Genomic DNA, 72,089 nt, shown 5'->3' with positions numbered 1-72,089 from the left:
GGCTCTGGAGAGGAGACTAACCCAAGTGACTGAGGTCTTTGCTGGACTACTGGGAGGAGGGAAGTTCAGGCTGTTTGGAGTTTGTCTAAAGGGTGCAGAGAGGGAACCTGGAGTGACTGGGTCTCCTTCTGCCTTAGGGAGTGGTGAGATAGAGGAGCAGAGGGGGAGATAAACCAAAGCAGACAGAGTACCAGGTCACAGCCAGTGTTTTTAAAATCTGCCTGTAGCCCGCATTCAGCAGAGACAGAGAAAACAAAAGTGCAGTTCCCAGCCTCCCAGATCCCATCTCCCTCACCTCACAGTACAGAGAGTGGCAGAGACAAACCCCATAACTCTCCAAAGCCACTCTCCCCCTGAAGAACAGAGGTGCTCCATGTCTGGTGCCAGGTCTGTTGATATGTAGGAAGTGCCCAGAAGCCTGATATCACCATTGCTAGAGCTGTAAAACCAGAAAGTCAAAGCCATACAGCTGAAGCCATAAAGCCCACACAACACACCCCATCCAACGCAACTGCAGGCCTATCTATATTATTGTGACAGCAATGTCTCAACAGAGGACAGCCCAGGAATTTCACAGAGCTAAAACTTATAATACAGTTATACCTACTGGAAGAAACCTCTCAAAACTGAAATTTATTTTTTCTTTTTTTTATTTTATCCTTTTTTCTTATTTTTTTCTTTTTCTGTTTTGAATTTCATTTCTTTAATTTTTATATTTTCATTCCTTTTTGTGGGTGTTTTATTTTTTACTTTTTCTTTGTTTTGTTTTTATGATCTTTGTTTTTATGGTTTTTCTTTTAGACTTGTCATAATATTGTAAATTTTTATTTTTTTTGTATTTTTATCCTAATTTTTAATTTTTAGTTGCTTTTTTGTTAGGGTTCTTAATAATACCTCTTTCAAATGCCATCAAGGAAGAAGAAATCAAATACCATGGCTAAACAAGACAGAGACATAGTTCAGAAAGAAATTTTAAAATCTCCAGAAAAAAATCTCAATCCCATGGAAATTTTGGAGTTAAATGATAGAGAATTCAAAATTGAAGTTCTAAAAATACTCAAAGAGATGCAAGAAAACACCAATTGGCAACTTAATGAGCTCAGAAAACAAATAAATGAACAAAATGAATACCTCATCAAGGAGATTGAACCTTTAAAAACAGAGATGAAGAACTCAATACATGAATTGAAAACTGAGGTAGCAAGTTTAGTGAATAGAACAAGCCAGATAGAGGAAAGAATCAGTGACATTGAAGACAGGCAACTAGAGATGCTACAGGGAAAAAAGGAGAGAGACTCATGAATTTAAAAATAAAATGAAAGAGCTCTACAAGAATTGTCTGACTCCTTCAGACAATTATACCCAATATAAGAGACAGTTATACCCAACATAAGAATAATGGATATATCAGAATAAGAAGAGATGAAAGAAATAAATAGCCTGTAACAAATAATGGATGAGAATTCCCCAAGCCTATGGAAATAGTTGGAGCCTCAAATCCAAGAAGCAAACAAAATGTTGAGTTACCTTAACCCAAACAGACCTACTCCAAGGCACATCATAATAAATTGTCAAGAATCAATAACAAAAAAAGAATCCTTAAGGTAGCCAGGATAAATAAGAACCTAATATATAAAGGAAAACCCATTAGGTTATTATTAGACTTCTCAGCATAAACTCAAAAAGCCAGAAGAAAGTGAATTCAAACATTAAAAGTACTGAAAGAGAAGAATTACCAGCCAAGAATACTATATTCATCAGTTATCCTCAAATATGAAGGAGAAATAAAAACTTTTGCAGACATACAGAAGTTGAGGGGATTTATCACCAGAAAACTGCCACTGCAGGAAATACTCAAGGGAGTTATTCAATCATACACAAATAACAAAACAAATCAAAACTACAAGTAAAAGCCCCAAAAAGTTCACAGTAAAAACAAGGATAATCTGTAACAACAATAACATAAAAGGGGAAAGGATAAAGATCTGAAGTAGCAAAGGAGAATGGAGTGTAGAAGCATTCATAAGATGAAGGACTCTTGTACATATGAACATTTTTCTCTTAATAACCTAATGATAACCACCCATGAAAAAGCCACTACTGAAATACACTTTAAAAAAAGAAGAAACAGGGGAAACAAGTAAGAAATATCACTAAACAAAAACAACTGATAGAAACACAAAAGAGAAGAACCAAAAAAGACACAGAGCTACCAGGAAATCTTCAAGTGTCAATAATTACCCTAAATGTAAATGAACTGAATTCACTAATAAAAAGGCAGAGTAGCAGATTGGATCAAAAAGCAAAACCCAACTATATGCTGCCTTCAAGAGACACATCCAAGCTGCAAGGACAAAAGTAGATTCAAAGTGAAAGGTTGGAAAATCATTCTCCAAGCAAATAATATCCAAAGTAAAGTAGCTATAGTCATACTCATATCTGACAAGGCTAACTTCAAGACTATAAATAAAGGTACCAAAGACAAAGATGGACATTTCATAGTGATAAAGGGGACATTGTATCAAGAAGACATAACATTTCTTAATATATATGCATCAAACTAGGGAGCAATAAAATATATAAGACATCTACTAACTGATCTACAAATAGAAGCAGATAAAACACAATTATACTTGAAGATTTCAACAAACCATTGACAGCTTTAGATAAATCATCCAAAAAGAAAATCAATAAAGAAATATCAGCCTTTAAATGATACACTGGACCAAATGGACATAATAGACATTTACAGGACAATTCATCCCCAAACATCAGATTATACATTCTTCTTCAGTGTGCATAACACATTCTCAAGAATAGACTTTGGATGTGAGGGCAATCTGGCTGCGACATCTGTCACCCCATTGATCGCCAGAGTTGATTCGGTTGATCTGGCTGGCTAGGCGGGTGTCCCCTTCCTCCCTCACTGCTCCATGTGCGTCCCTCCTGAAGCTGCACACTCAGTCGAAGAGGACAACCCTCCCCGCTAGAGGAGAGGACCGTTCTTTGGTCAAGGGTATACGAGTAGCTGCGCTCCCCTGCTAGAACCTCCAAACAAGTCTCAAGCTCAAGGATAGACCATATATTGGGTCACAAAACTAACATCAACAAATTCAGGAAGACTGAAATCATACCAAGCATGTTTTCTAACCATAAGGCTTTGAAATTAGAATTCAACTTCATAAAAGAAGTAAACAATATGCTTCTAAAACATGACTGAGTCAAAGGAGAAATAAAAGCAGAGATCAAAAGTTATATACAAATAAAAATGACAACACAACATATCAAAATTTCTGGGATGCAGCAGAAACAGTAATAAGAAGGAAGTTTATATCATTACAGGCTTATATCAAGAAACGAGAAATCCCAAATAAACAACCTAACATCACATCTTTAAAAATTAGAAAAAGAAGGGAAGAAAGATGGCGACAGAGTAGGCGGACGTTCCAACTGCCACCTCCCAGGACCAACTTGGATTACAACGTAATTTAAGAACAATCATCTTGAAAAACCAACTTCATACTAAACTAAGAGGAATCTATAACCAAGGATCACTAAAGAAGCCACACTGAGACTGGTAGGAAGGGTGAAGATGCGGAAAGGGCTGCCCCGCTCCCAAAAGCGAGCAGCGGCCCGGAGGGACTCTCACGGCAGGGTGGGTTGCCCTGAGAGGTGTGGGTCCTCAGCCCCAGAACTGGAGCCTCAGCCTAGAGCCCCAGAGCCTAGAAAAGGCGTCCAGACAGTATTTAGCTGTGAAAAAAGCTGGGTTTTATCCATGAGAAAAAGACACACCTCTCAGACGCAGATTCCATTTTAAAGGGCCTGCACAGAAAACCTCATTCACAGCCACTTACCCAGGGCCTGGCAGGGGAGAGCTGAGAAAACTGGAGATGCAGGAGGAGAGTATAAAGTTGGAGGCCTAGGGAGAGACACTGTGGGGGGTGGTCACAGGAACCCCTGTGCTGAATCATTCTCCAGTACTGCAATTACCATCTTTTATGGGTAGAGCAATCCCCTCTGAGTGGCATCAGCCTGGGGAAAAGCAGCTGCTCCACCCTCAGGAGTCTCTCCTATCCCAGGGATGGTGACGGATTGTACTGAGAGGAGAGGCCAGGAAGCAGGGGGTGTGTCAGTGACTCAGTTTGCTGGTGTTGAGACCAGAGCTGCCCCCCCCCCACTCTCCTGAGTCTATGACTGGTGCTTCCACCTCACAAGAGACTCAGCTGAAACTGTCCAGAGAGGGGGAGACCACACCTCTGGGTCTCAGAGGCCACTCCCACAGGACCCCTGCGGCCACACCCTACTGAAGTCTGTGAAAAAAGGCTGGACAGACTGACACCTGGGGCCAAGGGGTGGAGCCACACCCACCACCCTTCCTAATTGCTGAATTGCTGCAGGCTTTAGACTCTATCAGAGGTTTTTTTCAGCAGCTGAGCCCAACAAGCAGCCAGCAGACAGGCTGCAGGAGGCAAGGTCAGGAAACCTGGCCATTTGAGTGGACTTTCCTCCAGGCGCAGAGTGGGTAAAAACCAGCCTAAGTATGCAGCTGGTATTTCCATGTACACCTGGGCCCAGCAAAGGCAGCCACAAACTCTGAATTGCTTGTGGCTCCAAGAAAGTTGCTGAGGGCCAGTCACGGGAAGTGTCTCCCACTCCTTAGTGCTGAGTTTCTGCTTGGAAGGCCCGGGGCTGGCACATCCAGGGGCCAGATGCAAAAAGCATTGGTTCAGGACTTAAAAACCCTTGCTAGAGTTGTATCCTAAGGAAAGCTCCTCACACTGGACCCAGTTGAGGTGAGCTCCACTCTCTGTGATCAGCACCAGCACAGCAGCTCATGTGCATTGGATAGAGTGGAACTTCACAGTCAGCTGGCCTGGGCATTGGATATCCTGTCCTGCTAGGCTAGATTCCATAGGGGGAAGGTAGAGAGGTTTGGAGCATGGATATTTAAAGTGTGGGTCCCTGGGAGTCTATTGTTGAATCTTGTCGAGGGGCTTAGCCACCTTTGGGAGGGGAACAGTCAGCCCCAGGAGAGGACTCTCTCAGTCTTCCTCCCTGAGACTGGGGTCTCAACAGCTGAAAGAATTTCTGCAGAGGAGACTGTCAGCCACACTCAGTCTGAACCTACTGCTCATGTTGTTGGGGAGAAATAAAATTTGAGTATCCAGCAGTGGCTGAGGGATCAAGCTCTGGAGTAGGGGCCACATTCCCTGTACTGAGCTCCTGACCAAGAGACTCCTGAAGTAGGGGGGTCCCACAAACATTGTATTCACAACCTAAGCTGCCCTAAACCACCAAGTGTGTAACCTGTAGAGAGGTTGGTTGGGTGAGGCCAGTCTGGGCCCACACTACAGTCTTACTACAGAAGACTCTGTAGGAAGACCAGGCTGCTGCAGGAGGAGAAGGAGAAACTGAAAAGGGGAGACAAATCATACAGAACTTGGGGTTTTTACAGAGCTGTTGTCATCTCTAAGCAAGAGGGAGCTGATTCTTATACAAAGGTTGGCCCCTCTCACAGTACCCAGACCCAGAAAATGAGGCACAAACAGTGAAAAGTGCAGTAGCTGCAGACTTGTAGCCCACAGCAGGTTACAAACAACAGCTGACACCAACCCAAGAAGAACTAGAGCCAACACTGCTGTCTGCCAAAAGAACTAGTGGGTGGCAGACAGCACCAACCCTAGATTCAACAACCTGCACAAGCAGCACACCCAAAGGTTGAGTCTAGCAGACACCAGACACTGTGGAGAATAGATACATCCAACAAGACAGACATTGCACAGTGTGTAATACACATAGTTAAGGCTGACCTTTAGAGCCAGCTAGCCTGAAGGGATAAATGTACCCACAAAAAGACCAACTGCATCTAATACTCATATACAACAAGAGGGAAAATATTACCCTCAAGAAGCATTCCTAGAACAAGGAAAGACAGTACCACTGAGCCCATCTTCTTCATAAAGACCACACAAAAATTTCAATGTTAGACAGTGCTACCTAATACACAGACAAAATGGGAACACAGAGAAATGCGACCAAAATGAATCAACAAGAGAAATCCCCAGATAAAGAACTGAATGAGATGGAAATAACCAAAATACCAGATGCAGAGTTTAAAACAATGATTTTTAGAATGCTCAGGATCTTAGAGCAACAATGGATAGACATAGTGAGCACCTAAATAGATAGCAAGCATCAAAAAGGATATTAAAATCATAAAAAAGAACCAGTCAGAAATGACAAATACAATATCAGAAATGAAGACTGCACTAGAAGGAATTAATAGGCTAGAAGAAGCAGAGGATCCAATCAGCGATTTAGAGGACAAGATAAATGAAAGTACTGAAGCAGAGCAGCAAAAAGAAAAGAGGCTTGAAAAGTCTGATGAAACTCTAAGAGAGCTCTGTGACAACATGAAGAGAAAAAATATCCGCATCATAAGGGTTCTTGAAGGAGAAGAGAATGAACAAGGAATAGAGAACCTGTTTGAAGATATCATAGCTGAAAATTTCCCTAAATTGATGAAAGAAAAAGTCACACAAGTTTAAGAAGCACAGAGAGTTCCATTAAAGAGAACCCAAGGATGCCAACATCAAGACACATCATAATTAAAGTGTCAAAGTTAAGAGACAAAGAAAGACTACTAAAAGCTGCAAGAGAAAAGCAGTCAATTCCCTACAAAGGAGCCCCCATAAGGATGACATCTGACTTCTCAACAGAAACACTTGAGGCCCATAAGGGATTGGCAAGAAATATTCAGAGTGATGCAAAGCAAGAATCTACAACCAAGACTTCTTTATCCAGCAAGGCTATAGTATTTGTTTCTTTTTTCTTTTTTTTTTTTTTTGCATTTTTCTGAAGCTGGAAACAGGGAGAGACAGTCAGACAGACTCCCGCATGCGCCCGACCGGGATCCACCCGGCATGCCCACCAGGGGCGACGCTCTGCCCACCAGGGGGCGATGCTCTGCCCATCCTGGGCGTCGCCATGTTGCAACCAGAGCCACTCTAGCGCCTGGGGCAGAGGCCAAGGAGCCATCCCCAGCGCCCGGGCCATCTTTGCTCCAATGGAGCCTTGGGTGCGGGAGGGGAAGAGAGAGACAGAGAGGAAGGCGCGGCGGAGGGGTGGAGAAGCAAATGTGTGCTTCTCCTATGTGCCCTGGCCGGGAATCAAGGCTATTATTTAAAATTGAAGGAGAAATAAAAAGCTTTCCAAGGGAGGACAAGATGGTGATGGAGTAGGTGGACATACCAACTTCCACTTCCCAGAACCAAAGTGGATTACCACTTAATTTTAAGTGGATTACCATCATCTGGAAAAACCAACTTTGGACTAAACTAAGAGGACTCTTCAACCAAGGAACACTGAAGAAGCCACACTGAGACTGGTAGGAAAAGCAGAAATGTGGAGAGGGCTGCCCGGCTCCCCAGAGCGAATGGCAGCCAGGAGAGACTTGCATGGCAGGAAGTGAGTTTAGCAGAGAGGGGAGGGTCCTGGGCTCCAGGAACAAAGCCCCAGCCTGCAGCCCCAGAGCCTAGAAGAGGCATATGGACAGTATTTAGCTGGAAACAAGTTAGGATACTGTTTGTGAGAAAGAGACTGATTTCTCAGACCCAGGATTCTTCTTAAAGAGACCGCGCAGAAAGCCTCTCTCACAACCACTCACCTGGGGTTCCAGGGGACGGGGAGAGAGGAGAGGACTGGAGCAGCAGGAAGAGAGTGTAATCTAGGAGGCACAGGGAGAAACACTTTGAGAGACAATCACCCTAACCCCTGGGCTGAATCACTCCCCAAATCTGAAGTGAATATTTACCCTGGAAACAGCAATACCAGCAAAGGGAAGCAGGACACCAGCCAAACAAGCTCTCCCGCGGTACTTAGAGCAGAGTCATTTAGAAGGGGGCAGCTTTCGGGTCTACCGTATTGAATGTTAGGGTCTGAACTGCAGTGCCCCCACCCACACAGCTGAGGGCTCGCCCGAGGGCAGGTGGTGGCAGGAACGGAAGCGCAGTTCCATTGGAACCAGCTGGCCACAACTGAGGCCCAGGTGTGAGCTCAGTTTTGCCAGGCTGGGGAGGAGGGGACACGCAAAAGTGGTCAAGCCCAGCTGCGGGCTGCCTGCAATCCAGCCTGCGAGGGAAGAGTGGGAGCAATGGAAGGGGCAGAAACCTGCCCTTGAGCAAGGACACAGGAGTACAGCCTTGCCCTGCCCATGGAGCCAAGGCTTGCAGCCATCCCACAAGAAGGCTCCTCCCACAGAAGCAGGGCAAAAGCCCGGAATCAGGCAGAGACCCACAGGTGAGCAAAGGTGCTCACCCCTGCCCACAGGGCCAAGGCTTGCGGCCAAGCATGGTGTATAACCCCACCCATGGGGGTGGGGCAAAGGCCGAGGCCACCAAGGCTTGTACACCTGAGCATGTGATCACAGCCCCTCCTGTAAAGGAGAGGCGGAAACCACAGCAACAGCCCAAGTGGGCTGGCACCAGCAACCCCAATACCCGAATGCCCTAGGCAGCAACAGCAGAGGGAGTGGCAGACCTGCAGACAGACCATACCTAGGGAACACAGAGGCCACACCCAGTGGACTCCAGTGGCCAAAACCTTCTTTTACACAGACAAAATGAGAAGGCAGAGAAATACAACACAAATGAATCAAGAAAAATCCCCAGAAAAGGACCTGAATGAATCAGAAATAACCAAATTACCAGATGCAGAGTTTAAAATAATGATTGTTAGGATGCTAAAAGATCTTAGAACAACAATAGATGGTCATTACGAACACCTAAATAAAGATAGCAAATATAAAAAAGAACATTGAAATAATAAAAAAGAATCAGTCAGAAATGAAAAATACAATATCAGAAATGAAGGACACAATTGAAGGAATTAAAAGCAGGATGAATGAAGCTGAGAATCGAATCAGAGAGTTAGAGGACAAGATAAATAAAGGCATGAAGCAGAGCAAAAAAAGAAAAGAGACTCAAAAAATCTGAGGAATCTCTAAGAGAGCTCTGTGGCAACATGAAGAGAAATAATATCTGCATCATAGGGGTTCCTGAAGATGAAGAGAAAGAACAAGGAATAGAGACTTTGTTCAAACATATCATAGCTGAAAACTTTTCAAAATTAAGGCAGGAAAATGTCTCACAAGTTCAAGAAGCATAGACTACTCCATTAAAGAGAATCCAAGAAAATCTACACCAAGACACATCATAATTAAAATACCAAAGCTAAGTGATAAAGAAAAAATAGTAAAAGCTGCTAGAAAAAAAAAGGCTATCACCTACAAAGGAGCCCCCATAAGGATGACTTCCAACTTCTCAACAGAAACACTTGAGGCCAGAAGGGAATGGCAAGAAATATTCAAAGTAATGCAGAACAAGAGCCTACAACCAAGACTACTTTATCCAGCAAGTCTATCATTTAAAATAGAAGGAGAAATAAAAAGCTTTCCAGACAAAAAAAAACCCCAAAAACTCAAGGAATTCATTATAACCAAACCAAGGCTGCAAGAAATGCTAAGGGGCCTGTTGTAAACAGATCAAAGGAGAAAAAGAATATAGTAAAAGAGGAATACAGTTTTAAAGAATAAAATGGCAATAACTACATATCAATAATAACGTTAAATGTAAATGGATTAAATGATCTGATCAAAAGACATAGGGTAGCTGCATGGATAAGAAAACAGGACCCATACATATGCTGTCTACAAGAGACACACCTTAAAATAAAAGATGCACATAGACTGAAGATAAAAGGATGAAAAAAAATATTTCATAGAAATGAAAAAAAAAGCTGGGGTAGCAATACTTATAGCACAAAAAATGGACTTTAAAACAAAGGCTATAGTAAGAGATAAAGAAGGTCACTACATAATGATAAAGGGAGCAAGCCGACAGGAAGATATAACCGTTATAAATACCTACGCACCTAATATAGGAGCACCTAAATATATAAAACAGACTTTGATGGATTTAAAGGGCAAGATCAACAGCAATACTATAATAGTAGGGGATTTCAATGTTCCACTAACATCACTAGATAGATCCTCAAGAAAGAAAATTAACAAAGAAACACAGACTTAAAGGACACACTAAATCAACTCAATTTAATAGATATCTTCAGAACCTTTACCCCAAAGCAGCAGAATATACATTCTTTTCAAGTGCTTATGGTACATACTCTTGGATAGACCACATGTTAGGGCACAAAAGTGGTCTCAACAAATTTAAGAAGATTGAAATCATATCGAGCACTTTCTCTGATCACAATGGCATGAAACTAGAAATCAACCACAACAGAAAAACTAAAAAATACTCAAACACTTGGAAACTAAATAGCATGTTATTAAATAACGAATGGGATAACAATGAGATCAAGAAAGAAATCAAAATTTTTCTTGAAACAAATTAAATAAACATACATAAACTCAAAATTTATGGGACACAGCAAAAGCAGTTCTGAGAGGGAGTTCATAGCATTGCAGGCATACCTTAAGAATCAAGAAAAAGCTCAAATAAACAACTTGACCTTGCATCTAAAAGAACCAAAAAAAGAACAACAAATAAAGCCCAGAAGAATTAGAAGGAAGGAAATAATAATGATCAGAGCAGAAACAAATGACATAGGGGCTAAAAAAACTTACAGGTCAATGAAATTAAGAGCTGGTTTTTTGAAAAGGTAAACAAGATTGATGAACCTTTAACCAGACTCATCAGGAAAAAAAGAGAGAGGACTCAAATAAATAAAATTAGAAATGAGAGTGGAGAAGTAACAACTGACAGCACAGAAATACAAAGGCTTGTAAGAAAATACTATGAAGATCTGTATGCCAAAAAATTGGACAACCTAGGTGAAGTGGATAAATTCCTAGAAACATATAATCTTCCAAAACTCAATCTGGAAGAATTGATACCTAAGCAGACTGATTACAACAAATGAAATAGAAAATCATCAAAAAAAACCTCCCAGCAAACAAAAGTCCTGGACCAGGTGGCTTCACAGGCAAATTTTACCAAATTTTCAAAAAGAAATAACACCTATCCTTCTGAAGCTATTGTAAAAAATTCAAGGGAAGGGAAGACTTCCAAGTTCCTTTTATGAGGCAAGCATAATCCTCATTCCAAAACCAGGTAAAGACACTACAAAGAAAGAAAACTATAGGCCAATATCCCTGATGAACTCAGATGCTAAAATTCTCAACAAAATATTAGCAAACCAGATCCAGCAATACATGAAAAAAATCATACATTATGATGAAGTGATATTTATGCTAGGGAGGCAAGGCTGGTACAATATTTGCAAATCAATCAATGTGACTATCACATAAACAAAAGTTAGGAGAAAAGTCACATGATAATATCAATAGATGCGGAAAAAGCATTTGATAAAATCCAGCACCCATTTATGATCAAAACTCTCAGCAAAGTGGGAATTCAGCGAATATACATCAATATGACAAAGACCATTTATGACAAATCCACAATCAACATCATATTCAATGGGCAAAAATTAAAAGCAATCCCTCCCCTTAAGATCAGCAACAAGGCAGGGGTGCCCCTATTCATCAATCTTATTCAACATAGTTCTGGAAGTCCTAGCCATAGCAACCAGACAAGAAGAAAAAAATAAAAGGCATCCAAATTGGAAAAGAAGAAATAAAACTATCATTATTTGCTGATGACATGATACTGTACATAGAAAACTCTAAAGTCTCAGTCAAAAAACTACTAGACCTGCTAAATGAATTTGACAAGGTGGCAGGATATAAAATTAATGTTCAAAAATCAGTGGCATTTTTATACAGCAACAATAAACTGAAAGAGAAATTAAGGAAACAATCCCCTTCACTATTGCAGCAAAAAACAAAAAAACCACTAAAGTACCTAGGAGTAAATTTAACCAAGGAGGTAAAGAACTTATACTCTGAGAATTATAAAACATTGATAAAAGAAATCAAGGAAGTTGCAAACAAGTGGAAGCATATACCATGTTCATGGATAGGAAGAATAAACATTAAAATGTGTACATTACCCAAAGCAATTTATATACAAATTCAATGCAATTCCTATTGAAATACCAATGGCATACTTCAAAGATACAGAACAAATATTCTAAGAAATTATATGGAACCAAAAAAAAATACGAATAGCCTCAGCAATCTTGAAAATGAAGAATAAAGTAGGAGGTATCACACTTCCTGATATCCAAGGCCATTGTACTCAAAACAGCTTGGTACTGGCATAAGAACAGGCATACAGTTCAATGGAACAGAACAGAGAACCCAGAAATAAACCCACATCTTTATGGTCAATTGATATTTGACAAAGGAGGTAAGAGCATACAATGGAGTAAAGACAGTTTCTTTAATTAATGGTGCTGGGAAAATGGACAGGTACATGCAAAAAAATGAAATTAGACTACCACCTTACACCATTCACAAAAATAAATGCAAAATGAATAAAAGACTTAAATGTAAGTCGTGAAACCATAAACATCTTAGAAGAAAACATAGGCAGTTAACTCTCCAATATCTCTTGTAGCAATATTTTTGCTGATTTTTCTCCACGGGCAACTAAAATAAAGGAAAGTATGAACAAATGAGTCTGTATCGAACTAAAAAACTTTTGTATAGCAAAAGACAGCAAGAACAAAATAAAAAGACAACTCACACAATGGGAGAACATATTCGTTAATACATCTGATAAGGGGTTAATAACCAAAATTTATAAAGAACACCCAAAACTCAACACAAGGAAGGTAAACAATCCAATTAAAAATGGGCAAAAGAACTGAATAGACACTTTTTCAAAGAGTACATACAAATGGCCAATAGGCATATGAAACAATGTTCAATGTCACTAATCATCAGAGAAATGCAAATTAAAACCACAATAAGATACCACCTCACACCTGTCAGAATGTTGCTCATTATCAAAACAATATACAATAAGTGCTGGTGAGGATGTGGAGAAAAGAGAACCCTTCTGCACTGCTGGTGGGAATGCAGACTTGTGCAGCCACTGTGGAGAACTGTATGGAGTTTCTTCAAGAAATTAAAAATGGAACTGCCTTTTGACTCAGCTATCCCACTTTTAGGAATATATTCTAAGAATACCAAATCACTGATTCAAAAGAAGATATGCACCCTCATGTTTCTGGCAGCATTTTTTCCAAGATCTGGAAACAGCCCAAGTGTTCGTCAGTGGACGAGTGGATTAAAAAAGTAGTGGTACATATACACAATGGAATACTACATGGCTGTAAAAAAGGAAGGAAATTTTACCTTTTGTGACAGCATGGATGGACCTGGAAATTATTACACTAAGTGAAATAAGCCAGGCAGAGAAAGAAAAATATCATATGATCTCACATATATGTCAAATCTAATGAACAAAGTGAACTGAGGAATAGAATAGAGGCAGAGGCGGGGTCACAGGGACCAGAAGACAGCAGTCAGAGGGAAGGGGGATGAGGGGATGGGATCAGAGAAGGTGAAGAGATTAGTGAAACTATATATACATAACACAGAGATATAGATAACAGGACAGCAAATCCTAGAGGGAATTGGGAAGGGAATTATGAGAAGGAGGGCATAGGGGGTATAACAAGGGACACAGCTGCAGGGGTGAAGGAGTTATATTCAGTGGGACACTTGAATCTATGTAAACACAATAAATTAAAAATTATAAAAAATTTAAAATATTAGAAAAAGAAGTACAAAAGCAACTCAAAGTCAGCAGAAGAAAGAAAATAGTAAAAATTAGAGCAGAACTAAATAAAATAGAGAACAAAAATAGCATAGAAAAAATAATACTACAACCAAGACCTGGTTCTTCGAAAATACCAATAAAATCGACAAACCCCTGGCTAGATTCACTAAGGAAAAAAGAAAAAAGAGTCATATAAACAAAATCTGAAATGAGAGAGGAGATGTTACCACAGACATCATAGATATACAAAGGATCATAGTAGAATACTATGAAAGATTATATGCCACCAAATTCAATAACCCAGATAAAATGGATAAATTCCTAGAACCATATACTCTTTCTAGACTGAGTCATGAAGAAGTGGAAAACTTAAATAGACCTATAAGTAGGGAGGAAATAGAAACAACTATCAAAAACCTCCCAAAGAACAAAAGTTCAGGACCAGATGGCTACACTACTGAATTCTACTAAATATTCAAAGAAGATTTGGTACCTATCCTTCTCACAGTCTTCCAAAAAAATAGAAGAAGCAATACTCCCTAATACATTTTATGAGGTCAGTGTAGCCTTCATACCAAAACCTGGCAAGAACAACACAAAAAAAGAAAACTGCAGACCAATATCTCTAATGAATACAGAGGCAAAAATCCTAAACAAAATACTAGCAAATTGAATACAACATATTAGAAAAATAATATATCATAATCAAGTGGGATTTATTGCAGAAACACAAAGATGGCTCAACATACGGAAATCGATCAATGTAATACACCACATCAGCAAAACAAAAAACAAAAATCATATGATCCTATTAATAGATGCAGAAAGGGCATCCAATAAGATACAACATCCATTTATGTTTAAAACACTCAATAAAATCAGAATAGAAGGAAAGTTCCTCAACATAAAAAAGGCCATATATGCTTGACCTGTGGTGGCGCAGCGGATAAAGCGTCAACCTGGAACACTAGGGTCGCCGGTTCAAATCCCTAGGCTTACCTGGTCAAGGCACATATGGGAGTTGATGTTTCCTGCTCCTCCCCCCTTCTCTCTCTCTCTCTCTCTCTCTCTCTCTCTCTGTCTCTCTTCTCTAAAAAGAATAAATAAATTAAAAAAATTTTTTAAAAGGCCATATATGACAACCATCACCTAATATCATATGAAATGGGGAAAAAAATGAAGACTTTTTCTCTAAAATCAGGAACAAGACAAGGTTGCCCACTCTCTAAACTCTTATTCAACATATTTCTAGAAGTTTTAGCAAGAGCAATCAGGCAAGAGAAAGAAATAAAAGGCATCCATATCAGGAAAGAAGAAGTAAAGGTATGACATGATCCTGTATATAGAAAATCCCAAAGACTCCACCAAAAAACTATTAGAAACAATAAACCAATACAGTAAAGTTGCAGAATACAAAATCAATATACAAAAGCCTATCGCTTTCCTATACACCAATTATGAAACTTTGGGACATGAATTCAAAAAAACAATTCCTTTTGCAATTGCAACAACAACCAAAAAATGAAATACTTAGAGATAAACTTAACAGAGGATGTGAAGGACCTATATACTGAAAACTACAAAACATTAAAAGAAATTGAAAAATACACAATGAAATGGAAAAATATTCTATGTTCATGGATTGGAAGAATCAACATAGTTAAAAATGGCCATATTACCCAAAGCAATATACAAGTTTAATGCAATACCCATTAAAATCCCAATGTCATTTTCTAAAGAAATAGAACAAAAAAATCACCAGGTTTGTATGGAACTATAAAAAACCCCAAATAGCCAAAGCAATCCTGAGGAAAAAGAATGAAGCCTGAGATATCACACTACCTGTCTTCAAATGATAATCAAAACAGCATGGTATTGCAGAAAAACAGACATCAAACCAATAGAACAGAATCGAGAGCCCAGAAATAATAAAACCACATATATATAGACAAATCATCTTCGACAAAGGAACCAAAAACACAAAATGAAGAAAAGAAAGCCTCTTCAATAAATGGTGCTGGAAAAATTGGAAAGCTACATGCAAAAGAATGAAACTTGACTATGGTTTGTCCCCCTGCACAAAAATTAATTCAAAATGAATCAAAAACCTAAATATAAGATCTGAAATAATAAATTATATAGAAGAAAACATAGGTACTAAACTCATGGACCTTGGCTGTAGAGAACAATTTATGAATTTGACCCCAAAGGCAAGGGAAGTAAAGGCAAAAATAAATGAATGGGACTATATCAAACTAAAAAGTTTCCCCACAGCAAAAGAAACTGACAACAAAACAAATAGGCAGCCAACTAAATGTGAGATGATACTTGCAAGTAACAGCTCCAATAAGGGGTTAATATCCAAAATATGTAAAGAACTCACAAATCTCAGCAACAAACAAGCAAACAATCCAACTAAAAAATGAGGAGAGGACCTGAACAGACACTTCTCTCAAGAGGACAAATGGCCAACAGATATTTGAAAAGATGCTCATCTTCCCTAGCTACTCAAGAAATGCAAGTCAAACTACCATGAGATACCACCTCATAGCTGTTAGATCGGCTATTATCAACAAGACAGGTCATAACAAATATTGGAGAGGCTGTGGAGAAAAAGGAACCCTCATTCATTGCTGCTGGGAATGCAAATTAGTACACCCATTATGGAAGAAAGTATGGTAGTTCCTCAAAAAATTAAAGATAGAACACCGTATTACCCAGCAATCCCTCTACCCAAAACTTGAAAACATTGGTATGTAAAGAAACATTCTCTCCCATGTTCATCACAGCAGTATTCACAGTGGTCAAGATATGGAAACAATGAAAGTGTCTCTCGTTAGAGAATTGGATAAAGAAGATGTGGTACATATATACAATGGAATACTACTCAGTTGATAAGAAATGATGGTATCGTACCATTTATAATAACATGGATGGAACTTGAGATCATTACACTGAGTGAAATAAGCAAATCAGAAAATGTTAAGAACTGTATGATTTCACACATAGGTGGAATATAAAAATGACATTCATAGACATAGATAAAAGTGAAGTGGTTACCAAGGGAAGGGAGATGTGGGAAAGGGGTGAGGAGAAAGCGTGTAAAAATATAAGGTGATGGAATATAACTTGACTTTGGATGATGGGTACACAACATAATCAACAGTTCAAATGCTATAGAAATGTTTACCTGAAGCTTACATACTCTTATGGATCAAGGCCACCCTGTTAAGTTTAATTTCCTAAATAAAAAATTTTAAAATAATGTGGTACAAAAGAGGGTTTATTCTAGGATAAGTGCCCCTCCTTTGTGATCCCACAACAGCCTAAAACTCATCTATCATACAAATTATATCATCTGAAATTGCATGTTTGACAGACTTTATGAGGTCAGAAGCTGAGTTTATCTTGTTGAATGCCATTTCCCCAGTACTGAATTCCTCAGTACTAAATTCAACAAACATTTTAGAATAGCTACTCTATGCCAGGCATTCCAGTTACCATTGGGATTGGTCATTGGATAAGCCCTTTAACAACAGAACAGCATTTCTAAGGGGGCTAAGAATGAAACAAGAGTTTCTCTGCACTGGATCTCCCTTGTTATAAATATTTCTCTCCATCTCCTGCCATTACATTCATAGTATGGCTAATCTTATGCCCTGAACACAAACAAAAGTGAGATGGAACAAATTGAGAATAGTATGAGAAGTATATTCATTCCATTAATTGATTGGTTCATTAATCAGTTTAATATTTATTGAGCACTTACTATGTATCAGACACCATGCTGAATACTAGTAGTATGAAGACTAACAGATACAGTCCTGTCTTTAAAGAATTCAGTCCTATGGTGAAGGCAGACAAGTGAACAATTATGATAATGTGAGTTATGAAGGATGCTAAGGTAGAAGAATACATAAAGCCAATATCTAATTTGTTGAGAGGACATAAATACTTTGAGAGAAATGGTATTTATTCTTCACAGTTCCTAACAACATAATTTGTAGAAGCACTCTGTAAAGAGTCAAAAAACCTGGATTCTGGCTCCAGCTTTTTCTTCGACTAGCTAGCTGTGTATCCTTTAATAGTCATTTCAGCTTTCTGGGCCTTAGTTTCCCATTTGTAAAATGTAACTGGTGATACCAGTCCTGTTTGCCTCATGGGATTATTGTAAAGGCAACTGGTCAAGAGTGACTTTTTAAAAATTGATTTTAGAGACAGAGGAGAGGTAGGAGAAGAAAGAGAGAAACTGATTTGTTGCTACAGTTATTTATGCATTCATTGGTTGATTCTTCTATATGCCCTAACTGGGGATTGAACTCCGCAAACTTGGTGCATGGGGACAACAATCTAATCAGCTGAACTACCCACCAGAACAGGGTAACTCTTTAGTTAATTGTAAAGAACTCTACAAAAGAAAATATGCAATCATAAGTTATATTCTTAAATATTTTTTGACTTCACGAGCCATACTATTCTTAAATATTTTTTAAATTTAAAATAGAAGTTATTCAGTACTTCACGTAAGTGCTAAATGATCTTTCTGTAAAAATAAAAAAGGAAGGAAGAGATAAAAGGAAAGGGGGAAAGGAAAGGGAAGGGGTGGGAAGGGAAGGGAAGAAAAAAAGAAAAGAGAAGAAAAGAAGGAAGTTATAAAGGCAAGCAAGCCAGCAGGTATATGTCCTTTAAGGTAGCCACAGTTCAAAGCAGGTCTGGCTTGACGTTTATAGCAGCACTCCAAAAAGATATTTACTACTATCTTCATTTTACAAATGAGAGAGGTCAGGAGCCAAAGAATTCGTCCAAGAGCATAATCTCTTCAAAACCCAAACATAGGCCACTTCCCAAGGTCTTTAAACGTCAACAAAAGGACATCGTCCCAAACCGTTGAGCATACATCACTGCTTCGGAAGCACGGGAACGGGAGAGGCTGAACAAGGCTTCAGCTCCGCCCCGTGACGCAAGGGCCCCGCCCCCAGGCTTCTACCTCTCGCGGGATCTCTCGGGAGGACGGATGGGGTCAGGTCCCATCATGGCGGCTGAAGAAGCGGATGTGGATATTGAAGGGGACGTGGTGGCAGCGGCGGCACAGGCAGGGTGAGGCGTGGAGGCCGGGTCTCGCAGGGACGCGGAGGGGCTTGGATGACCCTTAGAAAGTCTGCGGGTGGGTCAAGGCACAGGGGAACAGAAGAACATTCGTTGGGCCAGGGTGTCCTGGCAGCCGGAGAAGGGCCGCGCCCATCCCGCTGGCCGGCTACTGTTGAGCCCAGCCGCGGGGTTCCCGGGGCTCTTGTCGGTCGGCTCTTCTACCTTATATCGGGATGCTGTGAGGGCGCTCACTTCGCCTAGCACGTTGCACTCTGGCCAACAATTAAATTCTTTCTTCCATTACCTCCCCAGCAGAACGCGCCCCTTGCCTCCGCCTGATAGTAACTAGAACCAGAACAGTCCCTGGACCGGGCGGGACCTGGGCTCGGGGATCCTTTAATGTGTAAACCGTATGACCTTCAGCGTGTCGTTTCATTCCCGCTGGCCACAGGTTTCCTCTTCCACAGAGGGGGTGCTGTAAAACACTTCCCGAGAGGCAGCTTGACTTGAAGGGACGGGGTGGACTGAGTTGGACAGCGCTGGGTGCGCCTGCATTGGCTGGCCCCGCCGGTTTAGCAGCGTGACCTTGTCCAGACATTTAACCTGTGTGCGCCTGTGTAAACTGACAGGCAGGATATGTACCTCGTACGGTCATTGTGAGGAGCTAATGAAATAATTACCAGACGCATTTGTGCCTCTGGTAGGAGTTCTCTAAGGTTGTGTTCTTTACTATCCCGTTATCCTCAGGGATGGTATTGTGAGGACCCAGCAAGGAGTTACACTTATTTAATACCGATTCCTGTGTGATAGGCCAGTGTGGTTTTTCAACAGTGACTTCCAGCTTGAGAGATCTAGCCCTTTAACACCTTGCTTTCCAAGTAAGAAATCGATACATGCCATTTTAAAAATGTGCTTCCAGACTTTGAGCCTCTAGGAAGAGGCCTAGACTGATGAGGAATTGAAAGACTTCGGTTCTAAACTCAGCTAAGTTGCTTGTAACTGGGAACAACTTCATTAGAACTCTGTTAGGTTGGACCGTGTGAAGTTTACAATCATGGACCATTTTGGTCCATAAAGTGGCAATTTCATATGCTTCAATCTAATACCAGGGCCTCTGTAAATAGTGAAGAAGAATACTAACCTTGTCCATGAGGGACTAAGATGGAAGGTTTAAAGTGCTGGTAAACTTTAAAGTACTGTGAAAATGTACAGGCCCTGGGTGGTTGGCTCAGTGGTAGAGCATCGGCCCAGCGTGTGGAAGTCCTGGGTTCAATTCCTAGCCAGGGCACACAGGAGAAGAATGGCCATCTGCTTCTCCACCCCTCTCTATCCCGTCCACCCCCCCCCCCCTACTGCAGCCATGGCTCAAATGGTTAGAGCAAGTTGGCCCTGGATGCTGAGGATGGCACCATGGCCTCGCCTCAGGCACTAAAATAGCTCAGTTGCCAAGCAACAGAGCAGCTGCCCCAGATGGGCTGAGCCCCTCCTGGTAGGGCGCTTGCCAGGTGGATCCCAGCTGGGTGAATGCAGAAGTCTGTTTCCCTGCCTCTTACTTAATAATAAAAATTTTAAAAAAGAGAAAATATACAGAGTAATTAAATTTTTTTTTTTTAATTTTTATTCTTTACAGAGACAGAGAGTGAGTCAGAGAGAGGGATAGACAGGGACAGACAGGAATGGAGAGAGATGAGAAGCATCAATCATTAGTTTTTCATTGTGCGTTGCAACACCTTAGTTGTTCATTGATTGCTTTCTCATATGTGCCTTGACCACGGGCCCTCAGCAGACTGAGCAACCCCCTGCTGGAGCCATCGACCTTGGGTTCAAGCTGGTGGGCTTTTTGCTCAAACCAGATGAGCCTGCGCTCTAGCTTGCAACCTCGGGGTCTCGAACCTGAGTCCTCCGCATCCCAGTCTGACGCTCTATCCACTGCGCCACCACCTGGTCAGGCAAGTAATTAAATTTATACGTAGTTATTTTCCCAAAAATCTTTAGGCAGAGCAGTCCAAAGCTATACAAAATAAGTAGAAAGCTGTTAATAACAATCATTGTTCAAATTTGTGTAGTTCAAGTTAATCTTGACCAAGCCCTTTTGCATGCATGATTTTTTACTTTTCACAAGATGTTCATTAGAGATGTGAGCAAGGATACTTATCTGCAGTCCAGAGAGAAATAAGTTGACCTTGGAAACACTAAAGATCGACTGAGAGCATTGGCTCTACCCCTTTTGCATAGGTTCTTTGTTTTTCTAAGAATAGGTATATTTAATTTTTCTTCCTTTTCTCTTTCTTTCCTTTCTCTTCTTACTCTGTTTGAGCCTTAGGTCTTCTGGTGGGACCTGTGATCATCTTAGTCTTATGCAGGAGGGTTACAAAGGTTATGGTTCCTGATGGTTAGAGCCATTACCTTACCAACTCCAAGGAGTATCAGTAACATATTCTGGGGAATAGTGCCGCCTGACATGACTTTTCAATTTAATGATGGTGCAAAAGCAGTACGTGTTCAATAGAAATTGTAGTTTGAATTTTGGATTTTGATCTTTTCCGGATCTAGTGCTATGCATTTATGATACTCTTATGATACTGGGCATAGGCAGCAAGCCACAACTCCTAGTCAGACACTGGATCACAACGGTAAAAAACAAGTACTCTACAGTGAACTGTGTTGCCAGTTGGGCTTTTGTGTGCTGAGCGTGTTTAAGGTAGGCTAGGCTAACCTATGATGTTTATTAGGTTAGGTGTATTAAATGTATTTTTGACTTAGGAGATTTTCAACTTAACGATGCATTTATTAGGAACAAAAGCCATTGTAAGTCAAGGAGCATTTGTACTTGCTAAGGCTAGGTCAGGGGTTGGGAACCTTTTTTGGCTGAGAGAGCCATGAATGCCACATATTTTAAAATGTAATTCTGTGAGAGCCATACAGCGACCCATGTAGGTTAAGCATTATCCAATAAAAATTTGGTGTTGTCCTGGAGGACAGCTGTGATTGGCTCCAGCCACCCACAACCATGAACATGAGCGGTAGGAAATGAATGGATTGTAATACATGAGAATGTTTTATATTTTTAACATTATTTTTTTTGTTAAAGATTTGTCTGCGAGCCAGATGCAGCCATCAAAAGAGCCACATCTGGCTTATGAACCATAGGTTCCCGACCCCTGAGCTAGGTGCTTCTCCTACCATTCCTTCTCATCCTCATTTTCTTTTGCTTGTCCTTAAATGAGTGTTCCAAGGGGTTTTGTCATAAGACTTCTACCGAAAACCACAGAGTCCCTGGTGATACCATCTCTCAAGACTTAAATTTCTGTCTGTTGGGTTGGACAATATGAACGTTTACCAGTGTTTGACCATTTTTGACCTAAAAAACAATGGCAGTTTCATAAATTCATCTAATATATGCTGATGTTTCCCAAATCTGCTGCCAGTCCACATCTCTCCTGAGTTTCAGTTCCATTTATCCAGCTTTCTGAATCTATTTGCACTTGAATGTTCCGCAGGCACCTCAATCTCAGCTTATAAACTTTCCCCACCAAAGCTTCCTCTCTGGGTTCCCTAGTTCAATAAAAGGCATCATCCACCCAGTCACCCAAGGAACAGACATATATGTACCATTTCCTTACCTCTCTCCTTCCACTCTTATCAGTTGTGAAGGGTCTGTTGATTCTAAGTATCCTCTCAAATGCATTCATTTTTTCCTATTCACACTGCTTGTTCCCCAGGTCTAAGTCACCCCTATATATATAGTAGTTATATAATCACTCCCTCTTAACTGCTCCTTGTCTCTCGCTCCTTCTGCTCTTCTCTGAAGTTAGAGTATTCATTTTACATCAGATCTGATCATGTTATTTTCTTCAATCCCCAGTAGGCTTTATGATAAAGTCTTCTTCATTCCTTAACTCCTAGAGACCTGGGTGATTCCGTGGTCACCTACCTCATTCATTCAATCATTCAAGAAATGATTGAGCACCTTTAGTATGCCAAGACCTGGGCCCTTGTTCTCATAGAATTAACATTCTTATTATTAGATGCAGTAAACCTGTATGTGTCAGATAGAGATAAATGAAAAAGATAAAGGAGGAAAGGTGGACAACTTGTCGATCTTATCCCTTGCAGTTAACCAGGGAAAATTATTAAGTCTGAAAGTACAGGGCCTTAAAGGCCAGTGTAAATATAGTGTAAGAACTGAATTTGGAAAAGTCAGAAGCAGCAGAATTGGCAACAAATTGTATGTGCATTGTGAGGAAATAAGGGCAGGTTCAGATTTCTGGCTTGGGCCTTTAGATGATGGAACTGCCATAGACTCGGATAGGTAATGATGGAAGATTAACATATTTGAGAGGAAAGCTGACCTCAGGTTTAAACATGTTAATTTGTGGTGCCTATGAATGTAAGTGTACAGATAGATACATACACCAGAGGTGTGGATGTTGTTGATCCGTATTGAGGAATACCATATAAAAAGATTTCTTAAGTAAACATGAAGCAATACTAGACCTACCTCCTGCACTTGGCAGACCTAGTTAGTTAAATAAAGGTTTCCATCTGCTGATACAAGACTCAGAATCTTATTTCTCATTCCTAGTAGCCCCTTTCAAATCAGAGTTGACTTTTGAATTAACACCTTTTTGACATCAACAGTTGAGAGACATAATTGCTTTTAGTTTATAGTTTATTAGTCCCACAATTTATTATAACAACTGTAGGACTAATTGAAGATTCAAAAAATATAAACCTGTCAATAGGTTTTTGCTGTTTAAGAGATACAGATTCTTAACATTGCAGTAGATCTGAGAAAAGTCAGTAACTTAACTAGGAAACTATAACTTCAAGGCATAGAAAAGCACCTATTAAATTTAATTATATCAAGTGGTCCATCAAACTGTGACTTTAGAGAGTTCTCATTAGTTTAATGAAAGGATTGAATTAATAAAGTTTAATCCTCCATGGATTTAGAAAAGAGCCCAAATATAGTAACCCATTAATTTGTTGAATTATATAAATTGTTATTAAACCATCACACTTTCTTATCACTGTATTGTACTGTCCTCAAGTATTTTCTATTTTGGTTCTTCCATCTTATTTTTTGTTTTTTCATTTTGAGGGTGGTGGTATTGATGGTAGCTTTTATGCTTTTAAGTATAGCTAAAAGAATTAATTGTAAAGTTGTATTCTTACATTTATATAGATGCTCCTCAAAGGAAATTTAAAGTGTTGGTTCACGGGCACAGAGTATGTGTGGTTGCTGCCTTGTGGTATTTTTGTTCCCTATGAAGTTGTTTATTCTTGGGAAACAAAAGAAGTGAACAGACTTGATGTTTAGCGATTGAGATAGGGTAACTTAAAGCCACTATATATTTCACAGGCCAAAGAGGTAGAGCAGGCATTTGCAATGTTAAATCTGCTTGTTAAGGGGAGAAGGGAACTAAATATTTGCTTAACATTTCAACCTGCCAGTTACTGATGTGTAAACTGTATGCATTAATGGGTGTTATATCATGTTTATACCCATTTTCTTAACTATTACAGAAGTGATGAAAGTACAACATTTGTTTTACAAGATCACTATCTTGATTCATCATGGAGAACTGAAAATGGTCTTATTGTAAGTATTTATGAAACTATCGGTACATTAAGCTGTTTCTCATTCTAGGATACCTGTTTTTTGTTTTGTTTTGTTTTGTTTTGGTGCTAGTTCTCAGCAATCACAGAGGTAATATATTGAAACATTTTTCTTACTGTAAAAATAGCAGAAACCTATTCTTATTACTTCTGACTTTGAAAAATGGCTGGTGGGAAACAATTTTGGATCCATCTGGATTTGGATACAAGTCCTTAATATACCACAAAACCAGATTTCTGAACTTCAGTTTCATCAACTGAAAAATGGGGATTAGTGCAGGGCTCATTTCCTCATTTAAGAGTTATTTATTGAGTACTTACTGTGTGACAGACACTAGGCCAGATTTGGGAGTTACAGCTATAATCAGGTTCTGCTCTCAAGGAGCTTCTAGTCTAAAGGAGAGTCAGGTGATAAACAAGTAGACAAACTAATTATAAATCATGAAGGACATTAGCTGCTGGCTGAGAGTAACAGGATGGGGACCTACTTTAGATAAAGTCAGTGAAGGAAACTGAGGAGATGATATTTAAGTTGAAAAGTAATAGAGAGGACTAGCCATGTGAAGAGTTGAAGAAAAACATTTTAGGCAGAAAGAATAGCAGCACAAAGGCTCTGGCTGGAAGCCCGTGTCCAGAATATGGTAGCAGGAGTGACAGCTATGACAAGGCTGGAGAGGCGAAAGAAAGCTCTTTCCTATTTGTAGGAAGCAGGAGTGGAATCAAGAGACCAGTTAGGAGACATGAGTAATCTAAGCAAGATTTGGTAGTAGCTTGGCCTGAGTTTGGGGCAGAAGAGATAGAAGTGGACAGATTTAATCAAATTATGTTTTGGAGGGAGAGCTGTTTGATAGATTAGGTGTGGGATTGAGGGAAAAGGAAGGACTCTAGGATGATTCTTGGGTTTCTAGCTGGAATAACTTGGTGACAAGTACTATCATTTATAAAGTTGGGAAGCCCAGGGAAGAAGCAGGTTTAGGAAGGTATGTGATGGTGAGTTATGTTTTAAATGTTAAATTTAAGAAGTCTATTAGATAACCAAGTGGAAATTTTTAAGGGGACAATTGGAAATAACAGTCTAGATCAGTGTTTCCCAACCTTTTTTGTGCCATGCCCCACCTTAACCTTTCTAAAATTTTTATGTCCCCCCCTATGTAACATACATAATTTTTAACATTAAAAAATTGATTTGTTCACTTAATAAACATAAATGATAGGTTCTAGGAAGAAATCACTATGAAATTGTTAACAAAACACAGTAAGTAAAATTTCAAAACATATACTGAAAAACAGAAATTTAAATTCCAAATAATTTTAATACAGATTTTTCTATATTAATTTATTATTTTAATTTAGTGTGATCCTTGCGCTTGATGCTTGCTGCACAGAGATTTTATATTAGGTTCCAATTTGGTTAGCTTTAGTCTCAAGTCTCCACATTGTGTTATATCCAGCCGATTTCTTTTTTTTACCAGTAAATCATTTACAGCACTAAATCCACATTCAGCTAAAAATGAAGATGGAAACGGTAGCAATAGTTTTTTTGCACATTTGGTTGAATTTGGGTATTTGATTTCTGTTTCCTCACAAAGCCATGCCATCGCTCCTTTGATATTAAATAAAGCTTTAATTGACTCATCATTTTCCAATTCTGCAAGTTCTTCTTGATACTGCATATCTGATATATCAGACAAATCCACTAACATTGGCTGCATCATCCATGTTGGGAAATCAATTTGTTTTAAATCAGAAAATCTTTCTTTTAAATCAGCCGATAGAATATTCAAATGATTGACAATAACAAGTAAAGCGGTATCAGTTACTTCACATTTTTGGAGCCAATGAAACTGTTTAAAGTTTTTGTTGTTAATATGTTTCTGACATAACTCAATATTGGTAATGAAACCAAATATCTTTGCTTTTGCATCGACAAGAGTTTTACTTGTTCCTTGAAGTTGCTTATTTAATATATTTAGTTTTTCAAAGATATCGGCTAAATAACTCACAAATGCTTTACCATCTATTGTTAACAGATACTTCATTTCAGGTTTGTCACTTAAAAATTCACTAAGAGTATCAAACAGTTCCATAAATCTTTTCAAACAGTTTCCTTTAGATAGCCATCTGACTTCAGTATGAAATAAAAGTCTCACATGGTCTTCATTTTGTTCTTCACAAAATATTTGAAAAGACGCTCACATTTGGCACTAGCTTTAATAGCATTAACACACTTTATTACTACTGTATGTAATACTTCATTCAGAACAGGCGAGATGTTTTTAGCTACCAAGTTTTCCCTATGAATAACACAATGCACAAGAATCATTTCTGGATTCGCATCTTTCATCAATTTTAAGCAGCCATTTTTCTTGCCCATCATATTGGGAGCACCATCTGCAGCACAAGATGTTATATTTTTCATTGGTATATCATTGACATCTAAGTAGTTTTTTAGCTTATTATATATATCTTTGGAGGTAGTGGTGCTTTCTAATCTTTTACAGAACAACATTTCTTCAGCAAAATGTCCTTTATCAATATATCTTACGTAAGTTATCAATACTGCCTCACTGTCTCTCAAAGTTGATTCATCCATTTGGGAGGAGAATTTTCTTGTTTTCAGCTTTTCAATAAGTTGTTTTTCAATATCCTCACTCATTTCGTCTATTCTTCTGCTAACAGAATTGTCACTGAGTGGCATAGCTTTTACATCTTTGTCATCTTTTTCAAGAACCGTTTTAAGAAATGCTGATATTGACGGTTTTATTAAATTCTCTCCTAGCCTGACCTGTGGTGGCACAGTGGATAAAGCGTTGACCTGGAAATGCTGAGGTCATGGGTTCAAAACCCTGGGCTTGCCTGGTCAAGGCACATATGGGAGTTGCTGCTTCCAGCTCCTCCTCCCTTCTCTCTCTCTCCTCTCTAAAATGAATAAAAAAATTAAAAAAAAAAAATTTTAGCCCTGGCCGGTTGGCTCAGCGGTAGAGCGTCGGCCTGGCGTGTAGAAGTCCCGGGTTCGATTCCTGGCCAGGGCACACAGGAGAAGCTCCCATTTGCTTCTCCACCCCTCCCCCTCTCCTTCCTCTCTGTCTCTCTCTTCCCCTCCCGCAGCCGAGGCTCCATTGGAGCAAAGATGGCCCGGGTGCTGGGGATGGCTCCTTGGCCTCTGCCCCAGGCGCTACAGTGGCCCGGAGGGGCAGAGCATCGCCCCCTGGTGGGCAGAGCGTCGCCCCCTGGTGGGCGTGCCAGGTGGATCCCGGTCGGGCGCATGCGGGAGTCTGTCTGACTGTCTCTCCCGGTTTCTAGTTTCAGAGAAAAAAAAAAAAAATTCTCTCCTATAGTGTGATTTTCTCCAGTTTTAGCGATGAATAAAGAAATTTGATAACTAGCCTCATGAACACGATTATTAGTTGAAGTATGAGCAGTAAATAGAGACTTTAATGTTGTCTCCTTTTTCCAAAATTTTTCTTTAAAGTTTTAAAGTAACTCAAATCTGAATTAATATGAGCACTATGTTTCGCCTTCAAATGCGCCTCAAGATGACCTCGTTTCATTGATTCGTTGGTCAAGCATTGCTGGCATAAAAGACAAAAAGGAATCCGCTCATCGTGAACAGCGGGTATGAACCCAAATTTTAAATATTCCTCCAAATATTGACGAGTTTTTTTCTTGCTTGCACCACTCATTTTACTATGGGCTATAATAAAAATAAGATCAATTAAAAACTAATATTAAAATATGTGTTAAAATATATTCAATGTGACATAGAGTAAATGTATACTAAAAATTCATATTTATTTAAATGTATATAACACATTTACTACACTACCACCACAAATCAAAAGGTATCTATATTTTTTCCACTTGACAAAATTTTCTGGAAAGTTATGCTTCTAAAATTAAAATTGTCGTGCATGCACTATTATAGCCCCAATAATATTTATAAAATATTAGTGCTTTCTAGCCCTGATGCAAGAAGTACTTAATAAAGAGTTTAATATTGATAAAAATAAAATCAAATACTTACCAATTATATCTATACAATATATATATGTATATTTATTAAATCAACGAGCTTTTACAACAGTTTTGACTGACACTTATTTCAAATTAACACCAACTGAATGATGTGAAACACTACAGAAGTTGCGATGGGCCAATTAGGTGAGAATAACTGCGTTGTTTAGCGAGTTTTTAAAACATCCGGGGTTCCCCGCGGCAGACGGCACGCTCCGCAGTGAACCCAAGACGAAGTTTACTTGATGATGCCAATCACCCAGTTGATATTTTGGTCTCGTCAAACGAAATTATACTTAATAATTATTTACCGCAATTATTTAAGAATTGCATTTTTTGTTAAATTTGGCACCGATAGCTAGCATTGCATTTAAATGGCCTGGGGCGAAAGAGTTAAAGTCCTGTCGAGTCCATTTTCAAATTGCCCTCCTTAACTATCGAATTGCCCCCCTGTGGGGCGTGGGCCCCATGTTGGGAAACACCGGTCTAGATAGATCCGGGAGAGGAAACCTGAGCTGAAAGTTTTAAATTTTGTTGAGTTGAAAATGAGTGATCATTCAAAGAGAGATTGTGACTTGAGGGAAAAGAATTATAAGTTTTGGAAATAGGTGAAGTATCTAGCAAAATGCTGATAACTAATAGTTCTTCATACATAATAGCCATTATTACTTTATCATGGATAAAAACTTGAGCCTGAAATCTAAGAACTTTGTGTGTAAAGTCTCTGCTCTCCACTTGAAATGCTGATAGCGCTATGAATGCATGTGTGAAGTTAATGATGCCTATCTTGTAGACTTATCGTGGGAATCAAAGATGTGTCTAAGGGCTCTGTAAATGATAGCTGTTATTACTGGTATCATTATATCATTATGTATTCTCACTTAACAAAATATAGAAGATAATTTCAAAAAGTAGTAAATAAAAAGAAAAATATTTCCTTTTTTTTTAATAGCCTTGGACTCTGGATAGCACCATCAGTGAAGAGAACAGAGCTGTCATTGAGAAAATGTTGTTGGAAGAAGAGTATCCTTAAATGATTATGAGAAAAGAAAATAATTCAGGGTTAAAAACCTCTAAATGCAAAACTTACAAAAGAGATCACTGTTTATTATTGGGTGGGTTATATTTGGCCCCAGGCTGCTACTATATGTTACCTACTTTTGCAAAAAGCTGCATTTTATTTCTCTGGTTCTGTTTCATTGCTAAATCTAAGATATGACTCTATTTTTTAATTTCTGTTGTCAGCCAACTATGTATACTGTCTGAATATTGATTTGAAGATATAGAATGTTTTAAGTTAGTTACCGTGGTTTTCAACCACCAGTCTGTGAACCAGTACTGGCACACCAGAAATTTCGTGCCAGTCTGTAAAAAGTTAACTACTGTGATGTTGTATGAAGATGAGAGACCCATTGATTATAGAGGCTGTCGTCTTCATACAACGTCAGGCGCAGACTGGCAGTTGAAAACCACTGAGCTGGAACCTTTAGTCCAAGATCCTTAGTCTAAGCCTCATTTTCAGTTATATAAGCTGAAATCCAGAGATGTTGATGTGTCCAAGGACACAGAACTAGAATGTGTAAAAGTTTGCACTTCTTGACCAGTTTCTAGGTGTTATGTGAGAGGAATCTAACTAAGCAAAAAGCACAAAACAAATACAAAACAATCAAGATTTCTTTCCCCCAGAAGTTCAGAAGTTGAAGATTCTTATCCATGGTTAAGCCACTAGCTTCTTGTCCTTGTTTCTTTCATCTGTATCTGATGTTGGCAACTTAACTTATTTGGGACTCAATTTTCTTATATTTTATGTAAAATGAGAGGATTGAACAAAATGATTTCTGATTTTATGATTTATAAAGATTATTAATAATAATCTAATGAATAGTGGTTTATTTTTAATTCTTTCATCTATATTTCTTGAATTTCTACCTCCTTTTAAGCCAGAATTTTTCTATTGCATTTATTCCCAGTTATGGCTATATTGATTTCAAAGTGTCTGTGTACTCTGTCCTAGGTAAACCCTTTTTAGGCTGTCTTATTCTCTAACTCTTCCTAGACATTACAATTATAGTTCATATCAATGCTTTTAATAGAAAAGTCATGTGAGTCATATCTATTATTTAAAATTTTCCAGTAGCCGCATTTCAAACAGGTGAAATTAATTTCAATTATATACTTTATTTAACCCAGTATATTTTAAATGTTATTTCAAAATTAATATAAAAACATTATTGAGCTCTTGTGCATCCTTTGTTTCATACTCTTTGAAATACAGTGTGTATTTTATACTTATGGTACATCTCAGTTTGTGCTAGCCACATTTCAAGTACTAAATTCAAGTACTAATAATTTCAAGTATTAATGAATACTTAAGTTGTCACTGGTTAATTTCTAGTTTGGAAACAGATAATGAGAGTAAAAGCTATGTCAGCTCTTGGAGGACAGGGACGATGTTTTCTTGTATCTTTGTCCTCAGGACCTAGTACTGTACTTAGCTTAGTGCCTGATATACACAGTCAGTAATCGTTAGTGAAGGCTGTTTCTAATTCATCTAAGAGTGTTGCAGAGGCCATTTAAAGAAGTTTGAGAGAGGAAGGTTTTCTGGTAGATTTGACCTAACTGTTATTTTTATTAGGGTCGAGAATAACCCTGTTATTCTCGATAACCATTGTTATCTTGAGAAATATGAAAACAATTGGTTGTCCTAAATTATTCTAGACTCCAATCAAATTCATCTATTACTTTCTTTATATGTTTTAGGAATAAAGAATTATATAAAACATTGAGGATGTTTCTTAGCTACTTCTAAAAGGGAAAGTAAGGGTAACATTTATGAAGCACACATTTTATGCAGAAACCATATTGTAAGATTTTACATGTGATATTTAATTAATATACCAACTCTGTTATGTATAAGTAATTGTACCAAAATTTTTACAGACCTGAAAAGGGCTTTGAGAGGAATTGGTTTAGCTAGCATTTCATGAGTGTATGAGTCCCTACTTTATATGAGTCACAGAAAAATTAGGACTTTATTATTATTTAAAAGTTTCCTTAATAATTTCACAGGTATTATTTATCTAAGAAATCACTTCCAGAAAAACTCTGGCTAGATCAAAAAGAAGATGATAAAAAATACATGAAGAGGTAAAAATCAATTTATCATACTTTTGTAAGCCTGAATAGTATTTTTAAAAATCTCACATGCTTCCTTATTTTCTTTTTTCATGTGGTGCAGTCTGCAGAAAACAGCAAAAATCATGTATGTACTCATATTTTATACCTTAAACCTTTTAATTATGGGAAAATTAAACAAAAATTATAATTGGCCTGTGGAAAAGCCCTCTCGATCTTGTGTTATACAAAAATATAAAATTGAAAATTTTCTTACACATATCAGAATGCTCCAATGTAATTTTATGATGTTATTTGCCAGAATTTTTCTTTTGGTTCCATCAGATTATGGAAAAGATGTTTTACTAAGGATTTGTGGGATAATTTTAAAAATCTTTTATTAAGTATATTAGAAATCAAACTGATTTCTATCCCCTATCAGTTAATTTTTAATCCCTTCAAACAAAAATTTAATTTGAATTTGTAGCTTTCAAAAATTAAACTATTAACTATTTTATTTAGTATTTATAAACTTGCATATTTATGGTCCCTTAAAGGGTACGTAAGGCTTACAGCTTTAAAATTACGAATAGTTAGAGCACTGAACAAACTTTGGCTTTTGCATTTTGCTGAATAAACAACAAAAAATGAAGTTAATGAAAAGATGAATGTTGCTTGAATTAAATTAGTGAGCCTCATCACTTTTAATTTCTTAAGATACTGCAATTTCAAAAGCAATAAACGTAATGCCATGGTATTTTTTACTTCTTTGGTTTGAATATTTACATGGATTTACATGGAAGAATCAAAGCAATAGTATTTTGGAGTCAATTTATACTTGTACATGCCTTTCAGGATTTGGAAATATGTTACCGTCTGCTGCTCTGTGTCCAGTGTCAGGAGCCCTATTTGTTTGTTTTCCCACTGACTTCCTCTGCTGTCTTTTAGTGTTATCTTCATCAGACCCAAGGATTATGTGTGGGGTTCCTATCATCCTGAGCTAGAGAAAGCATATGAGACAGGGTAAATCTGCCCTCACATAGAGACTGCAGTCTTCTTCTTTTTCTTCTCTTTTTTTTAAAAATTCTTAGATTCAGAGTATTGCATTTAGTTTATGGCTATCTATAACCTTTAGCTGCATAAATATCAAATGTTCCATTTCAGATTTTTTTTTTTTTTTTTTTTTTTTTTTTTGCTATTCCTTTTTTTCCCTTCAGGGTACAATCTCCTACAAAACCAGCCAGTTTTTCAGTAAAGTGGACGATAGAAGAAAAAGAGCTGTTTGAACAAGGGCTGGTAAATAGAGCAATTTTTGATTTATAGTAAAATAATTCTAGAAGCAAATATTGATAGAATTGTAAGGTTAAATTAATTTGTAGAGACCATAAGTTTCTTTTTAATTAGAATGATCATATCTATATTTTTTTGTATAGAGTGATGATGTTTATAGTGTAGTACAAGAGAATTTAATTCATTTTACTACTGAAAAATTAAAAGATTTGGATTTATATTTTGGATAGTTTCTACCCTTTTTTTAATACTAATAAAACTCTCAAATTGAATAATCTCTGTGTAACTGACGCCAACTACCTGCATAAAAAGACAAAATTATTTAGTTATTTAATGTTTTCTCTTGGAAAAGAAAGAAAAGTGTATTTGGAACTCTGGGTTGAGTTCTTTGTTATTCAGCTATTTGGCATTGTCCATCTATAGTTTAGTGGAGGTAAATGAAGACAAAATGTTTCTTTTATATGAATGTTTCACTGAGATCTATATACATGTCTACAAGTTATATAATGGAAAAACATGCATGCCAGTATCTAATTCTGAAAATACTCCTTAATATGAAGTGATGTTTAATAAAAATATTCAAAAAGCTTTTTAACTATTGGGAATAAGTTATATAATTTCTTTAAGGTACATATTACCCACTGTTTTACTACTTAAATAATTTTGAAATTATAAATTTATGTATTACGTATATAGAATATATAAGAATTATATAGTATTCATGAGTGCTAATTGAAATATTAATGTTTCTACAAATGATGGGAAATAAAATTGTGTTTGTATTTTTATATTTAGTCATTATCATAACATTTATATAGTTTGTGATCTTTAAACTATCCTTGGGAGTTTTTATCTCTTCCTGATATTTTTCTCCTGTGCTGTTATGATTTTTATATTGGTATTTCAGTCGGTTGCATGATTATCATTTATGTAATCTAACTTTAACCAGTCATTTATTTATTGTAAGATTGCTGACAACTTTGATTTCTTGCCCTTCAGTGAAAATCATATATATAGACACCAACGCATGTGGGTTGTGACTTTTTAGATTATTGCTGATGTGGATAGTAGTTATAGAAGCTGCATCTGCATGGTTCAAAATTCAAAAGGTATCTAAAGTTGTAGGGTCTTAAGTCTAACTCTTATCTCAGCCTTTAGTTCTCTATGCCTGAGGCAACCATTTTCATCTATTTTTTTTTCCTTTTTTTTTTTTTTTGTATTTTTCTGAAGCTGGAAATGGGGAGAGACAGTCAGACAGACTCCCGCATGCGCCCGACCGGGATCCACCTGGCTCGCCCACCAGGGGTAACGCTCTGCCCACCAGGGGGCGATGCTCTGCCCCTCCGAGGCGTCGCTCTGCCGCGACCAGAGCCACTCTAGCGCCTGGGGCAGAGGCCAAGGAGCCATCCCCAGCGCCCGGGCCATCTTTGCTCCAATGGAGCCTTGGCTGCAGGAGGGGAAGAAAGAGACAGAGAGTAAGGAGGGGGGGGGTGGAGAAGCAAATGGGTGCTTCTCCTATGTGCCCTGGCCGGGAATCGAACCCGGGTCCCCCGCACGCCAGGCCGACGCTCTACCGCTGAGCCAACCAGTCAGGGCCTTCATCTATTCTTTTGTATATCCTTCCAGAGATAGTTATCCCTGTATAAGCAACAGTGTATTTATTTACATAAATATGTAGATATCTATTTACATAAACAGATACTTTAAACATAGAATATTTTCCCACAAAAATACATGGAACTCTTGGTTGTAGTCCAGTCTTTTTGACCTTTTGATATAGTTTGCTTATATACTGAATTTTCTCAGGTTTGAGAGAAGGGAATTATGTGGTACTGAATGATGAAGAAAGATTTTCCTTCCCTTTCTTGGGCATAGGGCTCTCCCTTTGCTCTATTTTAAAATTGACAAATGTTTATTTGCTCCTCTTGTTAGTGTCCTCTCCCTAAGTTTCATAGTGCCTAAGCCCATATAGTCCCTGCTGGTCACACTTTATCTGGATCTTCCTGTCTCCAAAAGTGCTGTATGCTGCCAAGTTACCTATTTAACTTTATCCCACAATAAAGATAAATAATTTTTCAGTAAGTTGATCTCTGCTAGATATGTTAGTTAAGTACAATGTAAATAATTTATACTTACTAGTAATTTTGCCAGAATTACTTTCAGTTTTAGGTAATAATCCATATTTCAGATTTTCTAATGAATACCAGAAATAATTGTATAAATTAAGGTTTATCATTTGGGTCAGATCTTTGACGATCACTTGCTACCACCGTAAGTCATAACTACCTGGCCTGTACATATGCCCTAAGATCAGCTTCCCTGAGTGATGGCTGGGTTTTTGTTTGTTTATTTTTAATAGTTTTAGAAATTCTGAAGAATTAGAATTGTTGAGTTACTTTGGGAAATAGAAAGTATCTTGTTTTATAGAGATATTATAAAGGAGATTTGTATGTATGTAGCAAATGATAGACTTGATACCTAACAATTTCTTTTAGCTTTAAAATTTTATTTATTCCTTTCTGTACTTCAGAAGTTACTAGAGCTCTCAAGTTTTTAGTTTTTCCTCACCTCAGCTTTAGTGTTAGCAGGTGGACAGGCTTTGACGGTAGAGGGGTGGACGGTGGTGGGCAGTTCACTGTGATAATCTGTGTAGAGTTAGAGTATCTGCTATGGGACATATAATGGATGTTGTAACAGATGGAATCTGGGTAAAAAGGTATTTTTAAATTAGTGTCAGAACATTTTCAGTTGATTGTATAAATGGAAAATGCAACCTGCCTCCCTTTCAGATTCTTTAAGATTTGGAACGTCATAATGTGCAATATGAATACATACAGTTAGAAATACTTAAAAGTAATATATCTTTATTGAGATAGCTATGAAAAGAACTAATTTCTAAACCATTTTGATCAGTTTTTGTAAGTCCAGATTCCAGTCTTAGATATATATGAGGCTTCATTGTGTGCTTTAGAAAATAAATAAAGATGGGTTGTTCTTTTAGTTTGTATTTTTAAAATATGGCAGTCACTTAGGATATTAACAAGTAAATTCAACCAAAGCAATTTCTTTTCTATTTTGATAACATAGGCTAAATTTGGCCGAAGGTGGACCAAAATTGCAAAGCTAATTGGAAGTCGCACTGTTTTACAAGTGAAGAGCTATGCCAGACAGTACTTTAAAAATAAGGTAAGCAGAATATAACTATTCTAGTTAATAATATTTTGAATAAATAAAATAAAAAAATTTTAATTCAGGCACTAAAGTTTTAATGTTTAAAGTTTTTGTAGAAGTATTTTATACCCGTGAAGTACTCTACAGATATTTATCTTAAAAAATCTCAGAGCATATATTGTGTTGTGAGTATTCCTATTAAATAGGTATTATGTTATTTTACTTAATTTCATACAGTTAAATAGAAGAACAAAATGTTAATTACTCATTTAAAATGTAATAAACACTTTAAAGAGTAGTAACACAATAAAGATAAAATATAACAATGACGTGTTTTCAGTTTAATAGCATTATATTTATCCTACTTTCTGTGCCAGTGATTAAATTTTAAAATCGTACTATTATGGGGATTTTATCTTGATTTTTAATAAGGTAAAATTAGATGGTCCAGAGAAGGAAATACCAGACCAGAAGAACAGCAGTGATCTTCAGATTAAAAGGGAAAATGAAAGCACAAAGGCATGGACACCATCAAGTTTAAGGGGACGTGCTGATCCCAACTTGAATGCTGTAAAAATTGAAAAGTTATCTGATGATGAAGAAGTAGACATCACAGATGAAGCAGATGAGGTGACTTCTCAAACACCCCTGGAGAATCCTAGCAATGACTTCTTATTAGAAATCCCTAATAGTAAAAGTCATGAAACCTACCAAGGAGAATTTATTACCTCTGACAGCCAGGAAAATCCCATTTCTAAATCTTCCAAGGAACATCTTCAGAATTTAAAGCAGGGTGAGATGGAAACATTTTCAAGCTCAGGAATTGCATTTTGTACTGAAAAACAGAGCACCAGTGACAAAAAATCAGTTGAATTAAATAATCAGAAATGTAATAAACTGATGAAGAACTGGGATAAGCATGATGGAAATGGAATAGTAAATGATACCCAGCGGATGCCTTCTCCAGAGCCTTGTGAAGTTCAGAAAGATGTGAGTGATAATGAAATGGTTATTCATTCTTCCTGCCAAATGGAAGAGGAGCACCATGATGAGGAAGAGCTTAAGCCACCAGAGCAAGAAGTAGAAATAGATAGGAATATTATTCAAGAAGAAGAAAAACAAGCAATTCCTGAATTCTTTGAAGGGCGCCAAGCTAAAACACCAGAACGCTATTTGAAAATTAGGAATTACATTTTGGATCAGTGGTAAGGAAGAATTATATTATAAATGCTGTCTTAAAACTTATGGTACTCTAGGGCAGTGGTCAGCAAACTCATTAGTCAACAAAGCCAAATATCAAAAGTACAACAATTGAAATTTCTTTTGAGAGCCAAATTTTTTAAACTTAAACTATATAGGTAGGTTCCTTCCTTATTGAGGTAGTGCCCGTATGTGGTGTTTTGTGGCCCCACACTCAAGGGGCCAAAGAGCCACAGTTTGCCGACCAGGGCTCTAGGGTATTTCGCTGATACAGAATTTAGTATTTCACAATGCTAATGATCCAGAGAGCTTTAGCATAATATATTTCAATAGGCAAGACTTAAAATTTCTCATAGTGAAACTTTTTTGGAAAGCTTTCGTAAATATTGTCATCTATAGCAGTGTTTTTCAACCCGCCAGTCCGTAAGAGTTAACTACCCTGATGTTGTATGAAAAGAATAGGCCCAGTGATTATAGACTCTACTCTTCATACAACAACCTTTGCACAAGATTGGTTAACTCTTTCGTAGACTGGCGATTGAAAAACACTGATCTATAGCTAGCTTAATCCATCTGTCTGTTTATCAGGAGTGTTTAAGTCTGAGAAAAAAGAGAAAGGATAGATGATTGCCTTAAGGAGCACTTTCTTAGGACAATGTTAGGAAAGTACAGAAAGCACTACTGTTCTGGAAAAGAAGCAGTATGTCTTTCCTGGTTCACCTGCACTTTGAAGTACCAAGAAAGAAAACTTCTGTGGCAGGATAGTCATTAAATGTGGCTATATTGCAGAAACCATTCTCCTAAATAGCTACTTTAAATGCTCTCAACTTTGAATCTGTGGCATAATCTCTTAATTCCTTCATCCAGCTTCATCAGGAAGCTGGAATTTTCTGATACATGAAGTTTACCCTGTAAATTGTTAGTTCCTTTTCCTTAAATCATTTAGTGAGGGATGGGGGACAAAGCAAAAACTTCCCACCTTACTAGCCTAAGACTCTGAAAGAATTTGAATTTTCCATAAGGCATCATGAAACATAATTGTTATTGCTTCAGGATTGTGCAGGGCCATCTTTACAGAGGGCTTCTGCCAAAATCTAGGAAGATTACCAAAGAAAGATAAGGTTTACTAAATTGGTAACCTTCATTTTGCTTACACAATATAAAGTGATTTGCCTTTTAAGGACAGTCATATTCTAAAAGAAAGATTTTTGTTTTTGTTCTTGCAAACAGTTGAGATTGCTAAAAGTACAAATTCTGGGTAAGAGTGGTATCAAAATAAAAAATACTTATAAAAAACAACTGACATTGGCGTAGTGCTTTACAGTTTCCAGAGAGCTTTTTTGTATCATCTAATTCCTCACAACAATTCTATAAAATACAATCTATCTGATAAAAGAATTCTGAGGTCAGGAGAGGTTTAGGTATGTACCTTTGATTTTACAACCAGCCACTGACAGACATCTTGACTTATATCACTTCTTTGCATTATTCCATATTGCCTAATTCACACTATAAAAAAAGATAAATTAAATTTGATCTTTGTTGGCATCTAATTTTGATTTTAGAAATAAGAGGGTGAATGGCCAAAATTGAAGGACTTAAAAAATAACTCAAAGCCCTGGCCGCTTGGCTCAGTGGTAGAGCATCGGCCTGGCGTGCAGGAGTCCCGGGTTCGATTCGCGGCCAGGACACACAGGAGAAGTGCCCATCTGCTTCTCCACCCCTCCCCCTCTCCTTCCTCTCTGTCTCTCTCTTCCTCTCCCGCAGCCAAGGCTCCATTGGAGCAAGTTGTCCCGGGCGCTGAGGATGGCTCTATGGCCTCTGCCTCAGGTGCTAGAATGGCTCTGGTTGCAACAGAGCATCGCCCCCTGGTGGGCATGCTGGGTAGATCCCGATCGGGCACATGCAGGAGTCTGACTGCCTCCCCGTTTCCAACTTCAGAAAAATACAAAAAAAAAAAGAAAAAATAACTCAAAAATGTTTGTACAGATAATCACTAAGTATTTACTGTTATTTTAATCAAAATTTATTTACTTTGAATTTTGGAATCCGTTAGGGAGAATAATTTATATAGCTGGTATATATTATATAGCTATTGTTTCCTAATGTCATTTGCTTTAGTTCATGGAACAAGTTCAGTGTTGCTATTTCATTAGGTAAGAAAGCAAAAAGAAATGTTTGAACTGAAACTCGAATGTTCTCTTCCAAAATAAAATAGAAAGTGGTTAGGGACTGGAGGTGGTGTAAAAAAAAAAAGGAGAAGTTAATGTTTTAAAAATAAAAAGACGCCTACTGAATTTGTATATATTTATTTTTAAATTTTTATTTGTTGATTTTAGAAAGAGCAAGGGAAATACACACACACACACACACACACACACACACACACACAGAAACATGGATCGGTTCCTCTGTGTACCCTGACCAGGGATCGAACCCGCAACCTTTGCGTATTAAGACAACACTTTAACCAATTGAGCTATCCAGCCAGGGTTCATACATTGTATTTAAATCCTTTCCAATCCTCTTGACAGCCTGTTCTCATTTTATAGATGAGAAAAATGAGCTTCAGAGAGTAAAAGGAACTAGGTGAAGGTGATTTCCAGAGTCTGTAATCTTGACTCATTATTTTCGCATTTCCAACTCAAGGCCCTGACTTAGACTTTTCATTCTGCCTTGGGTACTTTCCCCTCTAGATCTTGGTGAACTTTGCTTCCTCACTTCATTCAGGTCTGCTCAAGGGAAATTAGAGGCCTTTTCTAACCACCCTATCTGAAATAGCTCACATACCTCCTTTTTCTTATTCTCTTACTCTGTTTTTAATTTATCTTCATAGAACTTATTTTCACTGAAAAGATTTTTATTTGTGTATTTTCTCCCCTTCCCATCCCTCAATGATAATGTAGCCTCCGCATGAGGACATTTTTTTTTGTCTATTTGTTCATTGTTAACTCCCTAATGCTTAGAACAATATTTGGAATACAGAAGGCACTCTACTTGTTAGGGAGAAAAGATTGAATGAATGAATGAATGAGTGATGACTCATTATATCTTTTTGAGAAGCCTTACCATTTGTTCAGCACTGTTCTAGATTACTAAGTTCTACTTGAAGCCTTTTGACTTGGATAATTGTTAATGATTTATCAGATCAATTGTTAGGCTCCTACAGATTTTTGGAAGCCATTATACCATGCTCATTTCTACTTTCCTGCCTTCATTTGTGGAGTTTGTTTTTGTTTCTTTCAAAACATTTGAAGTTTCACCTGTTCAGTGGAACTTTTAAAACCCTCCCACATCACAAATCCCTTTTTACCTCCCCTGAAGTTCTGTAGAACTTATGATTTCAAATTTGGTTTCTGCTTAGAGGGGCCATCCCCAGACACTGAGTCTGACACAGTCCTTGCCTATTTGCCTCACTTTATCCACTTACCCTTTTTTCTTCCAAACACATATTGCTACCTGACAATACAATAGATATCATTCACTAATTTATTAGACTGTCTTCCCCATTAGAATGTAAGGTCAAGAAGTTCATACTTTTCATCTCTTATATCCTTAGTGCCTGCCTAGAACAATGCCTGATTCAGAGGACACAAAATAAATAGTAGGATAAAATTAAGATTGAATAAGAAATACCTACTTTATATGAATTATCTGAATGCTTAGTTTGTATTGCCTATTTGCATCCTGTTACTTCCTTACGAAAGTGCTTTAATTTCTCTGACCTTTTCGTTTCTCATCTCTAGAATGAGAATAATAAAAGCTATCTTGTAGGGTTGTTGTGAGGATGAAAGATGTGTAACTCTTGGAACAGCATCTGGCATACGCACTCAGTAATTGTTTGCTACTATTAAGTTTTCTATTACTCTTAAACTTTATATTGTACCATCTAGCATGGTACATTATGTATATTCAGTAACTATGTGTTTTATTATATAAACCTCTTATTTCTTTCATAGTCTGGGCATGTCTTGATTCCTTTGGGATGCCCTGTTATATCTATTTTCATTTTCTACTAAAAGTAAGCACTTACTATTTGTTAGCATAATGACTAAAAACTAATATAAAACTTTTAAGTATTAATAAGCTAGTTTATAATGAAAAGATGCTGTCCAACCAAGTAAAAGTCAATGAACTAAGTGATATATTAAATATTCAAAAAGTCTAATACTAAATACTCTCAATATATTATCGAAGTGCCCTTTTTATTCAAAGATTTGGGCTTGAATTTGGATCTGTAGATTAATAAGTTTCCAACTTAAAGTCCTGGGATAACTGGAATCTGTTGAATTAATATTAGGAAGAAAGAATACTTGTAAAAATCACACTATACTTGTAAATTATTGTGTTATTTAAATTTATTTCAGGAAAAAAGTACACTTGGATATTATATATATATTAGTATTGTATTTACTACTACATTTACATATTGAGAGAGGGTAAATTTTAAAGATATTTCAAATATTAAAAGTTTTCCCCAGAAATCTTTTTTTATGTTTTTATCCCAAATAATTGTACTTCCATCTCTTAATTAGGGAGATATGCAAACCGAAATACTTAAATAAGACCTCAGTACGTCCTGGCCTGAAGAACTGTGGGGATGTTAATTGTATTGGACGGATTCATACATACCTCGAATTGATAGGAGCAATCAATTTTGGATGTGGTAAAAATAAAAAACCAACAACATGTTTTACTTGACATTTTTATCCTTATGGCACCCATTAATTTCTTTGATAGTTAGAATTCAGGTACATTTAGGAGTAGACATAGAGAAATTCAGGGGGATTCTATACCATTTTGGAATAAATGTATTGAGATTTTGCTGTAAAACATTTCTATTGATTAAACTATATTTCCCTTTAATCTACAGTGAAAATTGGTGGTATAATTTTAAAGGAAATATATGCAGTCTAAGGAGTAAAAATAATTTCCAGATGCAGTTCTTTGTCAAGTCATAGTAAAATTATGAAAAGTCTAATAATCCCATTTAAGTTGCAAATACTGTATTTATGCGGGAAATACTGTCTAGCAGTGTTTAAATAAAGGAAATAATTTATGAACCTCTATGCTTAAATATAATAAAAATGCCAAAATATTTTTTAAGGAAGAAATTTTTTTCACCTTTAATTTTTCTCAAATATAAAAGTTGATGAGTATGTATATTTTAAATGCATTTTACCCTTCTATTAATATGACACAAACTTTTTGAAAAAAGATAATGCCATAGTTGCAAAGTAATAAGGTAATTAGAACCTTGCAACCCATGGTTTGAGAAGAATATTCTGTAGTCTGTGTCTATTCAAAGACAGCTAACCAGAAAATGTCCTGTCAGAGATGATTTTATTTTATATAGAGGTAGATAGAATTTATAGTCTGCCCTGAGGTCTTTATTTTAGTGTCTTTGTTTGGCCAGTGCACTATATATTGGGACTGGCTTTTCAGGAAAACTAAGGTGTCGTAGCTTCCTCAGCCACTAAAAGAAATATGAGATCATGTTTTCTGTATTAGACTTCCAAAGATAGCAAAGTGGACTTAATAAAAAATTAAATGACCAATTTCCTAAATATGGCATTTTACTGAGATTGTCTTCAAATAATTAATAGCATTACTTTTATGTGAGAATTATATGGCACACAAATGTGTAATTATGGACTAGGATAGAATCATAGAAGCTCTGGTATAAACTTAGAAATTGGCTCACAGTGATAGTCAGTGTAGATGTATCTTCCTATATAACAAATGAATTTCATAAAAAAATAGATTGTTTTGTTTTTCCTGAATTCCAATAGAACAGGCTATATATAACAGGCCACAGCCAGTTGATAAAGTACGAACCAAAGAAAGAAAAGATACAGTAGAAGCGTACCAACTTGCCCAGCGTCTGCAGTCCATGGTAAGCAGTCACCTCTCACTACATGATTCTTAACAGTAAGGAATGTCTGCTTCTCTTCAACTGTTTGACAAATGGCCATTTAGTGGAAGAACATGTTTTCTCTTATATTTTACCTTGCCATTTACTTTTCTGGTTTCCATTCATTTTCACATAGGTTTATAAGGCAAAAACAAACCAAAAATAAAATCTTCAAAATTCACTGGCATCCTTTATCAGGGGTCTCAAACTCGTGGCTGTGCAGCCCGCCCACCAATTTTGTGCGGCCCGCAGACTAATCAAACTTCGTGGATTAGTCTGCGGGCCGCACAAAATTGGTGGGCGGGCTGCATGCGGCCCGTGGGCCGCGAGTTTGAGACCCCTGCTCATGGATGTATAATGTTTTGCTAAACTGGCCTTACATTGCTTGGTTTTGATTTCTAAATCTAATATATTTTTTTAACTATAGTTCTATTTTTCCCTGGCCAGAGAGCTTGATTGGTTAGAGTATCATCCCAATATTAAAGGTTGCTGGTTCAATACTTGGTCAGGGCACATAGAGAAACAGATCAGTATTTCTGTCTCTCTCACCCTTTCTCTCTCTCAGAAATCAATCAAAAATATTTTTAAATACAGTTTTTTATTTAAAGATATTTTTTATTTAATGATTTTTAGATAGAGGAGAGAGAAAGAGGGAGGGAGAAGCAGGAAGCATCAGCTCGTAGTAGTTGCTTCCTATGTGTGCCTTGACCAAGCAAGCCCAGAGTTTCAAACTGGCGACCTCAGTGTTCCAGGTCAACACTTTATCCACTGTGCTACCACAGGTTAGGCAGGAAAAAACAATTTTTTTTTTTTTTTTTTTTTTACAAAGAGAGAGAGTCAGAGAGAGGGATAGATAGGAACAGACAGACAGGAACGGAGAGAGATGAGAAGCATCAATCATCAGTTTTTCTTTGTGGCACTTTAGTTGTTCATTGATTGCTTTCTCATATGTGCCTTGAATGGGAGCTACAGCAGACTGAGTAACCCCTTGCTCAAGCCAGTGACCTTGGGTCTAAGCTGGTGAGCTTTTTGCTCAAACCAGATGAGCCCGTGCTCAAGCTGGCCACATTATGGTCTCGAACCTGGGTCCTCCACATCCCAGTCCGATTCTCTATCTACTGTGCCACCGCCTGGTCAGATGAGGCAGAAAATTTTTTAAAGATTTTTTAATGTATAAACTATATAGTTATTTTTTTAACTGTACTGTTAAGCTCTTTTTTTCTTATTTAGTTATTTTTTTCTTGTTTAAAATTCTTACCATAAGATTCATCTTTTTGCAATAACTATCCAAAATATTTTAGCCTTTACTTTTTTAGTTCTTGAGGTTAGTGAGTTTTATAATAGTTTAAAATTCATGAATCTTATTTTAAAAATAAGTGGTCCAACAAGTCTAAAAGGTCAAGTCATGTAAACCAGTAAGATGGGTTAAATTGATAACAGGTGAGATAAAAAGTATAGATGATAGAATGGATATCTTAGAGTATTTGGGCTGTAAACCATATCTACCTATATTTACTTCAAGAAGGATATTTTCAAATATAGTTGCCAGGGATGGTTCTAGTCACACAATGGCTTCTGGCAGCTAGTCCATTTAAAGGCTTTGGTAACCTGGATGTTAATAATCCATTTATCCAACTTTGTAATTTTTTACTATTTGTTATAACTAAGCAATCTTTTCCTTTCTAAGGATGAGATATAATTATTTTGCTTCTAGTTTTCAATATTTCCTTCTTGCTGTGTGTTCTTGCAAGTTTCCTACCCCAAGTCATCGAATAGAAAGTCATTTTCTTGGTGGTTCTTTTTGGTCTTTTTTTTTTTTTTTTAAGTGAGAAGCAGGAAAATAGAGAGACAGACTCCTCTCTACACCCCAACTGGGATCTACCCAGCAGGCCCCTATCAGGCAATGATCTGCCCATCTGTGGCCACTGTTCCATTGCTTGGCAACTGACCTATTTTTAGCGCCTGAGGTGAGGCTTTGGAGCCATCCTCAGCACCCAGGGGCCAACTTGCTCCTACCAAACCATGGCTGTGGGAGGGGAAAAGAGAGCTAGAAGGGAGAAGGGAGGTGTGGAGAAGCGGGTGGTTGCTTCTTCTGTGTGCCCTGACTGGGAATTGAACCCAGGACATCCACACACCAGGCCAACACTCTACCACTGAGCCAACCAGCCAGGGCCAGTTCTTTTTGGTCTTAAAAATATTTTTTGTCCAAGTGTTTTAGCTTTCAAATAGTGAAAGGAAATGAAAATTAAAAGAAATACAAGTAGAATACAGGAAATAATTACTAATTTATTTCTGAACAGAGTGCTATTGAACATAAATTAATAAAATTTAGTCAGGCATTGCTGATCAAGAATTATAATATCTTAATAGAGAAATTGCGTTTTAGAAAATTATCAGGCCCTGGCTGGTTGGCTCAGCGGTACAGCATCAGCCCGGTGTATGAATGTCCCAAGTTCAATTCTCGGTCAGGTCACTCAGGGGAAGCGACTGTCTGCTTCTCTACCCCTCCCCATCTCCCTTCTTTCTATCTATCTCTCTCTTCCCCTCCTGCAGCTATGGCCCCAGGTGCTGAGGATGGCTCTATGGCCTCACCTCAGGTGCTAAAAATAGCTCAGTTGCCAAGCAACAGAGCAGCAGCTCCAGATGGGCAGAGCATTGCCCCATAGGGGGTTAGCGGGATGGATCCTGGTCAGGGGTGTATGCAGGAGTCTGTCACTCTGCCTCCCTGCTTCTCACGAAAAATAAAAAATAAAATGATCATTTTGATTTTGTGTATTAATGTGCTGTGATATCTCCAAGTTAATCTTGTTGCCTTTTGCTTTGTCTTAATCTCACCACAGCGCACAAGGAGGCGTAGGGTCCGAGACCCATGGGGAAATTGGTGTGATGCAAAAGACTTAGAAGGACAGACATTTGAGGTAACTGACCTTTTCAAATGGCTCATTAGTGAAATTTGTTTTAATACATATTTGTCTATCTTAATTTCATAAATTTACACTTTTTAAATATGTATTTATGTCATTGTCTCATTTCTATGTTAATTTTTTTGTCTAGAAGTCACTAATAAACAGCAAAGTAGAAAGAATTGGTGCTGCAGTTGCCTAGGAGTTTGACTCATTTTCAGAACTTTGATTATCTCTTTGTACATTCTGCTGTCTAGCTTGAGAATATCTCCCAGGTGCCAGGAAGTTGGTATGCCCAGCAAACATTGTTGAATGACATTCTGATATACAAATTACGGTGTCGTCCATAACATTAGACATAATACAGATATTGAGGTATTCTATTACTAATAAAAACTGGGGTCCTAAAAAGAAAATAGGCAATGAATATGTGTACATGTATATACCCACATGCATTCTACAATACATGTATAATTTGTGAACAACCATGGCAGTAGAATGGTGTTGTGGGCTAGGGAACTTCCCCTAAAGGAGCGACTCACACACATTTGTCTTTCCACAATGCCAGGCTTATTAGGGTAGTCCTCCCCAATAAACCAATAGAGTCACATTCAGGTTACAAGAAAGAGGGGGTGGTTTACACTACAGAAGAGAGCATAGTGAGTGCCCATCACCATGTCCTAGTCACTGGCGATATCTGTAGGTGGAGAGGTGGGTGTCGGTTTTAAGCCAGGCAGCTCCAGTGGCAACACGTTTGGTGAAGTGAAAGTTGGCAGGGCTCCGAGTGTGACTTATGGTATAGCCAAGTTCAAGCATTGGGTGGTAGGAGCTCAGTCCTGATAGCTCACCAGGAGTGGAGGTCCCAGTCATATTGGTATCTAGATGGAGTCCTTGTCCAAGTGTCCAGATTATGCTTTTGGATATTCTAGGCCTCTGTTAAGGGTGTTCCTATTAACACCTCATTATCTCAGTCTTGACATAGCCTTTGACATAACTGTCATGGCTGCAGTGACTCCATATTGGATTGTCGGAGGTATCCAGAAAGTCCACTCTGTTCATGCTAATGGAAGATGTGAAAGGGGAAAATACCTTTCTCAAAGGGTTGTAGTGAGAATTCAGTGAACTCTGTGAAGTAAGATATATGAAGCAGTAGGTACTCAGTAAGCCTGGAATGTACCAGGTACTTGATAAGTGATGATTCTCTTCTTTCTTTTACCCTCTCCCTGCTCCCAGCCTCAGCCTGAGCACTGTTCTAGGCACAACAATTAGTAATAAATGGTTCCTGTCTAGAAGGAGCTAGATTTCTAGTAGGAAAGATAAAACCTGTGGTAAGTTCCATAACATTGGTCCCAAGAAGTATAAGGTCCTCCCAAAGGATGTGACTGGGGAAGATTTCACAGAAGATGTGATATTTCATCTGTAGCATGAAGGATGAGCTGGAGAATCTCAAAATATGGAAATATAGATGAGGACATTCCAGGCTGAGGGAGTAGCATAAACAAAGGTGTAGGCATGGAAAAATACTAGAAATGTTCTGTAAAAGGTTACATAGTTATTGGGGCCAGAGTGTAAGATTGGTAGTAGAAATGGAATGAAACATTTTATTTACACAGGACTTAACTGTGTATCAGACACTATTGTCAGTATTTTATAATCATTACCTCATTTATTCTTCATAATAATACCATGACATTGTTTTTACTATTGTTGTTCCTATTTTAAATATGAGGAAACTAAAACAAAAAGAGCTTTAGTAACTTGCCTGCAGTCACCCAGCTAGTAAGTAGTAGAACCAGGCATTTTATCCGCAGAATCTGCACTTTTCCATGATGGATGGGTGTCTCTCAGTTATGAAAGAAAACTCAGTGCAGTAGGACTTGCTGACTAGAAATGGGAAATAAGGGAGAGGAAAGACTCAGGTGACCCTGAGGTTTTTGAACCAGGGTACCATTAATTCAAGAGAAGGAGTAAATTTTGTTTGGTATGGCTATATATTTTGGAACAATTTTTTAAACACATTATCTAACATATTTGTTTGTTAGTAGCAAGAAGGAGAAACATCTAACAGCATTGTCTTATTCTCATGTGCCGTTAAAAACTGTTTTAAAGGAGTATTGTTAATTCTGCCTATCAGTGGTTGGTGGGCTCTGATCAACTGGTGTTTTCTATTTTAGCATCTCTCTGCTGAGGAGTTGACAAGAAGAAGAGAAGAGGAAAAATGCAAACCTGTTAAATCTTCAAAAGTGCAGAGACCAATAAAAAGGTATAGTTAACATTATATAAATGTGATTCTTCAACTTATCACAAATGATTAGAAAATGTGTGGGAAAATGTTTGAAATAACTATATTGTTCACATTAAGTTAAAAATACAAGTAAAATTTCTGAAATTTTTTTATTTCACTAATTATCAATTTGGAGAACCATGAGCACAAGATTTAAATTTGTTCAGGTTCCTTGATTATAGGATCTAACTTATGTTGTGAAGGGGTTATTCAACTCAGATATTTTGCAAAGGTAACCTCATGAAATGACTGGTTCTCTCTTTGGGTGGTGCTGATTGTTAGCAAAGTGTTTTTTGTTCTTTTATCATCTAAAATATGTAACTTACAACATTTAGGGTCACCAAGTAAGTTCCGTGGCGTGATTTCCTACACCCCTCACTTTGTACAGATGTCCCATTGAATGGACTATAGTTTTGTCAGTGTCCCTTTTAAAACAAGACATCCAAGAGTTCCACTAGGTCATTCCCAAAAGGAAAGAGCCTGATTCTTACCAATTGTGATGTCACTGGGTAAGTTATTTAAAGCCTTTACTAGCTTTAGGTCCTCATTTATAAAATAACTATAATAGCTAACACTGTTAGCTATATTTTAAGCACTTCACAATATTAACAAATTTAATCCTCATACCTGCTCTATGCAGTAGTTAATATTATCATTCCCATTTTATAGCTGAAGAAACTGAGAGGCACGGAGAGTTTGTGTAACTTGCTCATAGTTGTTAGTGGCGGGGCAGTAATTTAAATGCAAATATTAAGGCTTAAGCATCCATACTCCTAACCATTACATTATAGTGCATATCACCTCATTAAAATGAAAATTAAGCTATAGTTATGAGAATAAATCAAATGAGGTATGTAAAAAAATTATCTTCCATAAGCTAGTACTTCTCATCTAGTATCCAGACATTTGATTTTCTCAATCAAAACGTGCAATTTACATTTATTGTGATTTACAAGTCACTGTTCTAATTTGTCAGGATTTTTGAATCCAGATCCACTTTTCTTAAAATAGCCTCCATAGCTTTGGATCATCAACATGTCAATAAGCTTGATTTTTCTACTGTTGAGAGAGACAGAGAAAGCGGGGAAGGGAGAGAGATAAGAAGCATCAATTCATAGTATGGCACTTTAGTTGTTCATTGATTGTTTCTCATATGTGGCTTGACTGGGGGCTCCAGCTGAGCCACTGACCCCTTGCTCAACCCAGCAACTTTTGGGCTCAACCCAGCTACACTGATTAACATGATTGCACACTCAAGCCGGCAGCCCCATTTTCAAGCAGGTGAACCTGAGCTCAAGCCAGATGAGCCCCCTGTTTAGGGTGGAGACCTTGGGGTTTCAAACCTGGGACCTCAGCATCCCAGGTCAGCACTCTATCCACTGTGCCGCCAACCGATCAGATAGCCTTTAGTTTCTTTTTATGTTGATAAAACATTTTTTAATTTGAAAATCTTCTTTATTCAACAAATGTTTTTTGAATGCCTATGATATGTCAGGCACTGGTCTAGGCGCTTGGAATACAGGATTCAGCAAACAAAGTGTGTGTTCTCCTAGAGCTAACAGTTTCAGGCAGAATAGGAAATAAATAGTTCTGCTCTTTTCAGTTGCGTTAACATATTCCTTTGTTTGCTTGTTTATTCTTTTCACGGAACATAGCCTAAAACCTTTTTGTTCTTAAAATATCTCTCAAACCTCAATTCTTTATTGGTCAAAGCCTTTCTAACATTTCTCTTAGAGTTGTTTAGGCATGCTTTTGTATATAGACTTGCTTAGATGCCCCCTCTTCACATCCTTCTTTTTTACTTTTTCATTTTATTTTATTATTTTTTAAAATTTATTTATTGATTTTTGGAAAGAGGTGAGAGAAAAGGAGAAAGAAAGAGAGGGAAAGAGAGAAAGAAGCAGGAGAAATGGGAAGCATCTACTAATAGTAGTCGCTTCCTGTATGTGCCTTGGCCGGGCAAGCCCAGGGATTTGAACCAGCAACCTCAGCATTCCAGGTTGATGCTTTATCCACTGTGCCACCCACCATGTGTCAGACTTTTTTATTTTAAAATAGTTTATTCTAGAACTTTCTGTGTACATTAATTTCTTTAGCAGAACCATTTGTCATTCATTCATCAATTACTTTTTGACTTTCCTACTCTCTGCTGCTCATATTATTGTACTACTGACAGAAATATTTTTGAGAAACTTCCATCTTGACATTTCTTTCAGGTCTCATGTCAGGGATTGGTCACATGTTTATTGAACTTTTTGAAATCTGCTTTCAGCATAGGACACATATCTGACCATTTTAAGTGTTCTCCTGTTTGGATATTAAAAGAAGTTAAAACAACAGACTTTCTCACAAAGGCTCTGTCCTTCTTCCCCCCATCCCTTTTATAAAATCAGGTCCAAAAGAACCATGCTGCTTTCAAAAGATTTGTATGGAATGTTTTCAGAAATTCTCTTTAATACTTTTCTCTCTCAGGTTTAGATTTTTGATACACATTTTGAAATTTGTAATTAAATGTTATTTTCCTAGTCTTTTTGTTGAAATTATATTAGAAATAAATATTTTTCCTCTTTTTCAGCTCATTTGATCCTTTCCAACTGATACCTTGTAATTTTTTCAGTGAAGAAAAGCAGGTACTACTTATGCATCACTGAGGGACCATAATAATGCTGTCCTGTCAGACAGGAAATACTAGTTTGTTTGTTTTTAAGTGAGAGGAGGGGAGATAGAGAAACAGACGCCCACATATGCCCTGACCAGGGTCCCCATGGCAACCTCTGTCTGGGGCCGACGCTTGGACCAGCTGAGTTATCCTCAGCACCCAGGGCCAATACTCAAACCAATTGAGCCACTGGCTAAGGGAGGGGAACAGGGGGAGAAGAGGGAGAGGTGGAGAAGCAGATGGTCACTTCGTCTGTCTGCCCTGACTGGGGATCAAAACTGGGACATCCACACTCCAGGCCAATGCTCTAACCACTGAGCAAACTAGCAAGGACCACTTTTTCTTTTTCAATGTGTGCAAAGCATATATGTGAAATAGTGGGCAAGGCAGGGTATATTAAGGGTCAGATGAGTGATACAGGTGGAAAATGAGGAAATTTCTCTATGCTAGGGTTTTTAAATAATAATTTTGTTGAAGCTTGGTTCTCACTAAGCTTTTTCTTTTCTTATTTATTTATTTATTTATTTATTTATTTATTTATTTATTTATTCATTTTAGAGAGGAGAGTTAGAATTGGGGGCGGGGGGGGAGAGCAGGAAGCATCAACTCCCATATATGCCTTGACCAGGCAAGCCCAGGGTTTTGAACCGGTGACCTCAGTGTTCCAGGTCAACGCTTTATCCACTGCGCTACCACAGGTCAGGCCTCACTAAGCTTTGATTGGTGATGGGATCTCGGTATGATAGATAAAGGAGAAGATGGTGGGCATTCAGTTAGGAGAACAAAATCTCTATTTTTATGCTCCCCCATTTTTTTTTTATATTTCAGGAGCCATTTCAGGTGAAAGTGGCTTCAGAAGCACTTTTAATAATGGATTTGGTAAGGATGATCTATTGATTGTGTTCGCTTAGTTATTCTGATTTGTATTCTTGTGTATTTTTATTGCAGGGATAAGAGAGAGTATGGAAGACCTGTATTTTGGATCTTAACTATCTTCTTTTACAAGGAATCTAAAAATAAGTCTTTTATTTTGGAGAAAAGCCAAACAATTGCATGTTTTCGTATTTTTGAGAAAATAAATTAATGTGAGTTTTGCAGACTTTGTCCTCGTTAGCCATATTTTTATTTCCTAGTTCCCTTTGTCTGCTGCCTTTAGATAACTGCAACAGAACACAACTGAGCATTTGGAATTTCCCTGTTAGCTCTAAATTCCTGAGGCCTCCATAGTTGTGTTTGCTTATGGTGTTTTCAATAGGAGTAATTTTTTTTTTTTTTTTCGTGACAGGGACAGAGAGAGACAGAGAAAGGGACCGATAGGGACAGACAGATAGGAAGGGAAAGAGATGAGAAGCATCAATTCTTCGTTGCGGCACTTTAGTTGTTCATGGATTGCTTTCTCATGTGCGCCTTGACCGGGGGGGGGGGGGGGGGGGGGGGGGGGGGGGGGCGGGCTAGCTACAGCAGACCAAGTGATCCCTTGCTCAAGCCAGCGACCTTGGGCTCAAGCTTGTGAGCTTTGCTCAAATCAGATGAGCCCGCACTCAAGCTCGCAACCTTACGGTTTCGAACCTGGGTCCTCCCGCGTCCCAGTCCGACACTATCTACTGCGCCACCCCCTGGTCAGGCGTGAGTGATTTTTTTATTTTATTTTGTATCCTTATAGCTTTCCTGGATAGGGAGAACAAATGGTATCTTTATTTAGTAAGTGGAAAAGTGACATCATGGAGTGTGTGAATGTTTGGTTCAAAGCTTCTCAGCCAGCAATGAAAATAAGTCTGAAATCTTAAGTTTCTGTGCTCTGAACCTAGCATCTGGTTCCTCTAGCATGCTACTTTATATTAGAAAAGCATAATTACTATACTTGATAAGTGGGTTTTATTCTTGTGTTTTCTCAAGTACATAGTTTGTTCAGGCTAAGTCTATCTTGTATTTCTTTTAGCATGCCCATGTGTCTATGGCCGAAGTGATTGGTCTGCTAGGAGGAAGATACTCAGAAATTGATAAGATAGTTGAAGTAAGTTTCAATATTAAAGATTTTAAAGGGTTTTTGTTCTGCCCCCATACCAAATATTTGTATAGATTTCAGTAGGTATAATTAAAATACAAACTTTAAAAAAATAAATAACTAAATAAAATAAAATACAAACTTTGCCTGAGATATAAATAGGAACATGCAAATGTAGAAAGTTATATAGTCCCAAAAGTGACTTAACATTCTCTCTGGTGAGCACCTGTTTCCTTTCACCACTGAGAAGGAGGGAACACTGCCAGGCCCTTGATTCCACTTTGCCTTCTATGAGGCCAGGAAGCATGTGCTAACCTTGTAGTGGAAACCTGGTATGCATCACGCTGATGAAATTATCATAAATAACACAGGTCACTGAAAGAGTATATTTGTACAGGTTATTGCATGGGCTAACCTGGAAAATTAACAGTTATTATGACCTGTTTATGTGGAAAAGTGGATTCTGAGTTCCTAGCATACAGTCACACTTTTGGAGTATATTAGGGTCCTCGGGTTACAACAGTCTCGACATACCACTTTGCAAGTTTACAATGCTCACTCCCATATAAACATTAAAAAATTGAGACATGGCCCTGGCTGGTTGGCTCAGCGGTAGAGCATCGGCCTGGCGTGCGAGGGACCCGGGTTCGATTTCCGGCCAGGGCACATAGGAGAGGCGCCCATTTGCTTCTCCACCCCCACCCCCTCCTTCCTCTCTGTCTCTCTCTTCCCCTCCCACAGCCAAGGCTCCATTGGAGCAAGGATGGCCCGGGCGCTGGGGATGGCTCCTTGGCCTCTGCCCCAGGCGCTAGAGTGGCTCTGGTCGCTGCAGAGCAACGCCCCGGAGGGGCAGAGCATCGCCCCCTGGTGGGCAGAGCCTCGCCCCTGGTGGGCGTGCCGGGTGGATCCCGGTGGGGCGCATGCGGGAGTCTGTCTGACTGTCTCTCCCCGTTTCCAGCTTCAGAAAAAAAAAAAAAAAAATTGAGACATGAGTGTTTCGGCTTACGACGGCATTAGCGTCATACTTACAGACAATGTGGGCAAACTAGTTTTGTTGTGCACAGCAGAAAAATACACAGTATTCTTTTTCTGTGGCTTAGTTGTGTTTTTATGTTCTAGATCAGTGGTAGTCAACCTGGTCCCTACCGCCCACTAGCGGGCGTTCCAGCTTTCATGGTGGGCGGTAGCGTAGCAACCAAAGTATAAATAAAAAGATAGATTTAACTATAGTAAGTTGTTTTATAAAGATTTATTCTGCCAAACTTAGCGAAAATCCGACATAAAGTACTTGGTAAGTAAGTATTATTCCTATAACTCTGCTTTATAAATTTTATAAAGTAAAGTTACTTCCCTACTTTATAAGTCACCATTACTGTGGAACCAGTGGGTGGTTAGAAAATTTTACTACTAACAGAGACACAAAAGTGGGTGGTAGGTATAAAAAGGTTGACTACCCCTGTTCTAGATTATGATTTTACAATTGTGTTAGGATAGGTAAGTGACTTAGCCTAAGGTGTGTTTCAACTTACACTGAAATTCGAGTTACGTCACTGTTGTAGGAACAGAACTGTGTCATAGCCCAAGGACCTCCTGTAATTTATTTGCAAGTTAAAGGCTGCCTATGATATAATCAAATAAAACACTTTGCTTTAAAATGTTTCTGTATATATATATGAAAGAACTAAAACATTAATAGAATTAGCAGAATTTCAGTATAATCATATAAGAATTATTTTTAGGTCTGTGCAGCAGAACCATGTAACAGTCTGAGCACTGGACTACAGTGTGAGATGGACCCTGTCTCACAGACACAGGCCTCAGAAACTTTGGCTGTAAGAGGCTATAGTGTTATTGGATGGTATCATTCTCATCCTGCCTTTGATCCTAATCCTTCCCTACGAGATATTGATACTCAAGCCAAGTACCAGGTGTGTTTATATGTATTCTGTAAATGATTGCACATTCTCTCCCCTCATTGCTTTCTTTTACATAAGTGTACTTTAACATTTCTAGCAAAGTATTGCATTTCTGATATCCTTTACATCTGGAGTTTTGAAATAACTTGCATTTTTTCCTGATTACAAGAGTAATGCATGTTTATTTAGAAATTTGGAAAATCAGCTATTTTGTTTAATACAGACAAGCCATCAAAGTAACAGTGATAATTACTCCCAGAACCTTTAAAAATTGATGGGAACGATTAGGAGAGGGACTGGGAGTAATTGAAATAATCAGAAACATAATATATATTTTGCATCTCTGAGAAATACAGAGTTTTGTTTTATTCTGCAATTGTATGATATGTGAGTATTTTTGTTATAGGCAGCTGTTTGTAAATTATTACCACATTGAGAAAGATTATAGCTGATATGTTGTGAATATAATTAGTAAATATATTCATAGAAAATACAATTTTTTTAAAAGATTGGATTGAACACATTTTGGCCTGAAAAATTAGAGCATGGAATGAATATATAAGACATTTTGTTTAGTTGCACTTTGGATGTGGAGTTTAGCATACCCTTTGATTCCGTTTTCCTCATGTAGTTGAAACTAATGATACTTTTCTTTTCATTGTAGAGTTACTTCTCCAGAGGAGGTGCAAAGTTCATTGGAATGATTGTTAGTCCCTATAATCAAAATAATCCCTTACCTTATTCCCAGATTACCTGCCTGGTTATAAGTGATGAAATTAGCACAGATGGCTCTTATCGTAAGTTTTTAACAGAAACAACTTTACCCAATTTCTGTCTTCATTTCTTGGAATCTTACAAATCAAAGAATTTACAACTATGCGAAACTGTTTAATGGAAAAGTTTGTGTTCTCAACTGAGGAATCACTAGTTGCATACCATGTAGTGCAACCACCATTTTTCCCTCTTAGGATATGCTTCTAGATTCAAGTTCCATTGTGTTACCATGGCCACTGGGCAAAATGATTACAATGTGGAGAAGAGTTATGGCCAGCAGTGTGTGTGTTAGGTACTGGAGACACTGCAAAATAAATGCAGCCTGGCTTTCTCTATGATGGCATACAAGTGAAAAAAGAAAAATGACCAGCCTACCACCAGCTCTCCATGACCTCTTTTTTATAGTTCTATATAAAAAACTAACTTTTTATATCTCTTAGCTTTCATTCTATTACAAGAAAGAGTTTGGTTCCTTTAGCCCATCATAACTTGGTTCCTTTGGGATTTATGTCCATTTGTGGTCCATTTACCTCTGTCTGGGAATTACTGTAACAGCCTAGGGAAGGGAAGTGTGGATGGAAGGGAACAGATTAGAGGAAAAATGGACATTTCTAGGATATTTATTCTCTCTTCTTTATTCTTACTACCACTGCTCTAGTTACTGTACTCTTCCCTATTAGCTCATGAGCTTCTTCAAGGTAGATATACTCGTTTTTCTATCCACAGTTTCTAGCACAAGCCTGGCATGAAGTAGGTGCCAAGTGAATGTTTATTAAATTAATTTCTCTCTATCCTTAATGCTGTCACTCAGATGCCCTCTCTTAAAGACTTCCCAGCACAACCTCCATGTCATTTACTGTTAGTTGCTCTGTTCTTTGTGCACCTGCTATACTTGTTTCCTGTCTTCATGGTCACTTTGTCTTGATAAATGGTAATTTATCCATTTAGTATGTCTAACTAAACTGAGCCCCAAAGAGTGGGAACCATCTTTGTCTGTGTATCTCTAGTAGCACATAATTGATTGCCTTGAACCTAGGAAATGTTCCATACTCTGTAGGCTTTTGTTGAATGAATAGTACTGATACTAACTTTAGTTCAGAATGCCCATAGCACTTGTATACATCATTCTTTAGCCAGTATCATTTTACAAGAAGTTATAAAAGGAATCACAACTTGTTCTCAATTTGAATAATTTCTTAATCTCACAGTCTGCTAGATTTAGAGAGTGAACCTCTACTCTGATGCTGTTAATGCTGAAGCTACTAGCCACATTTGACTCTTTAAATTAATTATAATTAAATGAATTTTGAAATTTAGTTTCTCAATTCCACTTCTGGCCAAAATGAAGTAACAATGTCTGAAACAACCAAAAACTAGACAAACTAGTGAGCCCCAAATTAACCAAATTTACTGACTTAAAAGAATTTTCTGGCATGGCAGACGATGGAGAAACCCACCCAGAGCCGGGCAGACTCTTGAGTTGAGGTGGTGGAGGTGAGACCAAGGACATAAGGCAGCTAAATGTTTAGGGCAGAGAACCAGAGATAGAGATCAAAAGGCCACATAGCAAACTCCAGAGGTTGTAGAAAGTACAAGTTCAGTATTTATCAAGTACAGGTCAACACAAACATGTGAAGGAGCTACCCCAGATAGGAGAGAGAGCCAGTTGAAAGGATTGGAGTGAACAGTTCTGGATGTTCACATAAGACAGTGCACAAGTACTCAGCGTTGTCATTTTGGGAGGGTCTGTTGGGCAGAGCTGCTTATTAAATGACTTGACCATTATTAACACTGCTTATTAGGTTTTAATCTTAGGTCCTTTCCTTTGCTCTTCTTGAAAACCCTCTGGTTCAAGAATTAACAATTTCTAGAAGCCATGGGATACCTTGTATTACAGAATTTTTACTTGATTCTTTCTCCCTCCTCCTTTTCCTCTCTCTTGGTCTCTCTGTTTCTATTGTATGTATCCAAATTCTATCTTTAATGTTTATAATGGTTAGGCATTTTCTGAACTTGTAATAGGCAGGAAATATACTTAGTGGTTAGTTTCCTTCTAATATTTAGTGGATAAAAATATCACAAAGGAAATTTTTACTGGTTTTAGAGCCATTTTTTAATTAAAAATATTTTTAATACCAAATAGAGCTGCGTATAGTGTGTGTGTGTGTGTGTGTGTGTGTGTGTGTTTCTTGTTTTCCATTAGCACAGACTGAAAATGCATTTATTTACCTCTCTTTATTCTCATGTTTGCCTTTCATTAAGGGTTGGAATTTTTCACATGGATTCAGATCTCAGCTCTGGCATTTAGTGGTGACTTTACCTTAGGTAGATTATCGCTTCCATTTTTCTTTGCCACATCTTTGCTTGTAGGAGGTTGTAAAGATTGTCAATGTGTGTAAAGTGCTTAGCAATATTAGGGTCTTCAATAGGTAGTTATGATTATAGCTATTGTCTGCACTTAGTAGGTAATCAATACATGTCAAGTGAATCATTATCACCAAAAGGAGTTTGCTTAATCAGTATAGTGTCAGTCTTTTAAAATTTTTGGAGGGAAGAAATGAAATGGTGGAAAATTGAAAAATGAAAAAAAAAAATAATTCTTTATCTGCTGTTGTTCTCTTCCCTCCTTCCATACACCTGAAAGAAAAGGAGAGGAAAGTGTTTTTAGAGCATATTGACAAACTATTTTATTATGAGGAAGTATACCATGTATTTTTTCTTTTTTTTTTACAGGGACAGAGAGAGAGAGGGATAGATAGGATAGACAGACAGGAATGCAGATAGATGAGAAGCATCAATCATCAGTTTTTTGTTGCAGCACCTTAGTTGTTCATTGATTGCTTTCTCCCTTGACCGCGGGCCTTCAGCAGACTGAGTAACCCCTTATTCAAGCCAATGACCTTAGCTCCAAGCTGGTGAGCTTTTTGCTCAAGCCAGGTGAGCCTGCGCTCAAGCTGGAGACCTCAGGGTCTCGAACCTGGGTCCTCCACATCCCAGTCCGACATTCTATCCACTGCACCACCACCTGGTCAAACCCATGTATTTTTTCTTATGCCTTCTGATTGGTTGGCTTTTATTTACTTGAAAAACTTTATGATGGCAAAAATCCAGTTGAGTGGCAGAATAATGGGAAGGTTAAAGAACATAAACTCGAGCCAGAATGCCTGAGTTCAAGTCCTGGCTCTATATCTTCCTGGTTATATGAATATGAACAGGTTAATTAACCTCTCTGTGGCTCAGTGTCCTCATAAAAAAAAAGAAAGAAAAGGTAAGAAAGAAAAAAAAATGGGTACAATTCTGGTAGCTAGTTATTTAAGTGGCCTTACATATGCAAAGCACTTTAGGTTTGGCATATAGAAAGCATTATGTAAGTGTTATTATAGTACTGGTACAGTAATGAATCAACTAAGCTTTTCTTTTAATAAATATATATAATATGTACAGGTACAGGGAGATTTTGAAGGATATGTGAGAAATTGACAGGTGGACTCATCCTTTGGTGTTTTTTCTTTCCAGCAGTATACAGGATGTCCACCCCTTGGGCTCCTTTCCTCTCAAGTTTAGCATGACAACCTTGACTCAAGTGTAATTGCTGCCTTTCCAAAACTAATCCTGTCCCCTGTCTAGTCTTAAGATTAGCACCTGTAAGGATGTGGCATGAGCGTGGACTCAGAAGTCAGCTAGGGTTTACAATTCAGCCTCTTCCTCTTTACTACTCTGAATAGGTTGTTTAAGCTGTCTCGCTCTCATTTTTCTTGTCTGTTAAATAGGAATAATGCTACCTACAATCATCATAACATTGAATTCATGTTAAAAAAAGTCACAGAGTGGAGTCTGTCTTGGATTGCTTAGGCTAGTCTCAAGTTAAGCCTGCCATTCTGGCTCAACTGTTAGTATGTCCCCTTTCACTCAAAAAGTCTTTTGGTTTGAGTAATAAATTATGTGATCATTTTACCCCTCACAGCTCCTTGCATAAAATTGTCATGGAAATGGCACTTTTCCTTTATTATTATTAACTGCTTGGCATGAATATGCTTGGTGCACCAAGTTTAGCCAGGCAATAAATACTTAATGAATGCCCGCCATGTTAAAGTGCTGGTCTGCCGAGCTGTGGTTGTGAAAACAGTGAAGGGAATTTTAAGTGATTAATAGGAGATTGGAGACTTAAGAGATAGTTGATGAAAATGTGCTTCTTTCTGCCTTTCTAGGTTTACCTTACAAATTCGAAGTACAACAGATGTTAGAAGAACCTCAGTGGGAATTAGTGTTTGAAAAGACAAGATGGATAATAGAAAAATACAGGCTCTCCCATAGGTATGTGCTGTGGTTTGAAATGGTTGCACATCAGCCCTGTATCTCATTAAATTATGTTTTATAGGAAACCCAAGTTCAATATAAAATTGTGATGTATGGCTTCAGCGATAGTTTACTGCAGAACTGAGTAGTTTATAGTATTTGTTTCATCAGTTTGTATTCCTGTTTCTTCCAACAGCAGTGTCCCCATGGATAAAATCTTTCGCCGGGATTCTGACCTGACTTGTTTGCAGAAAGTAAGCTGCCTTTATTTTAATTGATTCCTTTGTTCACAGATTCTAAAGCTATTCATCGCAATGTGTTTTCCCATGATGGCTAATGCTTTGTGGATATATTTTCTGTGTATTTCCTTTATTGCTTTTTTTCTTTTTAAAATTAATGTCTAGGAGATAATTAGTAATATGTTTTGTTGCCCACATTTGCATATAGAAAGAATGTTATTTTAGAATAAATTTGTCAGTATTGGCTGATAAATTTCTTAGCAGATTATGATTGTACACAGTGGATAACATTTTTCTCATTAAAATTCAAAAACACTATGTTTCCATTTAGCTTTAACAATTGATCATTTTTAAGAATGGTATTATAAATCTAACAAATTTAAGTAGTCATCTTACTTAACTTTCTGGTAGGCAATAAGAGTCCTGAATTCTTTTATTTCACTTATAGTTTTGTTTATGCGTGGAATGAGTTAAGACCAGTAAATTGGCAACATTATTCTTTTTTGCAGCAGTTTGGAAATAGAAAATGTAAACATACTTTTTTCTTTTTAAATATTTTCCCCCTTCTATTATAGCCATTTTATCTTTGTTTGGTTGGAAGTTTAATGTGCACATTTCCTAGGAAATAGACTCTAGCATCCTAATTTTGAAATAGTAGAGTCCTGTACTTGTACGTACGTAGATTTTTTTTATTCTACAGGATTATTTTGCTTTGCAAATGTAACCAATCTGAAAAGGGGCACAGTCACAACTTTGTCCATAGTAGAAAGCATCACACATGCATGGTCTCAGGTTTGTTTCCTTAAATAAATAAATCATAAAGGAACTATTACCTACGCATCAACAGTGGCTTTCTCCAGCTATACAGTTACTGCTCACAAGTTTATCTTCAGCCATGTTTAAAAGAATATTTCTCATTTAAGCATTAGAAAATGTCAGTTCTATCATTAAATAAGGATATTAATATAAACCTTCTTCTTGTACTTCTTGTTTGTTTAAATATAAAACTTTTCTTTTCAACTAGCTTTTGGAGTGTCTGAGGAAAACCCTGAGCAAAGTGACAAATCGCTTCATTACTGAAGAATTCTTGACTCAAATAGAAAATTTATTCCTTTCCAATTATAAAAGCAAGCAAGGGAATGGAGTCGGTGAAGAGGACTGTACTATGGGTCCAAAGGAATTGTTAATGTAATGGTTTTAAAGTAAGACAGTTTAATCTTGACATGGTAGGTCCTCCTGTCATTTATAACCTTGAAGTTATTGTAATTTAGTTAGCAGTGGCACAGCTTTGACATTTTTTCTCTAGCTCACAAAATTGAGACGTTGCCACATAAATCTTGTGACAAAAAAGAGATAGGGACTCGTTTTCATACGGCGATTATCAGTGTTGTGTAAACAAGGGTCCGCCATGGCGTGCCCCTCTGTGAACGGTGCCCGGGAGCTGGGTGCGGACTCTGAGGGCTGTTGCTGTGCTGCTCTGTGCAGACTGAGGACCGGACTGTGTCTCTAACCTTTACTTCTCCCCAAACTAGTCATTCCGTTGTTGGTACCTGTGTCTCCTCAGGAGCCCTTCTGTCCTCCCCATGGGTTTTGGTGAGATTTGTTTATTGTTGCAAGTGAGGTATGGATGGGGTGTCACTGCAGTGATTGACACGGTTGAAAACAACTGATTTAATAAATCTAACATCATGCTGTGTGAGGCCAGGGGAGGCATACGGAGAAAAGTCTTAAAAATAGATAAGAGACCCAAAGAAGAGAATCAAATTACCAGTTTTTTAATTATAGATATTTGCTTCCGTTTTATAGCACAGTATTACAGGATATGCCATTTACTCAGCTATCTGAGACATTTTGTATGGAATTCAGATACATAAAAATAATTAGCTTCAGTTACATTAGAGTGCATGTGATTTTTTTAAAAAATCCTCAATTAACCACAATACAGATAATCATAAAAAATTTTTTCTACTACTTGCTATCAATAGAAAGAGGCAAATTACAATAAAGCTTAAATAAATCAGAGATTTAATTGTAAAAACAAAAAAGGACATATTACATATGCAGTCAGTCCAGTTTTATAAATATACTTTCTGAATCTAGAGCAGAAGTCAGCAAACTTTTTATGTAAAGGGGCAGTCAGTCAGTAACTTAAGCTTTGCGGGACACATGTCTCTATCAGACATTCTTTATCTTTTCTCATAACACTTTAAAATGTAGAACCATTCTTAGCTCGTGAGCCTCACAAAGACCAATGCTGGCCATTATCTTCCAACCCTTGCTCTAGAGAATTGCAAATAGAATTTCTTTTCAGATGCATCAGCCTGAGACACTGAAAGATCTTGCATCATTTTCAAACAAACTCAAAATTGTGATTGACATCGAAATACATTTTCAAATAAAACTTAATTGTTCTGCCTGATTTATCTAATATTTTTGTTCCGATCCTTAGCCTACAGTTTTGAAACTCATCCACATGCCCAACTGTTTTTTTCCTTCATCCCCCTCCAGCCCTTTCTTCATACCCACGCCCTCTACTTCTTGCCTGTTAGCATGTAGGTGTGAGGTCATTCAGTCTACCCTTTATTGAAAGCAGGACCTAAAGACTAGAGATGAAAGGCCCATCACATTTCCCAGAAGCTGATTAGTGCTGCCCTGCCTTCTTTCTGTCTTTTCTTCCCGGCAGGAGCGGGCGAGGTCTGTGGCCTGTAGACTGCAGGCCAGGCCACAGCCTCTGCAGCTCTGGGCAGCACAGGAGACTGGCCTCAGCTCGTCAGCCTGAGCAGACCTCCTGCTCTTCAGCTTACCTGCTTCCTGTTTCTCTTGCTGGGACCTAACAAGACCCGGACCTAATAAGAGCCCTATGACACCTGAACACCTGAAATGTAGCTCCCTGTTTTCATGTCATCGGCAGACACCCACTGGACAGATTGCTCAGTAGAAATTAAGTGGAGGTGTCCAAATTTTGGTGGTGGTGGTAGTGGTTTTTAATTTACACTTTACCAATAGCTAGAGACTAAATCTAGAATCACACACTTTTATGGTTAGGAAAACGTCCTTCACTCAAGCACAAAGAAAAAAGCACATCTTTATCATCCTCCACTCCCTTGGGATTAATACAGATGTAACGAGAAATTTGATCTACATCTCTAGTTTACCGAAAGTTAATAATTTTCATACAGGTTAATACCAGATTTTGCAATATTTCCAGAAAAATCACTGTGGAGAAAAATGTAACATACTTAATTCTTGACCTTTTCTTAAATGGTTTTATGTGTGCTGTTTCCCCAGCTGTTTTCTGCTTTTGTTTTTGTTTAGTGTGTAATTTGTACTTTGTTATTTTCCAAATCTTTTAAAATACCTTAAATCCTTTCTGGAACAAGGCAGAGAATTAAATATGGTCTCCCCCTAATTAGTTATGATATCTTTTTATTTTCTTCCTTTGAATATATTGATGAATATATTCATAAGGACTTAAATTTCAGGGGAAATTTGCTATGCCTGATTTGCTATCTTTGAGGTTCTCTAAAGTAGTCCTTAGGAACTAAGGATGTTAAGTATGATTTCATAGTTTGTATTCCTGTTTCATAGGGTACAACAGAACATTTGTTTGAACCAATGGATTGTAAAATAGTATTTAGATTCTAGCATGATTTAAGTAGATTAGTCATATATCTTTAAATTTTTGGATTTGACATGTAAACTGTGTATTATGTGTAAGTTTGCTATGATTATTGATAAAGGTGTTGCTGTTTTTCTCAATTGTTATCAGTGTTTATGGATTTCTTTTATTTGAAATTTGAAATGTTCTGTAAAAAAATATGATTTAAGCTATTTTGTACATTTAAATGATTCCATGTTGTCTATATCTATATTAAAGAATTGTGAATATTAATGTTTATATAATTATGAAAGCTTTTTCTTAAAATGATTGAACTTTCCTCCCCATACTTGACATAAAATATCTGATTTTATCTCATGGTAAAAATTAAAGGGAAACATTCTAAATCTTCTATATAAATAAAGTTTTGAAAATAAAGTGGTGAATTATTTTCTGTCTTTCTAAATTATTAGCACCATGCACATTAAATAGCGAAAAAGAATGTCCCATTATGTCGGCATACATTGGTTGAGCATCTGTTACGTTGAGCATTGTAGGAAACACAAAGTTGCATAACTCTTGGTTTCTTTTCACCAGAAGCCTAGTTAGTACCTAGTAAGTAGGAAACACATAAAACCTGATGTGGATAGCTGAAACTCAGATACAAACGTAAGTTGATTATAAATGCCTGTAAAAGACTTCCAGGGTAATAGGTGTTTAGACAAACGAGAAATGATTCTCTAAAATGTGAGCACTGGCCTGACCAGGTGGTGGTGCAATGGATAGAGCGTTGGACTGGGATTCAGAGGACCCAGGTTCGAGACCCCGAGGTTGCCAGCTTGAGCGCGGGCTCATCTGGCTTGAGCAAAGCTCACCAGCTTGGACCCAAGGTCGCTGGCTCAAGCAAGGTGGTTACTCGGTCTGCTGAAGGCCCACGGTCAAGGCACATATGAGAAAGCAATCAATGAACAACTAAGGTGTCGCAATGAAAAACTAATGATTGATGCTTCTCATCTCTTTCCGTTCCTGTCTGTCTGTCTCTCTCTCTGACTCTGTCTCTGAAAAAAAAAATGTGAGCACTGATTCTGAGTTCCTGGAAGAGGTCGCCTTTAAATAGCCTGGCAGGGTTGGGTAGATGACATTTGGGGGAGATGCTCCCAAAAGGAAACCCTAGCACGGGGGTGGAGGGCATGGAGGTAAGGAATGTAAATATTTAAGAGTTTGGGGCCAGTGGGTAGAGTATGTGAAGATGTTAATAATGAAGGTAATTCACGTTCAGTCAACTAAAGATAGAAGGTATAAAGTAAAAGAAATCTCACCTTAAAAATCAGAATTAGCCTGACCTGTGGTGGCGTAGTGGATAAAGCGTCCATCTGGAAATGCTGAGGTCACCGGTTCGAAACCCTGGGCTTGCCTGGTCAAGGCACATATGGGAGTTGATGCTTCCTGCTCCTCCCTTCCTTCTCTCTCTGTCTCTCTCCTCTCTCTCTTTCCCTCTCTCCTTTCTAAAATGAATAAATAAAAAAATTAAAAATCAGAATTAACTCATTAGTCTTAACTTTTTAGTCTTTTTTCCTACCGTATACAAACTTGTCAATTAAAAACAAGGAGAAACAAGGTTATATAATGTATATAGATATCTTTAATTTCTATCCTTTATTGAGCACTTCCCTCCATATCAGCACATAAACATGTATTCTTTGCAAGAGGTATGTTGACAAAACAGCTGTGTTAGGCTTGCTTGCTTGCACTTTGCATGATTAGTGTGTGAGCACGTGGCAGAGCCATGTGTGTATAGCCTACATAAAGCAGCTGCTTTCCATTGGCACGAGATTGCTTACCTGCCACTGTGAGGGTTGGTTTTTGTGTTTGCATCGCCAATGTGAGAATCTAATAAGTGGGAATGGTCCAACACTTTCTGGCTCCTCGGTTCCTCTGCTGTCTGCCCGAATCCAGTGTGAACCTGCTTGGCCTCTGCCACTGGCATTATAAGGTACCAAGCACATTCTATAGTACAGATTTGCATAATTGATCAGGTTTTAATTGATGTACTTTAGATTCTCATTTTTCTATTCAAAATTAACCTTATATTGCAGACTGCTAATATTTCTCTGAATAGATTCCTAGAAGCTTAGTTGTTAAATCAAAATCTATGTACCATTTAAATTTTGTTAGTATCTGCAGAAAATAATTTTTCAGTATCCATAAGCTAATTTTTCTCATAGTAATACAACCGTGTACATTTTGTTAACAGAACCAATTTGAACTCAAGTTCCTAAATGATAATAATTTAAGTGGCAAAGTACAATAAAATTCTAAGAATCCTAATTCCACAAGGCATTTATTATTTATTTGTCAAAAGTTCATTCCTGTGTACAGCTGTTATGGGTTCTCACTAATGAAACATTTGCTATTAATTTTCTGGTTGTGGCCGGCATCATACACAGCCTGTAGCTCTAGACCAGCATTGTCTCACAATCCTGTTTGTACTGTAATGGGTTTTTCTTATTGTTGGCTGGTGTGTTTCTACATCCTGAGTCTCAATTATCTTCCCATAGAATGCTAGCTTAAATACGATGCTATCAGTGTTTGTAAAAATAGAGCTAACCAAAAAAAACTTGTCCATATTTTTCTTGCAATCAAAATCAATTCTTACCAATCTGTTACTAGATGTAATCACTCCTTTCCCACTTACCCCCATTAACAAGGTCATCTCAAAATGTAGAAGAATTGGAAAGTTTCAGAAAGCAAATTGCTTAATTTATTTTACCTACATCAGTGATTATTGAGCTTTCGATTAATCCAAACTACCTGATAAACATGGCTCAGCAGTAGTTGTGGCATCTGTACCCATTCATATCCAGAAGATTGTCTACATCAGACTACATTTGTTTAATAAAATTTAATAACTTAAAGGAAAATGACCTTTTGAAGAACAAAACTATTTTCTTAATTACAGACATGAGTAGAATCCCCCCACTCCCACCCTCCTGGGAGAAAGAGAATTTGCTTTTATGAGATCAGTTTGCTTTTATGGAATGCCTCAAATTGGATTCCAGCATTATGGAGTAGGAGGGTATGTTAGGATAATTTTTTTTTCTTATCAAGTGATAGGCAGGGAGGTAGAGAGACAGACTCCCACATGTGCCCTGACTAGGATCCACCTGGCAACCCTGTGCAACCCCGTCTGGGGCGCTGCTCTGTTGCTTGGCAACTGGGCTATTTTAGTGCCTGGGGTGAGGCCATGGAGCCAACTTCAGCCCAAGGGCCAACTTGCTCATTCGAGCCATGGCTGCAGGAGGAGGAGAGAGAAAGGGGAAGGAGAGGGGTAGAAAAGCAGATGGTCACTTCTCCTGTGTGCCCTGACCAGGAATCAAACCCAGGACATCCACAAGCCAGGCCAACACTCTAGCACTGAGCCAACTGGCCAGGGTTTATGTTAGTATAATTAAAGCCAGCTGTTACAACAAACCATCCCTCTGTTTTTCAGTGCCTTCACACAGTAAAAGCTCTCACACAAAGGCTATTGCAGGTGTTCTGATCAGGTGGGAATCCTGGGCAGATAGTCTCCAATAGGTAAATCAGATATGCAGGTTCCTAACACATGCCCTCTTGTGCTCTGCCTTCTTATAACTCCAAGTAGCCCACGTGTCATCCATTGAAGGACAAGTTGAAGGAGAAAGAATGGAGGATCACACACTTGGTATTTAATTATCTTGGCTTGAAAGTAGTACACAAAGGAAGTAGCTCACAATCCTTTGACAAGGACTGGTCATATGGTTCCACGCAGATGCAGACGGGCTGGAGTCCTGATTGAGCAGCTGCTTCTCTGGAAAACTGCACTATGGAGGGAGAGCATGATTCTTGGTTAGTGACTCGCCTCCTCTGTTACAGCTGGCTAGGGTTGTTTTTGTAAAATGTGATAAGCGCATCTTCAAATGGGCTTTAAGCTTCTGTGCTTAAGACCCAAAGTTCATTTAAAAAAAAAAGTTGATATCAAGTTTCTTTGAAGGCAATGCCCTAATTTTTTTTTTATTTTTTATTTTTTATTTTTTCTGAAGCTGGAAACGGGGAGAGACAGACAGACTCCTGCGTGCGCCCGACCAGGATCCACCCGGCACGCCCACCAGAGGGCGACACTCTGCCCACCAGGGGGCGATGCTCTGCCGCGACCAGAGCTACTCTAGCGCCTGGGGCAGAGGCCAAGGAGCCATCCCCAGCGCCCAGGCCATCTTTGCTCCAATGGAGCCTTGGCTGCAGGAGGGGAAGAGAGAGACAGAGAGGAAGGAGAGGGGGAAGGGTGGAGAAGCAAATGGGCGCCTCTCCTGTGTGCCCTGGCCGGGAATCGAACCCGGGACTTCCGCACTCTACCACACTCTACCACTGAGCCAAAAGGCCAGGGCCCCAATGCCCTAATATTTTAAAAAAGAGGAAAAAAAGGATAATTTTCTGCCTTTAAATCAAAGAATCAGAGAGCTAGAAAGAACCTTGAAAAGGTTCATGCTTAGAGTCCTATATTCTAATATGAGAAAACTGAGGCCCACAGAAATGAATAAGCAACTTGGCCAAAGTTACACAGTTTGTAGCAAGATAACATCTAGAAAACCCCCAGTTCTGCCATTTCACTGTCCTTTTGAGTGATTCCAAATTATTTTCAGTTTTGTGGAATAAAGAAATACTTTGACAATTTTATGTGCAATTCATACATTCAGTATAATTTATGTTTTCATTTAGAATGTAATTTTGTCTTTTAGAACTGCAAGATCTAATAAATACCCAGAACATGAGTTTTATGGAAAAGTTGACTTAAGGAATTACTATTAGAAGTGATATAATTAATGGCACTTTATTAACTTTATCTAAGATTAGTTTTATCTAAGATTAACAAACAAACCTCCAAATCCTTGCTGTTTGCTTATAAATCCAAAATGACATTTGTTCTTCAGCATCTTAATGAAAATGTTAATATCTAAAGCCACTAGAGGGCGCGCTATCACTGTCTATGAGCACAGTAGTCTCCGCCGGGAATGCTGCCTAGCTTAACAAAATCAGAAAAGATTGCATGTAATACAAGAATCAACTTTTCTGTACCCACAACTGTAAGCCTACTTTTGCCTAACCCTGTATTTTTCAATCCAGATATTGCTGGGCCTTCCACCAGGGCCTCTGAAATCTAAGCCAGAACCCAAACCTTTAGCTAGATTCCTGTCATCTGCTGCCAATCCTCCATAATATGCCCTTTGACATTTCTCAAAACATACCCCCCACACACACCTATTCAGAATCTCAGTTCTGCTTTACTCAGGTATGTTCATGATAAAAAGCAGTTAAAACAGCCAGCATCATCTCCACCCTGGCAGCTTGAGGCAGTGATGCAGGAGTAAGAGGAAGATAGTTCCCAAGAGGGCTGCTACAGATTTACCTTCAAATGGATCAACCCCCTGGGTTAAGCCCTGACCCGGCCTCTTTCTGGAGCTTTCTGGGAACACATAAAAGCTTGATGGTTTCTTCCCAATGTCAACAGACAAATTTTCTTGTTGCCTAATTTAGACTTGGTCTTGGGAAGTCCCTATCTGGAACTTGCTGAGCCGGTTTTGCAATACAAACTCAGAGGAAAGACTGGATATGAGCTGTAATAATGGGGTTGCATTTTTTAATAATCAGATCTTACTGGTTCTCACATACAATTAATAAAGTGTTTTTAGAAGGATAAAGATGATGAGGGGACAAGGAGTTCTGGGGTTAGAGGGGAGAAACAGAAGACACCAAAGAAACAAACAACCTTCCTGGCTATTGTTATTCATGTGGCTTTAATGGCAGGACTGCCCGGGTTTAAATCCTCTGCCAACACTCACTAGGTGCGTGACCTTGGGTAATTATTCTGCATCTCAGTTTCTTCACATGTCAAATGGGATTACTATTAGTGCTTCACTCATAAGGTTGTTGCAAGGAATAAACGAGATAATACATGCAAAATATGTAGCGCAATGCCGGAAATGAAGCAGGCACTCAATAAATGTTAACTACCATCGTTATTGCTTTTATCATAATTATTATCATTTTAGTATTGTTGTAAGTATTGTTAATTAAACATCTTTTTAAAATTAAGTTTATTGGGGTGACTTTAGTTAATAGGATCATATAGGTTTGAAGTGTACATTTCTATGAAACATGGTCTGTATATTGCATTGCGTGCCCAACAACTATAAAACATCTTATCAGAAAAGTTTCAATGTGGGAAACAGAGACCACTGTAGACATTTTATGCAGGAGGGAATTTAACACAGTAAATTAGATGCTTACAGAACCGATGGAAAAGGATGAAGGTGGGGGCTCCAGTCAAGGTCTCCAGGAGTGACCACCAGGTGATTCTTATTGACCAGTTGAGATTGCTAGGACATCTGAGGTCACCAGTAGAGCCTGCTGGAATTACGATTCCACTACTGCAGCAGTGACCACTGTGAAGCCGTGGCAGTGACCCCCCCCCCCCCCCAGGGATCAGGAAGCCAGTGGACGGACACTAGAAGGCAGATACTCAGAAAACTCTCATCTCCACAGACCCACTTGCAGCAAGAAACCCAGAAAGTGGCAGGAAGATGGCTTTTCCCTCACTTCTGCCTGCCAGGTCTCCTGAAAGAACATCTAGGTGGCAGAACCTAATTAGCATATGGAACTCTGAGAGTCTAGGAAATGGAGTGTTAGCTTTCCAACTGTTCCAACTAGAAGAATGAACTGGAACAGAAGTGGAGAGGGACCATCCCTCTAGTCCAGTGCAGGCAGGGGGTCTCCTTCTACAGACCTCCCCTGAAAGGGAAGCCATTCCTAATTGCTGTACATCAAACCAAATAAGAACAGAGAGGCATAGGTATGAGCAGAGAGGGTGATCTAACTGTCTTAGCCTTCACCATAAAATTAGGTCTTTGTCAGGAGTAGAAATAAATTGCCGATGAAACCACAGGGAAATAGTCTCACAATGCTTGCCTTTCGGGCAAAGCACCAAGACCAGAAGCAGCAAGAAAAAAGATTGATATATTTAATCAAATAAAAGATGTACAAAGCATACAAGCAAAAGTTTGAGAGAATACCCCCGCCCTGTATTTGTAATTCAAATAAACAGCTAATATCCATACTATATCAAGATCTCCTATAACACAATAAATAGATTCAAAACATTCAACTGCAGCGGGCCACCTAAATGCTTTTCATAGCTTGGTGGGTTGTGTATGCTGTTATCCTCTGTCAGAAGAGCCTCTCCCCATTCACCCACCTGGAAAATCCCTATGAGTATCCTGTGATTCTTAGTAATTATCACCTGTCCTTAGCTCATGAACTGATTGTCCCTCTGTGGTGGATACTATGGTGCAGATTTCCCTTCAGAATGGAAGCACTAACTTCCAGATATGAGGACTGAGTCTTGTACAGAAATTACCATCTACAAAAGAAGCTGCAGACCATTCCTATACATGTTGTTCAGCATCTAAGACCGGTAGATACAGGAGTGCAAATGCCCAGAGCCCTTGGACAACTAGGACAACTCAGTAAAGTCATGCCAGCTCCAGAAATGCTCACGAGACTGGGTAAGGGCTCTGTTCAGTTTTCCTGGGTCTGGCCAGCTCTGCCTTCCTCACCCCTCCCAAGTGTTGGTCTGGAGAGCACTTCCCAATAAACCTCCTACCTGCAAAATCTCATTTGCAATCTGTTTTACTGGGAATCTAAACTCTAATTCTCCTATAAATGGTTCATAGATTTTTTTCCATAGTGATATGTGTAATTTAGTTCATTTATTTTAATAGCGTACTCTTGTACAAACACACCACTCTTCTTTTTGCATGAACTCTTAGGGCATTATTTTTTCTGTTATAAACAGAGCTTCTGTTACTATCCTTTTACATAGCTCCATGAGCACATGCTCTCTGGGATGTATGCCTAGAAGTGGAACTGCAGAGTCAAAAGGTATTGGCAATCCCACGTTTATAGATATTTCCAAATTTCTCTTCAAAGTTGTATTATCCATTGACACTCACACCAGCCTTGCACTAGAGTGCCTACTTCTCCACACTTGGCTAGGTATTGGTAGACTTCTAAATGTTCACCAATCAGTTGGGAAGGCAATGGTGTTTCACTGTTGATTTAATTGTCATTTACCTGGAAACTAATGAACTTGAGAATCTTTTTGTCCTTGTGGAGGGTGGTTGTATATTCCTCTCTGGAAATGACTTGTTCCTATCTTTTGCCCCTTCTTATATCAGGTTCAGTGGTGGGATTCAGCTGGTTCACGCTGGTTTGGCAG

General features: G+C 38.1%; 1 protein-coding gene across 3 annotated transcripts; it reads left to right on the top strand.

Annotated features, from left to right (window-relative positions):
* Nucleotides 1-18,726: 18,726 nt before the first annotated feature.
* Nucleotides 18,727-64,223, top strand: MYSM1 (Myb like, SWIRM and MPN domains 1). 3 transcript variants are annotated; one of them, XM_066376402.1, is made up of 20 exons: nucleotides 18,727-18,809; nucleotides 24,330-24,405; nucleotides 29,389-29,459; nucleotides 31,506-31,583; nucleotides 31,675-31,698; nucleotides 32,768-32,846; nucleotides 35,928-36,026; nucleotides 36,444-37,216; nucleotides 41,747-41,877; nucleotides 43,004-43,107; nucleotides 45,966-46,043; nucleotides 48,203-48,291; nucleotides 50,888-50,942; nucleotides 51,800-51,850; nucleotides 52,911-52,985; nucleotides 54,716-54,904; nucleotides 55,557-55,689; nucleotides 59,875-59,980; nucleotides 60,159-60,216; nucleotides 61,226-64,223. In XM_066376402.1, the coding sequence occupies exons 1-20, from the start codon at nucleotides 18,727-18,729 to the stop codon at nucleotides 61,391-61,393; spliced, it is 2,520 nt and encodes an 839-aa protein (XP_066232499.1). In that variant the 3' UTR covers nucleotides 61,394-64,223. The 3 variants fall into 3 exon arrangements, with proteins under 3 accessions (XP_066232499.1, XP_066232500.1, XP_066232501.1); XM_066376403.1 differs by lacking the exon at nucleotides 51,800-51,850 and having other exon boundaries at nucleotides 18,730-18,809; XM_066376404.1 differs by lacking the exon at nucleotides 52,911-52,985 and having other exon boundaries at nucleotides 18,730-18,809.
* The last annotated feature ends 7,866 nt before the right edge of the window (nucleotides 64,224-72,089 follow it).

Source organism: Saccopteryx leptura, chromosome 3 (assembly GCF_036850995.1).
Source record: "Saccopteryx leptura isolate mSacLep1 chromosome 3, mSacLep1_pri_phased_curated, whole genome shotgun sequence".
Taxonomy (NCBI): Eukaryota; Metazoa; Chordata; class Mammalia; order Chiroptera; family Emballonuridae; genus Saccopteryx; species Saccopteryx leptura.
The sequence above is the reverse complement of the archived record's forward strand: the minus strand, read 5'-3'. Positions and strand labels throughout refer to the sequence as shown.

Excerpts from the sequence above, each read along its gene's own strand:
- MYSM1 (XM_066376402.1), top strand. The coding sequence starts at position 18,727 with ATGGGGTCAGGTCCCATCATGGCGGCTGAAGAAGCGGATGTGGATATT. Across the intron at positions 29,460-31,505 it reads AAAATGTTGTTGGAAGAAGA|GTATTATTTATCTAAGAAAT; the intron begins GTATCCTTAAAT and ends ATAATTTCACAG. Across the intron at positions 41,878-43,003 it reads AGCAATCAATTTTGGATGTG|AACAGGCTATATATAACAGG; the intron begins GTAAAAATAAAA and ends GAATTCCAATAG.